Here is a 72,089-nt window from a genome sequence, read left to right on the forward strand (position 1 = left end):
CTTCTTTGCTTGACTCATGGGCTAGGAATGTTTCTCTTTCACTGCCTGACCTATACTAATCAACCTCTTATCTTATTGGACCTAAAACAACCCTAAGTCAAATCAAACTCAAACCACTACCCTATCCTAAGCCCAAACCTCTACCCAAGTCCAATGGCATACCCATGATCACCACCAAACATCACAAAAATTAAAGATCATCAAAATGGGACACATGTCACCATCACAACCCACCTCCCTAATCAATCTATCCAACCCCATCACCATTCTCAAAAAGCTAACCAACCCATACCCATGTCATAATCTACCCTCATCATTCTTTCCAAACCTCTCACCACAAGCCATACCCACACCCCTTCTCCTCAATCAACTCACCTAACACACACACCCCCCTTTTGACACTTGTCATCATCATCTTCACCCTTTCAAAATATCAACAACCACTCCCTTACACTATCATTATTCTAACAAAAACTCACTCCCTTTTAACCCCACTTAACACTCAACAGACATGAATTGAAAGATCCAACTCATTTAGATAAACAATAGCCTACTTATACCACCTTCTACATATACCCTCCTTCTAACCCTATATTTCATATACCTCACCTATAAACCTCATGCCATTCTATACCTTATCGTACTTTTACCTCATTCTACCCTTAAAAGTCATTTCCAAAATCTTATACCCCCCCCCCCTCCACCTATTTTCTAACAAACCCCCCAAGTCTTGAAAATCCTATCAAACTTCAACTCTCTAATTACTTAACTCTCACCTTTCTCAATTCTAAAGCACCCTCAACTCTCTCATCACTCAACTCTTATCTATCCATCAACTTACTATTTCAATCCTCAAGATCTACCATTCAAACTACTCAAGTCAAAGATAAGTCATACTTCAAGAAGACTAAGAAGAAAACTCAAAGAAAGAAAAGAACAATGTAAGGCGGGGACACTAACAAAAGAAAGAAAATAACTCCCCCCTTCTTTCTCCTTCATAATTTTCCTTATTCTATTTCTCCCCTCTCTTCTTTCTATTTTATTTTATTTTTTCTAGAACAACTGTGGTCAAAATCCTATTAGATGAGTTCATCAATGTATATCCCGATGAACTACCATCCGGATGACCTCCAGATTATGTCCAATTGTTGAATACAACAAGTTGATCTTAAAATCAATTGGACCATATGCTTCAGACAATGACGTCTTGAACTCAAGGACGAGTTCCTTTCAACCCGGGGATAATGATGCAGTGTAACCAACCCAAGTAGGACCATGAATCCGAACGAGCAACGAATTTAAAATAATTCTAGGATACCTATTCTTGAATGAAAACGTCAGGATCTTTAAGATCCATATCAAGCTATGGACTTTTCATTTTAGGCATGATTCTTTCATATACCCTACTTTTTAAATGTATTTTGTTAATAATTGTAGTTATAGAAGTCAGAATCTTGTACTGTCAATTCTCTCTTATTTTTAAGGTCAAGTAGTATCTATTTCCATTCCTAAATCGATTTTACTATTTTTTTTTCTATTTTGGCTATTTTTGTGTTCTTTTAGGAATAAGACTTCAGACAAACTTACATTAATAAAATTTATGTTTTCTAGAGAGTTTTCTCTTTCTTTTTCCAATTTATTGATTTTTTATGTGAATTAAGAAGTTTTGATGCCCAATTGTTCGGTATTCTTTTGAAAATCAATGAACAAATTGGAAGATTGTTCTTCACCCTGCATCAAGATGTCAAAGAAGTTCGTAGCGCCATGATTCACCCCCTGTAGTAGTATAAAGGACTCAATTGAGCACTTATACCAGTTTTGACAGATGTTAATTTTGTAGGAAGGGAATCAAGCCTTGATGTGTAGACTTTTCCCACCCAACTTATAGGGTAACGTTCTAACTTGATTTCACAAGCTGTTTAGCGAGACTATCGCTTCTTTCAAAGAGCTTTACATAGCTTTTGTTGTGTAATATATCACCAATAGAAAACATGCGGGGATGTTAATACTTTGTTTAGCATAAGGATAAACCAGGGAGAGTGTCTTAGGGATTTTACGAAAAAAATTCCTAGAGGAACCAATGGTAATGGAGAGCTGTGACGAGAAGACATCAGTGGTTGCATTTTAGAATGCCCTACTGCCTGATTCAAGGTTGTAAGAGTCAGTGGTGAAAAAGAGACTTAAGACCTTAGTAAAGTTAGCTGAGGGGGCAGAGAAGTACATCAGATTGGAAGACAATCCCTGTAGCTCAACACACAAGAACAAAACTATACACACGATTGTAAAAATGGAAAAACAACAACAACATCAACTGCATAAGAAAATGAGGGTGCAAACATAGCAAAACAAAAAAACAAATGAAGGAGAGTATGTACTTTTTCATTCCCCCGAGTGAGATCCTTCCACTAATCCGTACTGAGTCGTTCTTCAAATGGCCTTAATCTTTGCCATAGACATAGGCAAAGCCTGACAAGAACTATTGTGCATACCATAGAGTACGAACCCATATAACCAATAAGTGCCAAGCGCTCAAGAGTTTTCTTAAAAATTGACAGAGCAGGGTTACCTAGGCAATTTTATAGGAAGGGAAACCAAATAGGAGACCATAAGGTTAGTATATGGAAAAACAACACCGCAAATATGAACAAGAAGGAGAGCACGATAGTGATAAGAATGGATGGAAAAAAAAAGTAAGAGAAAGTTGAATAAACAAGAGAGTAGGAATGCGTCGAGCTGAACATATGGCACACGTGTATACTACTCGAAATGGGCATGCTGATCGTGACATTCCAAGTAGGAAAATTCACCCTAAAAAAGATTCTAATCGACAATGACGGCTTAGTGAACATTTTGTATGGCTCTACATTCGACAAAATGGGATTGTGTAGAATGGTACTCAGGGCCACAGGAACACCGTTAGTGGGGTTTGATGAAACCTAAAACCAGCCCTGGGAAGAGATTGTCTTACATGTTCAAGAATGACATGTTATGTTGATGACCAAGTTTAGGGTAGTGGGAGCAACATCCCCAAACAATGCAATCTTGGAAAGGTTGTGGACTCATGAAATGAGATTCTTGATTCTTCAGGGATGTGAGACATCAAAGGAGATCAGGTGGCGACCTAGGTTTGTACCTTGGAACAGGAGAAACCAACATGTTCAGAACCTTCCCTCCAATAATTACAATAGGGGACAACGGGGAAGAGTGGTCCCCCCAGCCTGGACAATATCCAGATGGTGGAGATAAAGGAAGGAAGAAGAATAGGTGTTGGATCCAAAAGAAAATAAGAACTTTGTAGCTTGCTTAAAAAGGAATCTAGACATCTTTGCTTAGTCAGTCGAAGACATGCTAGGAATTAGCCTTGAGGTAATCTACCATCACCTTAATGTCTCCCTGAATATGAGACCAATAAAAAAATAATCCAGGAAGGTTGGCCCTTCATTTAAGGGATGTGAACGAAGAGGTCAATAAACTGATCATGGTAGGATTTATTAGGGAGGTGCAATATTCAGAATAGATAGCTAACATCGTGGTAGCACCCAAGAAGAATGAGAATGTCAGAGTTTGCATAAACTTCACAAATTTGAATAAAGCTCGACCAAAGGATAGTTACCCCGTACATGGACCAGTTAGTAGATACAACATCAAAACATGAGAGACTATCATTCATGGATGGCAACTTGGGTTATAACAAATCCAATTTAACATGAATGATCAAGAGAAAATAACATTCATTACAGAGCAAGGTCTCTACTGTTACAAAGTCATGTCATTTGAGCTAAATAATTATGGGGCCATGTATTAAAGGTTAGTAACTAGTCTTTTCAAATATCTACTTAGGAAAAGTGTAGAAGTCTACATTGACGACCTGTTAGTAAAAAATAGATGAAAAAAAGAACACAAAGCAAACCTGGAAAAGTTCTTCCATCAAATTCAGTAAATCGGGATGCTTCTCAACCCAAAAAAATGTACCTTAGCAATTACATCCAATTTTTTTTGGGGATACCTGATTACTAAAAAAATGGATAAAACCAAATCCAGATCAGATCAGAGCCATAATCGAAACCAGAGGAAGGGGATGAACTAGGGAATGTGTTTAGCCATGTCAGAATGTGCCATCAGTTCCGTATTGGTTAAAATAGGGGTAGTTTGGGAGCAATCGATATATTTCTTGAATAAGACTCTTACAAATATAGAAACAAGGTACACAAAAATCGAGAAACTCAACTTAGCCTTGGTTTACTTAGTCCTGCGATTAAGATCATATTTTCAAGCACACTAAGTACCAATTATTATAGAGTGCCCTCTCAAGTTTGTGGTTAGAAAAATAGTAGGATCAGACAAGATGGAAAAGTATACAATTCAACTAACTAAAATTAAAATCGAATACCAGCCAGAGGTCTCGATAAAAGGGCAAGTAGTGGCAGATTTCTTAGCAAATTTCCTGTGACGGAGGATGCAGAGTTAAGGGTGGAAGAGTTGACTAGGGAGGACAACACAGATGAGTGGGAGGTGGAGCCTAGATGGAAAGTCTTTGTAAATGGATCCTCTAATGTCGAAAGATCGGGTATTGGTATGGTAATAGCTACCCCTAACATCACAGTGATCAAGGAGACAATAAAATTGGGATTGAAGGCTTTAAACAACAAAGTAGAATATGAGCCTCTGTTATTCAATTTCAGAACACTACTCAAGCTCAAGATACAAGGAGCCACAATTTATAGTGACTCACAACTGGTGGTGAAAGCGCCCTCGATCCGCAGGGTGCGCGGATCCGCTTTTGACCCTTGAGGTTTGGGAGTCGCCACCTAGTTGTTAAGGTCTAGGAACCAAACTGACTCTGAAAAAGGCAAATTAATCTACGAAAGAGAAAAAGAGTCCGGGGATCACGTTACGGGGTTGAAAGGTGTTAGGCACCAACCCCGTCCGACCAAAGCCGGTCTCTACTAACGTCCCAAATAAATCACATTGCTAAAAACCTAGATAAAAATAAAAATAAAAAAATTTATACCTTTCCGATAGCAAGGATTTTGTTCCCTCAGATCTGACAAAAATAGTTCCTTGTACCGTACTCCCTTACTTCGTTCTGTCTCCGGATTTGATTTCGGATCTCCAAGGCAAGGTATCTCCTTATTTTTGGATTGAACTCTTCAAGTTTGTTGCGGATTTTGGGATGTTTTTGGAAGACTTTTGGGTGTTCTTTAGGCTAAAATCGAAGGAGGGATGTTAGGTAAGGAGTTGGGGCTCCAAAATTGGGGTTTATGGGAAGCTAGGGGGCTTTTAGACCTACTTCTCTTAGGGTTTTTGATTTTATACGAAAATAGGGTGTGAGCACCTCTATTTATAGATGTTTTTAGGGGTTGATTTGGATAGAGTTAGTATTTAATTAGAGTTCTTTTAATTAGAGTTGTGTTTTAGTTAGACTTGTTTTAGGTAGAATTGTATTTTAATTAGAATTATTTTAGGTAGAATTATTTTTAAGTTAGAACTCTATTAGATTGAGTTATTATTTAATTAGAACTCTATTATGACTTTTGGTCTTATTTGATTGACTTTTAATGTTTTGACTTTAGTCTTAATTGATTGACTTTTAATATCTTGACTTCAGTCTTGATTAATTGACTTTAATTTTGACTTTAGTCTCACTTGATTGACTTTAATACATTGACCTTAGTCTTGCTTGATTGAATTTTAATTTTGGGAGAACCCCCCTCTAAAATATCTTTAATTTTTTGGACCCCCAAATGGAGGGGTCCTTAAAGAAATATCTCACGAACCCTCAACAATTTTACTTGAAAATCCGATTGATCGATTTCTTCGGTTCAAAATTTTAAATTAATTTCATTAATGTTTCACTTTAATTATTTAATGTTTTATTTATTAATTTTGAATTTTTTAATTATGAAAATTGTGAATTTACCGTTTTGCCCTCGGAGAGGACTTTTCACGTTTTAAGTCGGTTTTTAATGTTCTAGGATGTTTTAGAATCGATTTTTCGTAAGGAATTCAATGGAAGTATTAGTTTGTGTCATTTATGAAATTTTTTGTGTGAAATGGTCATGAACTTTATGAGGGGCATTTTCGTAATTTTGTCGAATTCTGTTAAAATTGGCGAAATAATTTATTTGGTTCCGATTTGTTATTTTATGTGTTTGAGAGAGTTTTCCTAAGCGTAACGTAGGTTCTAGGGTTGTTTTGAGGTTAGGGGTATTTTGGTAATTTGGTCAATTTTTAGTGATTTTTATCGTAAAACTTCTTTTTGGTCTGCAAGATGATGATTTCTATATTTCTGGGGTCGTATTTTTCTAACGTAGCGTGGTTTCTAAGGTTTTGTCAATTCGAGATACCTCATCCGGATTTCTGAAACATATCGGGTAACAAAATAAAGCAATGGAATACACATCCATCATTGGGAATCATTGCGATCGGGTTGACGAGTTGATTAATCAGGCGGATGCAAAAATGGAGTGTCTACAGGTGGTCAATCACATTAACAGGAAATTCGAAACCAGAGACAAACGGATACAGTCTTATTTGGAGCAAATTAGGGAAATCATGTCCCAATGCGGATTTCTGGAAACACTAACCATAGATGTGCAATAGCAGAGAATGTGTGTGAATTCAGTGAACAATCCAAATTGGATGGACCCACCCATCCTATTCCTAAAGATAGGGCAATTACCAAGGTATGCACAGGAGTTGAGGCAGGTTAGAACCAGGATAGAACGCTACATATTAATCAAAGAGGAACTATATAGAAAATCTTTTGGGAAATTCCTGACTCTTGATGAAGCCAAACAAGTTTTAAAAGAAATTCATGAAGAAGAGAATGTATTTAGGGGACATTAAGTAATGCTTTGGGTAGTATAAGTTCGCCTTAAGGGTGTACCTTGGGAGAAAATCACAAGGAGACACCCCTAGATTTTCCACCCTCTCAACTAGTCAGTAAAAAAAAATTGATCATTTGGCTTGGAGCCTTATTGATATTTCTAAGTACTTCCCTAAAAAAGGGGATATTAGAAAACAAAAACTAGTTTGAATGTGACCAGCATAAACCCGAATCTCCTCTGAACGATATTCATTAGGGTCATTGCAAACCCTAGTGGACATTGATTTGGGTATTGAATATGTATTACGGAGTTTAGCTACGTTAAAGGCCACAGATGCAGATTTAAAAAGAGAAGTGCTAGGAAAATTACCTTAGAAAGGAGGAGGATAGGGCAAGGCTTGATTTGACAAATTTAGAAACAAGGAACAAGAAGTCGAAAGTTCAGATACAATACGAAGAAGAAAAAAAATTCATCAAGTCCCCAAATTTATAGCTAGTAGTCAAGAAGAAAACCTATTGATACGCATCCAAAAACCACAACCGTTGAAACCCTAGAACTTGATGAGGCGCAAAATGGGACACATGTAGCAATGTGATTTATCCAATCACATCTCAACCGCCCAAAATTTGAAAAGGTGGTTCATTAATTTGGAAGGGATGTTAAGTGAAAAATGTAATAATTAGCCTTTAAAAGGTATGTGCTAATAATGACACCCATTCAGAAGAAGGAATGTTTCTCGATATGACAATGAAACTTTATGACTTTTCAAGAGGGGATAATTGTAAATGGTAAAAGTAGTAAATGATCTGAGACCTACATGTGTTCAAATCCGAACAAACGCCAGAGTGTATTAGAGGAAAGTTTGTTCAGAGTAAGTAGTACCTAAACAGGATTTGCAGCTCAGCACTGACCAAGTAAATCCAAACAGTAGCTCTACCATATGTAGGTCAAAGTTAATGCGAACGCCTACCTTGCCTAGGCAAACTAAGGTTGATTGTGTGTAGATCCAAGTCTATCTTTTACTTCACTGGAATAAGAGATAGATCCTAAGAATCTAAGAGTAATTGGTAGAGACAATAATATTCATTCTAAATCAATTAAATTACCTTCTTGGAGAGGAGTTTCCATTATCTGATCCCTAGATTGAATGGATTGAGAGAGAAACCCTAAAATCAAGGGATCAAAAGAAAATCCTATATAAAGGGGATAAATCAATGGAGGAAGAGGCTTTTTGACAAGGTTAGGGTTTAACTTATAGAAAGATTGTCTCCATTACTAATTTTAAAAAAAAGAAGGGATTGTCTCCTTTATAATCTAACTTGGTCATTAGAGGATTCTTGGCAGGTACTACACTGACGCTACCAGATTGAAAGAGCGAGGAGCTATCATTAGAATTGTAGATTGAGTTGTTACAAATAAACTCAAAGTTACCTCTACAATGATTATTTATATAAGAATAAATAAGTATCAAATGAGTTAAATAGTTTATCTTGTTCAATACAACTCTGTCTCGTCCATGGACGAGAAGACAAGACGTTGAAACAGTGCTGGAACCAGCTTAAAGAACTTCTATTAACACACCAACATTTACTTATAACACACCAATCTTACCAGATATCTAAAGGATTGGTGTGTTATATGCAAAAGTTGGTGTGCCAATAGAATTTCGTAATATTAATCAAATGCTCATAGAAAACCAGATCAAGAACTACCCCATCTCCTTCAGTCACCAAAACCCTACCCACTACACCATGTTCATCCTCCGTAAAACCATACTAAAACCCACACAATCTCCCTCTATTCTTCGTATCACCTCTTGCTTCTTCTCCAATCCCACCCGTCAAAAAAACCCCAATTCCGAAAACCCTAACCCTGAAATACCCACCTCCGCCTCTTACGACCATCTCATCACTATCGCTGGACGCTCCAGAGACTTCAACTCCCTCGCTAACCTTCTCAACAAACGCACCAAAGATGGATGCTTTAACACAACCAACACCTTCAAATTCGTCACCGAAGAAGACGACCCCAACACAATCCTCGAACATCTCATCCAAACCCTAACCCATCTCGACAAAGGGTTTGCCCGAAAAAACGCTTTCGACGCCTTAATTTCCCGTCTCTGCAAATCAAACAGAATCGATGATTCTCTACGTGCAATAGACACGATGATTCAAGGCGGACACGGCATTAACACATGTACATTCCACCCTCTCCTCAATGCCCTCACACGTAAGAAGAAAATGGAAGATTCATGGCGCATTTTAGCTATGATGAGAGATAACGGAATACCCGTAGATGTTACAGCTTATAACTACATTCTAACGGGATATTGTATGGACGGAGACTTAACGGCGGCTTCTGGAGTTTTGAAGAAGATTCTAGAAGAAGGGTTGAAGGAGGATTCGAGGACATACGATGCGATGGTTTTGGGGGCTTGTAGGGTTGGAAGGGTTGATGGGGCTTTGGAGGTGTTGAGGAGGATGGAAGAGGATGGGGTGTCTGTGTTATACTGCACACATGCGCACGTTATCAGTGGGTTGTTGGGATTGGGTTGTTTTGCGCAGGCGGTGGAGTTTGTGATGGCTTTTGGTGGAAGGGATAAAGCGTTGGATACACAGAATTTTGGGAGCTTGGGGAGTTGGTTGTTGAGGAAGAGAAGGTTTGAGGAAGCTAAGTTGGTGTTAGGGGAGATGGATAAAAGGGCATTGGTTATGGGGGAAAAATTAAGGAATGATTATTCTAGGTTATTATTAGTTGATGATTTGGGTTAGTACATGGTTTCAAAACTCGTCCGGGACCTAAATGTATCGTACGAGTTGTCTTTGTATTAGGCATTGGATGGACAAGTCAATTTCTCCGAAGAGATTTAAAATCTCATGTTCATTTTTCAAATTTTTGAATGAGACGAATTGGAAAATTTGTCCGAGACGACTTGGAATCTGGCATGGGCAAGACCAGACGCAAAATCAAGTTTTAAAACTATGGGTTAGTATCAGCTAAATTTGAATGTTTGTTATTAGATATAAAAGTAAAATTTTGTTGGTCGGTAAGATCGGTTGAGGAGTTGAAATGTTGGGTAGCTAAGATAAGTTTATTGAGATAGATGAAATAAGATATGAGCTTGAATGTTGAAGTGGCTTCTTTGAGCAAGATGGAGTGGTGGACGAAAATTAATTATAGAGAGATTTACCCCCCTCAGACGTAAATGTTGCATTTTATAAAAACTTCCTTTCAGTTCTGATAACTCTAAGGGAACCTTATATAAAGAAGTTTGTTACCCATTAAACATCACCTCACTTTATCAAAGTTTGTTAGTAACAAACTTAGGAGTCTTCAAACTGATGTGATTAATTTGTTGCTTAACATAACATGATCCTTCGACACCTGATTATATAGGACAACATTCTATGAATTTTAAAAATAAAAAAATTAATTTAACAGTTGAATTTTTAATTTCAATTTGGGAGTTTTGTAGCCATCCACGGATAACACTTATAATCAAGTTCAAAAAGATGTTTTTTTTTTTTTTTTTTAAATCTGAGTTTTTCCATGAAATCTAAAAGGCAATGGTGTTGGATTTGCAAATTTAATAATCCATGTGGGTCCTACAATTTTTAGTAAAATTTAAAATCTTACTAAGTTAGTAAAACTAGACTGATTCAAAGTAGAATGATTGTTAAAAGTAACAAAACTTGATAAAGAAAGGGAGTTTTTTTAATAAAAATAAATCTCTCTTAATAATAATTGTGGTTAGAAGAAATATTCGGTTTAAGGGCTAGAAGAGCAATGATAAGACCCAAAACAAAAGACTATAAAAGCATACATAAATTCAATCTAAAAAACAAAAGGTTAGTCTTGGAAGAGAATGGAATGGGGAGAATAAGATTCGTTCCGTAGAAATCAAATCTTTTGAGCAATGCTTTGTTGTTGCTGTTGTTATTGTTTCAAGTCAATGTATTAAAAATGTGTTAAATTTTGGTGGGATTTGATTCTATCGGTTCAAAGTTCAAACCAGAACTGGCTTCCATCAAATTGGGACCGGCACAAGTTGACACACCAAAATCCAATTTGTGAATAAATAAATAAATTTATGTATGATATAATAATTTATGTGTCAAGAAAGCAAAAATCCGTTGTAGTCTAGTTGGTTAGGATACTCGGCTCTCACCCGAGAGACCCGGGTTCAAGTCCCGGCAACGGAACTTTTTGCTCAAAGCCAACGTAGTTTTTTGCACTTTTCCTTTCTTTCGAAAACCAGCCAGAATAGCAAGGCTTGTTCCAATCCATTTCAGTGAAGAAGCTTAAGCGATATGGTGAACTTCTACATCGACATTCTTTTTTTTCCTAAATTCTTCTTTGGTTGATTTATATTCTTTTTCTTCTCATTGAGTCATCTTGATATAATTTGGTGAGCAAGAGAAGATTTGAAACTCAAGTTTGCATCAAAGAAGCTTGTTACTCAGTACTTGTCTGCCTTTCCCAAGCTCTCCTTCAAACCTTCATCTTAAATATCTTTGCAACTCACTCTTATCATTTAACAGGAACAACCAATTTGTGTAGGCAAACCAATGATGCAAACAATAGGCATTATAGAGGCTTCTAATAAATCTCATACCATACTGGATGTCACAAGTTGCAGATAGAAGTCCATGTATATTTAATGGTCAAGCCTCAGTAACAAATATTTGAGATCAGCTAAGCAAATCATGTTCCTCCATTCTACTTGAATCTTCTCCTAAAGGGGATAAGCATGCAATAATGAATTCAAAATAGTAAGAATGGGCACAAGTTCTTTACTCAAAAACGCAAAATGATTCATATATGCCAACAGTTTACTCCAAAAGCTCCATTATAGAATACAGGAAAAAGCCGATAATTTAACTACGGGTTTCCCTTCTCTGAAAACAAAATTTCCTTCAAACTCAACTAACACCACAATCACTAATGAGAGAGTCACACAGTTTACGAGGATTCAATGTCGGAGAGAGCTAGCCCTTCTTTATAAACTTCAAAATCTTCAGGGCTCCACCGGCAGATCAGGTCAAGGCGAAAGGTAGCCATCTTGATCCCTAGCAAACGCTGCAAATGAATGCAAACTAGATTTCAGCTTAATCATTACAAACCACGAGAACAAACTGTATATTCAGTGAAACCTAAATTATGCTTAGTTATCGCAGATCTTCTCTCTGCAAATGACCTTTTCGTAATGAACTATTAATTGCACAAAGAAGCTCCAGGAGAGTTAAGTCATAAAATGCTTGAATCCTTCAATAGTTCTATGCTATTGGAAAAAGAATAAAAAAAAAAAAATCAAATGTGGTGCAGATGCTAAGTTTCCAACCATCCAATTGAGGGGCATTTCCATACAACTAAGATCTGAAACTAGCAAACACCATAACTCTTTTCTAAAACAATTCCATGTTTTCCGATAGACACCAAAGAAATAAATAAAGAGAGCTGCTATTGGCACCCCAACTTTTACTTATTACACCCCAATTTCTAATAATTATTTATCACACGACAATTAAAGATTAAAACACACCATTCAAACATTACAAATTTTTGGCTCAAATTATTATCTCTACATTACAAAACACTAACACTCGTTCTAACCATTTCAGTAGTTGTTTACAATTAAGATTAGGGTCATAAAATCTTAAACCCAAAAAATGGAGATCTAACAAAGACAAACGAGAGAGCTTCCATTGGTACCCCCCAACTTTTACTTATTCTTACTTAGTTTCTTAATTTTTAATTTGGTTGCAATAAAGTAAAAGTTGGGGTGGCAATAGCAGCTCTCTGAATAAAAATAGAAGATGGCTAGTATCATTTGGGTCGAGATCCATTGTGCACCATGTTTTATTAAACAACCATCATCATTAAAGCTTTATAGCAAGGATTTGGGGTCAGCTTAACAAATCCCATTCATTAAATTCTGTCAAGAGCCACATCTTCTGTTTTTAAAGTGTGTGAATATCTGTTTTTCACCGTAGCATCAACCAAATTGTACTGTAATTTTTAAGTATAAAAAGCAGAATCCCATGATTCTCAAAAAGATGCATATAATGCAACATATGTGTAAAACTCAGGAAGAGGAGAAAGCAATTCAACTGTAACCAACAGACAGCAAATAGAAGCCATGCACAAAATAATTTACTGCACGAGGTTTAAGCACAAACCAGTATACGAGATGATTCAGGTGACAAAGGTTTTCCTTCTTCACACACAACAAAGTTGGAGACAAGCTCCACCACACCTGCAAGCATGAATAACATCACCACATCAGTTAATAACTCAAGACTTGGTAGGTAAAAAAGCCATTATATGCAATTAAAATCCACCTTTATTCAATCGAACAGGCATCCCTTGCTTGCGCAAAAAGGGTTCCATCTCATGTGAGAACTGATCAAGAGCACCTTCACTAAGCTCCACCTGAGACATAAAGGATGTAAAGCCTGAGTATGGACCCTGTATACATAAGATTATATAATGGTAATAGTAGAACTAAATGCATAGAAGAGATATACATTCGGATTGTTATAACCAGCATAACCATTTTTAATTTCTAACTTTATTGATTCAGTGGCTGCTTGGTAGGCCCAGAAAACACAAAGGTTTGTGATTGTAAAGTTTTGCATTGCAAACTATAATCCTGATAGAATCAACCCTGATGAATCCTACTCCTACCATGCATTTGTATGTGTGGCTGAGTTTGCAAATGCCAAAAATTGCAGAGAAAATCATAGGCTTCTTTGAAGGGTTTGTTTAATTGAATTTGATGTGGTTCTGCAGAGAAAATGTTTCGTGCTCATATGTGGGACAAGCAGTCCCACAAGCAAATGTGGTCATTCTCAAAAAAGGTTTTGTGGGTGAGCAGAAAGAATTACAGGGCAACCAGGCACACACAAAAATGTTTGGATGACAAAAGATTGCATTTGGAGCAATTTATGCTAATTTGAGGGCATACCAAGCAAGTCTTTTGTTTAATAGTATCCATGAAGGTTTTTATTTTTATCCATTTTTGTATTGAAGAGTTGTAATTCTTCTCAAGAATTCAGATCAGCAAAGACAAACCAGAAACCAACACTCTTTCATGCACCCCACTAAATATCATGTGCCAACAATAGGTCCCCCATATTTGTTCCTAAAACACAATTTTGTTGGACAAAAAGTAGAATAATTTCAGTTTAGTGGTAAATAGACTAATAAAAAGAGGACCTGATACAACTTTGAACAATGAAGAGAATTATAATTGGATAAGTAAGAAAATCAATATAAAAAAAATGCAGTAGTGACTAATTTGACCTGACACAATAAAGTCAACTTTGTCCGGCCTAGAAAACTTCATCATGTAAGGGAAGGATGAAACATTATGTTTTAAAATAGCAGAAAAATGACCATAGCTATATTGATAGCTACGTCTTCCCTTCAAACATAAGCGGCATAGACACGAGAAAAAAATGGAGTATTTGAACAAATAGATTTTTCAAAGTCTTGACAATCTACTTTAAAAAAAAGTAGATCCTTCTAAACCTTTTCTGTTGCAGTGCTTCCTGTTCTTGCAAAGTCATGGTCTTCATATTGTTCAAACAATCTGCAAAAATATACGAACAAATGCAACAATTCAAACCCATGGACGAGAAACCTCAAAGATGCTGAGGACAACGGAAAACAAAAAAGAATTTCTAAAGGGGCAACATATATTTTAATTTTCTTTTTATAAGTAAACACACGCAGCTGACAGTACACTTCATCAATGGAAAACAAGGTACAGGAAAAAAAATCTCTCAATTTAGCTCTGACAGGCTAACAAGTAACAACCACGACAGTTTTTTATAGAAGAGGAAAGATTAGCCAAGCTCCTTGGCTTCCCTCCTTTTAATTTTTCCAACAGTTTTTTATAAGCCATTCTCAAAAGCAAGCATGATTATGATGCCCGTCTTCTTAGTCACACCCAATGGTTTAACTCAAATAATTGTATCGAGTTGATGTGCTCTTGTACAAGATTATCTTCCAATCCAATTTGACTGACATGCACATGAACCTCCAATGTGAACTTTGAATCCCCTTTTCTTTCTTACAAACTATAAACAAACACATACGAAAGTAAGACAACAACACTAATTTCCATACACCCGCATCTTCAAAGATGGGACATACTGAAAAAGTACTTCAAATATTTAAATGGCTGTGATATTACAACACCTTTATCCTATCATAAAATCACACTATAAGTGAAAACTATTATTTTTTGTGTTATATAAACTCATCATTTATTTAAAATTGAGTAGTTTTGAAGAACCTCTTCAAGTTTTGGTGAAAATTAGAGATATATCTTGTTTTCAAACTTATAAGATACCCCTTGACATCAATCTTCCCTGGAGACTTGATATAAAATGATTGAAATGCCCTCACTTTCAAACTTTGCCAATATTAGAAGTTGAAGACAATGGGGTTTGGGGCAAAAAATCAACGGTTTTATTGTGTAGAAGGTGAGGGCACTTGGATCAATATTTTGCAAGTATCTCATGCAAGACCCAAGTCAAGGGGTATGTCATCCATTTGAAAACACGGGGACTCGGAGAGGTCTCTCCATTTCTCATCAAAATTCTGGGGCAATACCTTAAAATTACTCTAGTCCAGACATGGTTTCAAAACTCATCAGAGACTGAGACTTATCGCCTGAGTCGTCTCAATATCTGGCATGGACGAGACGGACGAACAAATTAATGTATCGGACGTGATTTAAAATCCCACATTCATTTTTTCATTTTTGAACGAGGCATCTCAAGCCTATCAGAAACTCATCCAAGACGACTCAATATCAGGCATGGATGAGACGAGACACGGAACAAAGTTTTAAAACCACAAATCCAGAGGGAGGGTCCTAGTGTGATTTTAGCTTTTTATTTTCCCTTTCTAAGTATTGTATGGTTATATTATATTGGAGTAATAATATAACAGCCCTCTTTAAAATAGAAACCTATACTTTTTCGAATTTTGCAGCTTAACATAAAAACAAGGACTACCTTTGGACCTCTTCTTTTGGCAAATTAGTAAAACAGAGGCCAGCATCTCCATGCAGAAGCTGGAAAATAAAAGGAAATTCAGTTCCACGAGGAAAAGTAACTGGTGTAAATTCTTAGAAAGATTAGAAAGCATTTCACTACCTTGGAGATTTTATGAATTCCAGGTCTTATTTCATCAGAAACAGACCGGCCCAGAGAAATCTGCATAACCTTATTTGACCCAAGGAAAAATCTGCACAAAATAAAGTATGAATTACATTCCAACATTCCCATGATTGAACCTTATTCTCAAAAGGTAAAAGTTTAGAACATCCTTATTTGAAAAAGTGATGAAACTCCTATGTTGGTGCATTATATGAGATAATTGATCTATTTCTGTGCCAAGAACAAAATGATAAAATCCAAGGTTTCCATTGGCTAGCCAAGAGATTAAGAAGACAGTGCCATGTACATACAGTAATAACTAAATCACATTGGCTGCCACTTTGATCATAATAACAAAGTTTGGATTTGGTAATCATTTGGGGGGGGGGGGGGGGGGGGGTTCAATTAAGTTGATTCGGATAAATTCGAAAGAAGTTTCATACGGGAAAAGTTCAGGGAATATACAAATAATGTATTTGAGTTCCATATCAAAACCCATCACCTTGAACCTCCCTAAAAACCTATCTTCTTCCTGATATTTGATGTTAAAGAAAATAAAATTTTACAGGTGAAAGGTAAAAATGTTATCATATTTTACAATTTAATTGATAAATCACCAGTTAACTAGTTGATTCACCGATTTAATTCACTAGTACCTTATTCATAGAACTACGATTTTTTTGGATAATTCAGTGACTATGGCTTTGAGGGCTTGGCCACGCATCAATCGTCAATTTTTATTAGATTCTAAGATGAGATCAAACACAATATCCAATGGATAAGATATAAAACTCATCAAATTTTATTATATGTAAGATGTGTGCAGTGTTGTTCTCACGTCCTAGGTTCAAACCCTCTTGAACCCAACTTCACCTTGCCAACAAATAACCCTTTACCCAAGAAATTTAAATAAAAAATATATATATTTTATACCTGCTAGTAGACTTGAGTTGCTCTCTGAACTCTTTGAACTTGAGATTTCTCATATTTTCAAAAGAAAAAACATAGGCGGAGTTGTAATTCTCCACGGCCTGTCTTATCGAATTCACGATCGATTCCTTGTGCTCTCTTCCTTTCTTCTTTGTCTTCGACAATGTCACTGTATTTCCAAAAACCCCAACAAGAACCAAAAATCAACTCTTTTAACCCATTAGTAGAGAAATAAAGCTTAGGGTCCTGAAGCAGAAATTCCAGAGAATTAGTCACAGTAGGTAACAAACTGTGATTGAAATATGAAATCATTTTGGATTTCTAAAACCCTAGATCAAAACGCTAAACTTAGAATTTAAAAAAAAAAAAAAAAAGGATTCAGGGTTTTAGAAATGGAGAAGATAGGATCACAAACCAGGTCTGTTGCGCTTCGATTTAGGCATCTTTGGAAGATTACAAGAAGAAGAAGACTAGTATATGGGGCGGCTCTTCTCTGCTCTTCTACAAAACCCTCTAAAAAAGACCTCCATTTCTCTCCCTCGTTTGATTTTGTTTTAGGTTTACGTTTTGGAGGTATTATTTGGTGTAAGTTAATACACGGTAACTAAATATACTGTCCACTAGATGGTGGACTTTTGAATGAAAAGGATCTTTCTGATTCTGATTATAAAGTACCTGTACTCAACCGACTTATAGTTTTAAAACTCGTTGAGTCAATTTGAAACTAGGACGAGTCGACTCGATTGATTTGGATTTTGCGGTTCTCGGGGAAAACTAGTTAACTCGGTAAATCGAACAAATCAAGCTCTTGAACTCGGGGCCAAATTTGCTCCAAAAATACAGTAACCCCAACACATCTTAAAAAGAAAAAAATGAAAAAGCTACCCCTTTAAATACTCTTCTATTTCATTTCAACCATAATCTTCTCCTCTTTCGATAAATTTATTCTCAGTTTTTGCTTCTCAATTTCATTATTTATTAAAATAATTTATTTTTTTGGGCAAAGAATTTTGGGTGTGAACTTGGTTGATCGATTCTTGTCTAAGGTACAGTAGACAGAAGAAATTTAGTTGATATTAAGCCGTTGTATCCTAGGGGTGTCGTGCCATCACTCTGCCTGCACTCTGAAATTTTTCAATGACTCGAAATGCTTTAAAGAGAATGACCAAGTTTGTGTCTCAATTCAATTCAACTAGTATCATCTTGCAAGTCAGATCACAGAATTAAAAAGTTTTTAATATAATTCCAAAGAAGCGAATCAGGTAATATTGACAGTAATTAGAATTATTTCTACTAATTTTTCCAATTTATCAACAACAATACATTTTAAGGATAAAAATCAAGAGCATTTTAAGTCACCCAATATTTTAATTTGACTCATCTAAATCAACTCATGAGTTTTCAACTTGACTCAGCTTATTGGGATTCAAGTTTGGGGTTTTCAGGTTAGTTGGAAGTTCAAATTGTGTTATATATCATTCATTGGATCCAAACCGTATGGTCCATCAATGATCGGATAGGATGTTGGATGAAGGGAGCTCCCATATCTATTAGCTGATGTAGCTCTTAACAATCTAATTCAATATGTAGGCAGCTCTTATGCATATATTACGGCATAGATTCACCCTTGTGTCGATTGATGTGGAAGGCCCATAACGGCCCATATTGGAAACTATGATATTCAACTAATGGCCAGCCCACAGTGAGCGCCATTGGGCCTCACCAAAAACCCATATCAAGCACTATTGAGTATACAACTAATTCCTAAAACTTTATAAGCCAGATTAAAAGTTTGATTACTGTCAAATGAGATGAGGAGCTGTGGACAGTTAGGGTTGTCAATGGGCCGGGGTAGGTGCTAACAGGCCTAAAATTTCTAACCATAACCCGGCCCTTTGAATGGGTTAGGCGGGCCATGGAAAATCATGGCCCAAGCCAGCCTACCAATATTTATTTCAATTTAAAATTAACTTATTGAAAAATTATTTTATTTAATTTTCTCAGATGAGTTGTATTAATTCTAGCCTACATTTTCAAAATATCATACCAATTATTCAGATCTCGAGCCGATGTAAAGGACAATTCATATTATAATCTACAAATCTTGCCAAACTATAGAAAGATGATTCACTCCCAATGATTTTTAAAAATAATAGATGGCATAAAGATCAAATAAATCTGGCATGCCGGATAGTAGGGAAAGTGGTTAGAAAGTCGATTGCTACTGCTACTACTTCCGTTGGGAAGAAAACTTTGAAGTGGTCTGCCCCGCTTCAAAGAATTGAAGTAACATGTTTTGTTGAATATTTGAGATACCCTAATGTTTTCAAACTGATAACATGGCCTTCATGTCAATCTTCTTATACAAACAAATAAAAAATAACCTAAAACCCATTGATTTTTCTTCCCAAAACTTGTCATCTTCCAACTCTTGCATTGAGATCATTTTTGTAATTAATCTATAAGAGAAACCCATGTCAAGGGGACATATTATCAGTTTAAAAACATAGAAGGTATCTCAAATATTCACCAAATTAGTTGGTGTGTGTCTGTTCAAATTACCCTGAAATTTTGAAAAGGTAGGAAGATTATAAATCTTTTGACATCTAAACAAGCGCCCATCAAGATAAATAAAATAAAATAAAATCAATTTTTTTACCTCATTACTTAACATATGTCAATCACTGCTCACGTACATGCTAGATTTTAGACAGCTCTTTCATAGATGTTCAAAAGCCACCATTTCCCTACTTCATGGCTCTTCAAAAACACCGTCAACATATTCCTCACCTGCAGCAGATGTTCCATTTGCTACTTGGTTTACACTAGCGGAATTGGAATAAGGAGAGTATGAAGAAGCCGGGCCTCCAAATGAATATCGGTTCTTCGCTGCTGTGGTACTTCTTGTTGTCTTGGGACGAGCTTTTCGACCCTGAAGGAAAAGTGTACAGATATTACAAACTGGGAAATGACATGCACCCATGCACAAAATGTGTATGGATAACACTACTCGTGCAGTGCATCCCTATAGATACAACACAATGAAACCATATTGACTATTATATAGTTCTATAATAGAGAGAATCCATGTTCTTGAAGAAATAGAAACCATGTCTGATGGATCTGAAATAGGGCAAAGAAATAGGAAAACATTTTGGTTTATTTTTCAAGGCACACCAACTTTTACTTATTACTACATCCCAATCAAAATAAAAAATAAAAAAAGTAAGTCAATGGTTGAGAATAAGTAAAAGTTGGGGTACCAATACAAACTCTCTTTTTCTTTTACTTTTTTGTTCTAGATTTCTATTTGTTAGATTTAGGATTTTATATGAGCCTAATCCTAATTGTAAACACTTGCTGAATTTGTTTGAATGTGCTATAATCCTTTTTAATTTTGAGGTAATAACTTGAACCAAACTTTTGTAATGTTTGAATGGTGTGTTTTAATATTTAATTCGGTTGTGATAACTAATTAAGAAATTGGAGTGTAAAAAGTAAAAGTTGGGGTGCCCAGCTCTCATTTTAAACCTGGTACTCTTTACAGGAAAGATGCTCAATTGTCCCACATTTAATTATGCCACAATCGGCAAATTGGTTTATCCAGAACATCAAATTGATTATGTGTATCTAGATCAACAGACACAAGGATACAACAACGACTAGGTGATCCCTACCATCTGATAAATGGGTATTTTTCACAACCTTAGAGACAAAAAGAAGACCACCTACAGTTACTGAATGGCACATAATTGAAAGAATGACATTTTTTGGCATCGGAGGTAACCTTAGCCCATCCATCATAATTTATGTATAGTTGCCAACTATAAGGAAATAGAGATTTGAGACACTGACCTTTCCCATGCACTTCTCCAAATGAGGAGCAAACTTTCCAGCCATGATTGACCGCCCACAGTTCATGCAGTCAAATATTTCACTGGCGACAGCAGGATGGGTTTGACCAAATATATCAACCACATACTTACTATTTGCTTCACCAATGTTACTTGGATCTGCCACCCTCGCTCGGGCCTGTGCGGACAGCCTTAGTTCTTCTTCCTCTTCTTCCAAATTACGATCAAGACCCAACCTAGCTATCCGATGGGATTCAGATGCAACATCTACGATTATGGAGTCAAGAAGGTCCTCAAAAAAATGTGATGACAACTGCATGCAAAAAAATGCAACAGAAGAAGTGAACTGAGATGATACATGTACATGGAGACATATACATGAACTATGAACGTATGTGTTTCTTGTCATGTTTTTTTATAACTAACGTACGTGCGTCTATCATCAGAGCCTTATACCAACTAGTTTGGTTAGGAAACAAGAATATTGTTTCACTAATTATATCGAGAGACACATCTTTGTTAGCCCATATCTTCAAACCTTTTGAAGCCATTCTGAATAAACACCCCATTGCCCATGCCCCTTGACCAATCGCATTCAGAAAATGTATACCCCAATAAGTTGGTCCAGAAAGGAATGCCAAAATTCTTAGCTGTTCTCAACAGATAGTCCCTAAATAGAAGAAGGTGTTACCCTATGTAACAAGAATACAGGGATGTGTACCAGTACCGATATGGGTACGCGGTGCCTAATTGAGCATTCATAAGAAGCCTGAAACATACATACACAGATCCTATAGTATATTATTTTAGATATATTTAACTCAGAATTTTAAAAACATGGAAAGAAATATATGAAAAGAACACAGTTCTAGACACCATCATGCAAAAGAAGTAGATTTCCAATAACAATCCATGATTTTTTTTAAGTAATAAATTAGTGTATGGACAATGTATTACCAAAACCCTCATTCGGAAATCATTTTTATGAAATATTATAGAAACACGAGGTAAAATTACCTTATGTGTTTGAGCATATGTTGAGGTGTGTCAGTGTCACATGCCTGACGTGATGAAAATTATAAAACTGTCACATCCTTGTTACATAGTTGCTGTCTCAGCTGTGATTTGCATTCTATTTTGTTTTAGTGTGAATCCTTTCCTGTGGAAGCATTTAGTACTACGAGTATTCTAACCAAGGTGCTACGTCCATCTCCAACAACTTTTTTTTTTATTGCGCAAGAAAGAATTTAAAGCATCAATATCACTAAGTACAACAGAGGCAAGTGAGAGACAATCTCACTATGCCAAAAACATAGCAACAATTAAAGAATAAACAAGATCACAAATATCATTTTTTTTTTTTTGGAATAAAATTTATTGCAAAAGCAATGATCGAATACAATAGAGGAACAAGGACAGCCTAAAATCAACAAGGTAGAAGACAACTACACGAATAGGATTTAACTTTAAGGACTAACACCTCTAATGGACATCCCTTTCTATTGAAGATAGTATACGGTTGTTCCTTTCTTTCCATAATGCTCAGGCCAATGCAAAAGGAAGAAATTTCCACAATCATTTAGAGTCCAACCTTATCACCAACAACTAAAATTGTGATTCTATCAAAATGTCCTTTAAGTTGGTCTTTGTAAAGTCTGCAGTTTTTATTTCTTTAAAATTATTTGGTTCCTTTGAGAGTATCAGAGTTCCCAGCTCCCATTATTTGGGGTCCTAAATTTCCTTCTATGGTAACCTTTTAAATTGATTTGCTGCCTTGGAGAAATTTCTTACCATGGATCATCTTATTACTCACAGGATCATTATTGTTATTTTTATTCCCTTTGCATACTAAATGGCGACTATCATCTTCATATCCAATACAAATCCAGCCGAACTATTAGACCACATGTTATTATGCTTATGGATATGGTATGGATTTTTCTGTTACTTCCTCTACTTTCTTTGTAGAAAGAGAATTTGGTGGAATCTATGTTCACAAAAGTTCAAACAAAATGATAAAATTCCACAAATGAGTATAGCTCAGATTAAAAATCACCAAATGTATGACATGTTGAGTTATCTTGAATCCGAAATTTATCTCATTTAATCAACAAAGGAGCTCCAGGAACAAAATCCATGAAAATTCAATAACCCACCACCCATTCAATATTTTTGAGATCATGGCTTACATTTACATTTGTTGTTACAAATAGCCAAACTACATAATGATGCTCGATGATAAATAAAACAGAAGTTACCTGAGAATGAGAAGATTTATTGTCATCATTTGGAATTGACATGTGTACAGTTTCACTGGTGCCTCTCCCTACTTGCCACGAATAGTTTCAGTAGAAAATTGCCGCAGTATGTTTTCAAAACCCTATTTGCATCCCTAGGAGTAAGCCATAAATGAGTATAATGAATAGATTACGTTTCCAAAAAAAAAAAAAAGAACCGACAAGCATAGACTTGGAAGACAAAAGCAAATTTGTCAAGATTTTGGATTCTATATTACTTGAGAATGAGCAAATTATTTTTGGGCTTGAACTAATGGATAAATCAGTTAATGTTATCCACTGGAACGATCACGCCACATATGTGATATAAATTTATCCACCAAAAATAAATGATCCATGAATTGTGCATTGGGCAATGAGATGAATCGTCAAGTAGTCACTTCTTTTAGCATTACACCTTAACATATTGTTCAGATCCCAAAGAGATAAGGGCTTAACTTTCCACACAATTAACGCCTAGTTATTTTTGGTGTATTAGCTGGGTTCGTTTCATTTGATATTAGAGTCAAGACCACGTCCAAGGTTCAAACCTCACGAGGAGTTACTTTGGGGATCAAAAAGAAGGCACCAAAGTGAGAGCTGGCACAAAGTGGATACTAGGGACATTAGTGGAAAGGACGACCAAGGGAAAGGGCTATCTAGGGACCCAAAAAGAGGGTACCGAAGTGAAAGCCACCACAAAGTAGGCCGCCACGAACGTTGGTTACACAGTATGGTGGTATGTTATGAACTTAACTTTCCACACCATTAACACATAAGTATTTTTGGTGTCTTGGTTGGGTTTGTATCACATATTTTGTTCACATAAAACAACAATAATAACAAAGTCTTATTTCAAAGATATGGGGTTTGTAGACCACATTCTAAGATACATAGTTCAAGTGATTTTACCATAATTTTCAGTTTTTCAACCTAAAGTGAATTAAGTATCCCTAGATCACATAAATAACCACTTATAAGCAAAAGATAAAGGCACATTGAGCAAGCCTAGATGCACCATTCAATGAGTCCTGCATAAGCAATCTTCTAGGTCAACATCATGGTTGAAAGACATGCAATCTGCATTCTTTCTTTCAAATGGTCCATAAAAATCTAACCAACAATCGATCCTGACTACATGAATTGGTGCCATAATTGGGCCTATAATAACAGTAATTCTATCATCTACGACATTCAAGATTGAAGAACATCCCTTTAATTAATGGAATATAAGTACTCTCATTGAAAAGATTATCTCTATCTTTCTTAAGTAGATCAACTTCTTTAAAAATTGAATACAGAACGTTAAACTCACACAAAAATCGAATCAATCGATGAGAAAATTGAGCTAATCTCACAAAAGAGGTTTTTGTGATTAGGTGCGAAGAATTTTAACAACCAGAAGCTGTAATTGAACCCTAATTGTGAATCAATTGCAAATTTTCTACCATCTTTCTGAGGCTACTATAAGAAATTGATCGAAGAACATAAAAAAAAAACAATATTGCAAATCTTAATTCACAGATCGAAACAACAGTGTAAGACAGAGGACTCACACGGAAATTGTGAATTTTAGTGTCTCCGGCTCTCTTGCGTGATCGACTCAGAGAGAGATTCTTCTTCAGTTGTAATAGAAATCGTTCGTGTCTTCTGTTACACGTGTAATTTTGTAACAGGTGGTGTACTGGTATAAGCTGGTAAGTGTAAAATGCCACAGGCGGCGTGCATGCAGAGGAGCTTGTGTAGGCCCTCTAGATGATAATCAAATAGAAAAAAAAAAAAAAAAAAAAATTGTTTGGTGTTATATGTTGGGGTGTCAATGGTAGTGGAAAATTCGAATCCGATTCAGGTTCAAATTCGAACCAATTGAGCAATCTGAGTTGATGGCCTCTTTGGCTACCAATGTTGGTTGATGTAGGGTCCTACTGAGATGATGGCTCTCACAACAATAGTGTGTCCTTTTAACATCATCTTCTAATGTGTAGATTATTTATTTATTAGACCTCAAATTGTTGGCCTAGTGGCAAGCTGAACCTTGATAAGCTCCTTAGGAATGGTAGGTCAAGCGTTCAAAACTCCACAAAACAATGAATTCCGTGGGGCTACCCTCTAGGGTTTGGTTGAGCCTCGACTCAACCAGTTGCACACAAGACTTTCCATGGGATTAGTAATGTAGATAGGCTTTCCGACACTTATCTCAATGCCTATGATCAAGTTAAGAAGCGTCGAAAAAAGAAATCAACTGCATTGATTGAATCAAATCTATTTGACCGAGTCAACTCGATCCAATCTTTGATTGGTCTATAAGACCTAGTCAACTTTTCTTAGGACTCTTTCTTTTATTAAGTTTTTATTTTTTAAGTTGCTTAAGTAGTTAGTTTCTATTTAAATTTTCGAAAGTTTCTTTTCCTAGCTAGTTTCTATTTTATTTTATGTTTTAATTTTGTTTGTATTCTTTAGGTTACCATATGAAGTCCTTTTAGGTGTCTAAATTGAGTTCTAATAGGATTAGAAGGTTAGTAATTTGTTATAGATAGATTATGAAGTTACTTTTTAGTATTTTAGAATGTTTCTAAGTTGTTATGACAGAATTACATATATAAGGAGTTCCAATAAACAAATTCAACAGTGAGTTAGTTTTTTGAAGATTGATTAATAAAAGAAAAATAAGAGACTTCTTCATTTTTTTTTGTTTTTTTTATTTTGAGCATAAGAACCCTATATTGATTCTTATTTTTAGTGTTTGCGATTAATTTCCCTCAATGTCAAATATATATTGAAGTTTCTAGTCTGTTTTGCTCGACATAGGGATTCTTCATTACTCTTAATTTTTGGGATTTCATCTTAGAGCCAAATTTTTAATAGAAACTCTATGTTTGTGTGTTCTACCCTACATCAATTAGTCTCACCTGAAGGGTGGGGATACCCATGATAAGCAAAAATTAAAAAATAAAATATTAAAGATTATTTATTTTGATGAGTAAAGTACCTCATGCTTAATATCTAGTTTTTCCAAGCTCAATTTCTAACTGCATGCCGAACAGCTACCATGCATCTCTTAGGAGTCATGGATCTGTTTGATAGTATCTTACCCGAAATATATATATATATATATATGGGAGCAGTTCGACGGTCCTAAAAGAAACCCAGTTTCTGCCAAGTTTTTTACGTCATTAGATCAGATCAGATCTGACAGTTGATATTTAATTCACGGTTTTAAAGTTAAAACGTAACGTAATTACAATCGACCCCCTCTTCAATTTTTATTTCTTTTACAAATCCCTCTTAACACATCCCTCTCTTCTTTGAACTTTGTTTGTAAACCAAGTTACAGAAGCCCTAACGAAAATCATCTCTCTCTCTCTCTCTCAAGTTTTAGATCGAAACCCCCTTGGAATGAAACCTTCTCTCTCTCTCTCTCTCATCGTCGTCCTCGCACTCTCGTCATTGTCGTTAGTTCTCATTCACACACTCTCATCGTCGTCCTCGCACTCTCGCCATCGTCATTAATTTTCATTCACACACTCTCACCGTCGCACTCTTGCCAACGTCATCGTCCTTAATCTAAACGATTCGGATCCATCGGCATCTCTCTCTCAACCCTTTCTCGTCATCGCCGTTAATCTCTCTCAAGTTCGATCGATTGGGTATTTCGTTCACTCTCGAGTCTTAGGAAAATCGATTGGATTTTTCTTTTTCTTTTTTTTTTTTAACTTAGAAGATAATGTGGATGGGTTTTTTTTTTAACTTAAACGATTTGAAAGAAATTATGTTTTTCTTAAATAAAACAAAAATAATTAGGTTGGCTAGAACAGATATAAATACACAATAAAACGTCTTCCCCACTTAGACTTGGTTTCTAATAAATCTAGAAAGTGAGCAATCTGCTCTATATATGGCTCTTAGCTCTGTTATATGGTGAATGCATACTCAGTTTATGAGGTATTTGGATGATTTCAAAGTTCGGAGCAAGTTTTGATTTTTCCTAAAATGTAGAAACTTCCACTAACATGATTTTTCCAATATCATAGAACTAATCTCTCTATATTCAAAAGCCTCATGCCCAAAACCTTAGGTAATATTTCTTTGCGACTCGACAAGCTGAATCGGGTGATTTCTCTCTTACTTTCATTGAATTAATTAACCAGTTTTATTCTCTCTCACTCCAAATTTGAAGGTGCATTCGGTTGTTTTGCTTCCCAATGAAATACTTATACCTCCCATATTTCTTTGTTTCATTTTCTCTTTAGTTATGGTGAGCAACATTAGATGCTTTGATCAACTTGGAGGTGTTGGATGATATTTTGTTTACCTTGAGGTTTTCAAAATGAAACTATGATGAGTGTATCTATTGAGATAAACTACTTTTTCTATACTTTACTGTGATTCTTTTTTGTGTTTGATTTCTAAACGATCTATTGATATCTAGTGTTGTTTTTGATATTTTGATATGGATATTGTTGTACACAACATTAATTCATATAATATAAAAAAATGATGGATCCATGAGAACAAGTTCTTGGTTGATAGCTACCAAAAAACATCCAACCAAGAACCAAGACGCTATCATCTTTGGTATTATAATGAGAGAAGGCAGAGTTCGCTAATCGAAAAAGAAAAAAAAAATTGTGGAGTAGAAGTGGTTCAACACCAAAATTTGAGTGGCCATAAATGCTGTGATTCTTGTTGTATGTCTGATTTCTAAACGATTTATTGATATCTAGTGTTGTTTTTTATATTTTGATATGGATTTTGTAGTACATAACATTAATTCATATAATATAAAAAAATGATGGATCCATGAGAACAAGTTCTTGGTTGATAGCTACCAAGACTTTGTTTATTTAAGTTTCAATTTTATTTATTTGACTAGTCATTTATTTGAAATATTTTATTTTTACAGGTATTTAGGATGACAAAGTTTTATGTCATTTTTGTTGGGCGTAGACTTGGGATTTACACAATGTGAGAAGAATGTCATAAGTATACAAATGGATACATGGGTAATTATTTTAAAGCGTTTGAGACATTTAAAGAAGTCGAGTGGCATTTATTGGTTTACAATCAACTTCACTATGGAAACCCAATTCTTGAAGAAAGTCAAGGGCAAAAGAATAAGTCACAAATTCTTGAAGAAAGTCAAAGGCCGATAAAGAGATCGCATAATTGCGAATGTCCATTGCTTTATATAATTTTTCTTTTTACTGTATTTATGGTTGTGTTAGTGATATATAAATTGATCGAATAGAAGTTTGTCTGTTGCTACTTAAATTTAAAATACTAAGTGGTTAATTTTTATTTTTTTTTGATATTTTTAGACTCGTAAACATTTGAGCGACCACTTACTATATTTTTGTGATATGTTTTTTTATCGATTGATTTTGATGGTTTTAATTGTTCAAGTAAGATAAATAAGAAAGTAAAACCCAATAGTTTTGAAGATTGTTTCAGAAGCTTCTATTGTCAATTTGCATTCAATTGACTCTAGTTTAAGAAGCAAATATTCCTACTTGTGCAGAATGTGCGATTTCAGTTCATGAAAACATATTTCACAAAGAATCCTGACAATCTCACACTAAGGGTTTTTTATGGGAGAAGTTGGCTTACCTAGTTATTTTTCTATCAAGGCATCACTAAGATATATAATGGTCAGGCTGCATTTGTAAAGGAAAATAATGTTGTAGAAGGAGATGTTTTTGTCTTTGAGCTGATCACCAAAGAGGATGTTGCACTTCAAGTTTCTATTTTTTTGAGTTGTCAGAGTGTGTCATGTGACCTACAAAGTACAATTCCTCGTCAAAGAACTCCTATGCAATCTGTGAAGCTTGTGTAAATATAAATTCATTAGAAAGCTTTGGGAGGGATCTTTTCGATTATCTCCACTAATAATTATTTTATTCAAGTTATAAAACTTATTTATTTATTTATTTTTAAATTGAATTGAATTTATTCAAGTTATAAAACATGTCAATAATTGAACTTAGCTTCCTATGAACTTCAATCAGCTTTCAACTAATTTTCTAGACTATTGAAAGTAAAGAAATTTTTTGAGACCAATCATCAACTCTGTTTAGAGTTGAAACAGAAACTGAACTAGATAGTTGTAAAAAATTGAGTGTTACAAGAACATTTTTTTGACAAACTGTCTAATTCCTAGGATGATGTTAGGTAAAAAAAAACAGTTGTCGTGTTGAAAAAACTTGAGTTGTAACAACTGGATAATTTATTTACTTTTATAGGTAAAAATATATATATTATATTAAAGTATACAAGGGGGTCAAGGTGACCAATCCAAAAGAAATACAACTAGACTCCATAGTTACAGTAGAGATAGTACAAACCCATTCCGATTGAAAACTCTCAACAATAAAAGACTCAAAATAGAGAAAATAATATGCAGCACCACCTGTATTTGTTCTAAAAATCCTCATATTCCTCTCCTTACATATCTCCCAGAAGATTGCAAACGGGGTAGGGATCCATAATAATCTCTTAGAAAAATAGAATCCTGCCCGCCATTGTTATCCATTGCAGTTCAACAAACTTCATGTAAGCAACATCAAGAAGATACATTTCCAAAGAATTCTTCTATCAAACATTGGATCCAATTCCACTAGGAAACCTTAGGTTTTCTTTTTGCGTGTGTTTCAACATTCTATGGTGTTCATTATAATGAGAAATTATGAGTTGTTGAAGGTGTCAACATTGGTAAGGCTCGTAGAGTGTTGATACCATAAACTGGGTTCAAACCCATTGAATCCTCCTTCACCTCTGCTGACCACTAACCGTTGTTGGCCTAGCAAACAAAAACAAAAAGAAATGATTAAGCTTTGGAAATTGGATATCAACATCTTGTCAACAGAGGAAGACATGGAACACAAAATCCCTTCTACCCCACAAAAGGTGGCAACATCAGCATCTATATGTACAACACTATAGAAAAGTATGTGATCTAAAGAGAACATTGACAGAAATTCATCTGAAACAATTCTTGTTGGAACAAAATTATAATCCCTAGTTACCGATGAATGAAGAATGTAGTTTAGAAAAGACCTAGCGATGGGTAGCATTACAGTCCTGGGTCTTTTCTTCTGAAGCCACAAGAAATATCCTAATGCTGCAAAAGATACAATCAATATACCTAAATCCAGCATAGTGGAAAACTTATAAGGGCAGGTAGATCACAAAGGATAAAACAAAGAAAGAAAATCAGTCAAAGATGATAAAGACCAAAAACAAAACGATATGAGTTGGAAAGTTTGGATGTTACTCATGAAATGGAGAAACCTCAAATCATTATGCATTCCCATGACATTGTACACCTTTCTTAGCAAACTATTTTCTCTCAGATAATCTCAATGGTAGGGAAAGAGATGGTTCCTTGTGGCAGAGGGGGTAGAAGCTCATCCGCAAGGCTCATAATCTCAAAAATCTATGTGATGTGTGAAACCCATAACAATTTAGTACTTGATGAGTTCACAACATTAATTCACAACTTTGACTTATACTCATAAACAAAATCCACAGTGTGAATTTAGAAGATTAACAATAACAAAAAAAAGATATCAATAGAATAACATCAGAAAAATAAATATTTTAAACTCTTAATCAGATGCATATATACCTCACAACATATGCATACAAAACCACACTTGTTTTCTTACTATCGTGGGGTCTGGTTAAAGCAGGTGAAACATAGTCAAATATTTTTTTCCCCCTTCTCATCTGATCATAACCTCTTTGAAGAAACGAGGAGTAGATGGCACAAAATGATTTAAGACCCGCAGCAGACCAACTGCAAACGTAACGGCATGTAGTTCGGCAATCCCAACATCAAAACAATGATCAGGGAACCTTTTCTGGAAGAAATTAAGTCCAGTTCCACCACCCATGGCAACATGGATGGCTACAATCTTGTTGTTTGTTTATGCTTCTTTTATAAGAGATTTTGCAAAGTATTGAGTGTATAAAAGGGTTGGGGACTTGGATTTAAATTGCTTTCCTATTTGGGGTTCAAAATTAACAACTACTGAAACAAAAGTGAATTTGGATTTCATTGAGAATTCTTCCAAAAATAATTGAATTAAACAGCAAATATAATATAGCAATTGCAAAGTTTCACCATCAAGGTGTCCATCTAATTTTACACAAACAGCTACTTTCCCCCTACAAAATTTTACCAAAATGATAACCAATTGTTTGGTGTTGTGTAGACATTTATTAGAAAATCCCAAGAAAGCTTTAACAATCAATCAACTAAGACAACTTTAAAATTGAGTAATATACATCTATTCACTAAAAAAAATTGAAATTTGATGAAAATCATCCATTGGCTTTGTTGCAGCCCCTTCACTGTTATGGTCATGTAACAACGATGTCCTACCTCAAAGGTAATGCATCGTAATTGCAATTAGTTTCTTGGTCTAAATCTTGTACTTCTTCATTCACTGAAAATAACAAACAAGAAAAACAAATTTACGTCATATTTCAATAAATATAAATCCGTATTATCTTATAAATATTAATTTAATTACCTTCGATACATCCAATACGCTTTCTGTTTGAATTTTCAAGACAATCCGCTTGTCATGCCCGAGTTTTTAACATAATGCACACTTTCTTTTTTGTCTTCTATTGAGCCAATTCAACACTAATTTTCAATCTACCAACATACTAAACATTTTTTTCCCTTCTCATCCTTCTTCCTACCCTTTGTTTGTGAGACATTTGGATTCAAAAGTAACAAATCTATTTGGTCATTACTACTTTTCTCATCTCTATTATTAGATGCATCAATTGTAAGTTTCATTTCTCCAATTTTTTTGGATGTTTCATTTAAGTCATCCAAGAAAATTTTGTATCATTCGATTGAAGTTCCTACAATACAAGCCAATCTAGTAGTTTGTTGACATAGGTAGCTAATCCTCATTGCATCCAACTGTTCATTCTCATTGACCATTGTATCTAAAGATGTGATTCTGAATTTACAATTGGCTTCTTATCTCCATCTTTCGAGAATACAGTGGGATGATATAATATCAATGTCATGATAAGCAAAAACCTTTAGCAAATGTCGACAAAGTATTCCAAGAAATTCAAATTTCTTGTATTCACAGATACCCTTGTATTTTTTCAAATTAAACTTTACTATGAACTCCTCAGGTGCATCATATTTACTTTTCATCACATACAATTGATATCCATCATCAATTTCCCATTCTTCTTTAATTCTAAATTGAATCACTTTGACCCATTCTTGCTTAAATTTCTCAAATACATTTTTTATATATGATTTTGCAGCATGTTTTAAAAGTAACGCACCCTTATTAACACATCGAAACTTATGCTTTGAAATAAAATCTTCTTTGCTCTCTGTATCTACATTCCTTTGCAATGTTTGCTTATGCTTAACAATAAATTCGGTGAGATTTGACCTTAAAGTAACGAACCCATTAAAAAAAGCATTGATACTTTCACTATGACCATTGGTATTCATACCAGTAAAAAATGTTTGACGATTATAGACTGGCACCCACGACTATCTTATTTCAAATAATTGTTGAAACCATTCATTGTGTTCCAATCTATTTTCCTCGATCACTAACTTCCATTACTTTTCAAAGTCCTCAATCATGTATGTCCACCATATACAATTTCTTATTTTACTTTAGAAGTTAATATCTTGAGAGTATATATGAGACAATTTCTCAACGAACTTCTTCTCGATATGTCAAATACAAAAATGATGACGAGTGTCAGAAAACATTTTGGCAATTGCATTCCGCATTGCGATATCTTGATCTGTGATTATGGATATTGGATGACATCCTCTCATTGCTTCTAGTCAGGTCTCAATCAATCATATGAAGGTTACCTCTATCTCATATTGTAGAAGAGCACCCCAAATTGTATTCACTGAAAGTGATGATTTACTCCAATAAATGGGATGAACAGCATATTATACTTGTTTGTCTAATAAGTTGTGTCAAATGACAGCACATCCCTAAAATATTCATATGCCATTTGTGATAGAGAATCAACCCAAAAAAAGTTAATTTCCCTACATTCGTCTTCGCATAAAAAAAATTGTGAATTTTTTACTTGTTTCTTCTTGAAATAGTTCAAAACTGATTATGCATAACCCCGTTCTAGCTTCATGTGTCTACCATTTTTCAAATGGTTGTAACAATCTCTATTATCGAACTCGATCATATCCCCACCCAAAATTGATGACACTTTCTCAACTAACATATTTTCTTTATGGAATGCTTTGACTAAATTCTTAGTTGCTTTTGGCATGATTCGATTTGACCTCATCTTCATTCTCCTAGCTGGTGTAACTACCTTGTGATTATGGTTATCCTTAAAAATCGATACTTTCCATCTAATGGTTCATCTATCGTTTAAAATACGCATAGTTGCGTTACATACACATTTAATAGTGGAACAACTTCTTTTTTTATTATTTCATATTCTTATTTTACCTCTACCTTCTTTGGTTTAAATTTACCTTGCTGTGAGCAAATATATGTTATTCCAATCGACTCATTTAAATCCCGTCGTGATTTAGTAGTGGTTCGAATTCGAATCCAAAATCCTTGTCAACATCCATAATACTCATAATACTTTTGAGCTTCTTTACTTGAGTCAAACAACATCTCCACATGTGGTGCTTTTAGATCTTCAATGTCTTTGTTAGGACTCTGGCAATCAACATATTTACCATATCTACTTCGATTCTCAACGATCCCACAATGTCATCAATAGGCATTCCCTCATCTTTGTCAACACCAATCTTATCCATGATGGACTACTACAACTGATAAAAAGAAAATCATTGAATACATTTGCTATTAAAAACCTATAATTAAGAACACAAGTTAATACCTATAGTTAAAAGATTGAACCTCACAAATATCAAGAATTGTTTTTGGATTATCATTTGGTTTGTTTTTGTCTAAGTCAGGACTTAAAATATAAAGAAAGCTCGGTCAAAGCAGTGCAATGCTTGAATGACATGGTCACCAATGCTTTATTACATGTGAAAGATTGTCTTAACTACATGGACGCTCTGCGAGATCCTGCGATATTCTGATTTTGTGTTATTCCTCATGTATCAAATCTTCTAACCTGAACTGTTTAGTATTTATTTTATTTCACCTAATAAGTTGTGCCCCAAGCTATAACTAAAAGGAATCCTACACTATCTAGTAGCATATTGTGTTTCACTTTATTTTTTTGTTGTTATTTTGTCCCTGATTGAATATGACTGATTCTGTTTGATGTTAATTTTTTGTAATATGCGGTAGCTGTATACTAGTCTATCAACAGTTACTGGAGGTTGACATTAACTTTTAATTACAATTAATCTCAATTCATGGTTGTCTCTGTATCTCTTTCAAATTTCTTATAATTTAAAATGTAAGAAAGTTACATTGGCATGTTTAGAAGTTAACAATACAATCAGTTCTACAATTAGATATTCACACATTCAAGTACAAATCCAATTTCACTTTTATGTATGTGTACATACCATATTTATTTCTCCAAATGATTTTGAATACAATGCAGGTTAAAACAAACTTTACAAAGGCACTGTATAATTCAGTACCTAACCAATACAATGTGCTTTGATTTGCTATTGTAGTGTCAAAGGATGAAAATCAAAGATATTTTGGAGTTCAAGGAACCATCAAAATTTTCAATGTACATATATAATATCAACAAGTTAATGGTTGTGAAAGTGGTTGCTTCAATACAAGTCGATAAGAATTTCAAAAAAAAAAAAAAAATCCAATCGATTTTCCTAAGGCTCGAACGTGAACAAAATACTCGATCGATCGAACATGAGAGCGATTGACAGCTACAATGAAAGAGGGTTGAGAAAGAGACTACGATGGCTCCGAATCGTTCAAATTAAAGACGACAACGATGGTGAGAGTGCGACGGCGAGAATGGGAGGACGACGACGAGAGTGTGTGAATACGATAGAAAGAGATAGATAGAGAGAGAGAGAGAGAGAGAGAGAGAGAGAGAGAAAGAGGGAAAGAGTTTCGTTCCAAGGGGGTTTCAATTTGAAACATGAGAGAGAAAGAGAAAGGATTCTCATTAGGGCCTCTGTAACTTGGTTTACAGACAGAGTTCGAAGAAAAGAGGGATGTGTTAAGAGGGATTTGTAAAAGAAATAAAAATTGAAGAAGGGGTCGATTGTACTTACGTTACGTTTTAACTTTAAAATTGTGAATTAAATATCAATCATCGGATCAGATCAGATCTAATGTCATTCAAAGCTTGGTAAGAAATTGGGTTTCTTTTAGGGCTGCCGAACCACCTATATATATATGGGAAATGTTCAACACCCTACACTTTACCCTACGCTTTATCAAACGTGTTTTGTCCTACATGGGTTAAAAGTTTTAGAATGGGCTGATTTTTGGTGAGGATGATCTCTACAATTAGAAGATCCTCCTCATCAAAAATCAGCCCATTCTGAAATTTCTAGCCCCATGTTTACAAGTTGAGAAATCGTGGACTGTCCATTTTTTTGTAAACCATTTTTTATGGGGTTAGAAGTTTTGGAATGGGCTAATTTTTTGTTAGGATGGTCTCCTCACCATAGAGATCATCATCACCAAAAATCAGCATATTCCAAAACTTCTAACCCATGTAGGACAAACACGTTTGGTAAAGCGTAGGGTGGTGAACGGGACCTATATATATAGGGGGGTGGGGGGGAAGAGTTCAACAGATAGACTTGAACTCATGGGGAAAAAAATGATGGGTTGAAGCCATTGGATCTGGCGCATTTCAAGAGATAGATCCCTTTTAGAGAGATCTCATGCATTCCAACTGAATCCTATGTTTACTTTTAAAATTTTTAGTTATTTTCAAATAACTCCCTCCTTTTTCTCCATTGTTTTTAAATCTATTTTCATGTATGTCCATCAAATATATATATATATATATAATATATATTATATATGGGATGGTTCCTATATGACCAGAAAACATACTTGGGAAAATGATGTTTGAAGATCCAAGATTTAGCGCACTTGGACAGTGACATACTTATTTTCAAGTTAAAACGTTTTTTTAACTGTCGCCATTGGATTTGCTTAATTTTCTTTTAAAGTATTTTCAAAAACCTCCTCAACAAATAATTTTCCATTATTTTAATAAAATCTTTTATCTCTATAAAGCAACCTAATAACAATAATAATCAAACAAACCCCAACTCCATCATCTCTCGGCTTCATAAAGCAAAATAATAATAATAATAATCAAACAAACCAAACTCTCTCTCGGCTTCAAGAAATTATTCTCATATTGAACAATGGGATGATCTTCATGATTCCTTTCTACAACCCGCACCCATATGGTTGTCTGGTTGATCCGCTTTCCCACCCTGTTCGGCTCAACTTGTACTTGCTTTCTATGACTTATCTCCATAAGCTGTTCCCAAACTTCCACAACCACTTTCCCCTCAAGGCCACATTCATTTCCCTAAGTCTTTTCACACCGAGGCCACCATGCTTCTTAGTTGAGCAAATCTGTTTCCAATTCAGAAGATGATGTTTTTTTATTTCCAACTCTATCATGGTATAGAAAATTACGAAACAACTTGTGTAACCTTAGCTCTACACTTCGAGGCATTGAGAGAAGAAAGAAAATATATTGGAATGCTAGATAGAACACTTTTAATCAAAATCAATTTACTTCCCTTCGAAAGATAATTGGCTTGCCACGTTACTAGACTTCTTTCAATTCTTTCCACTATCGGACCCCAAATCACCACTCTCCTATAGGGGGCCCCCAAAGGCATCCCCAAATAGGACGAAGGAAGACTACCCACCTGCCATCCTAATGAAGCTGCCAAAAGAATTGTACATCTAACCAAATCGACCAAAAGCACCTTACTTTTCCTCGTGTTAACTGGGATACCTGACATTGCTTCAAAGCAACAAAGCAGACCGCCTAACCTCCTTGTCTGATCTATGGAATCATCTAAGAAAACTAAAGTATCATTTGCGAATTGGAGGTGCGAAATATTAATCGTGTTTGCCCCTATTAAGAATCCTGAAAAATAACTATTTGCTACCCCTCTTTCCATCATCTTACCAAATTTTTCTACCACTATGATAAACAAGAAGGGTGATATAGGATCCCCTTGTCTGAGGCCTCTTGTACTCTTAAAGAATTTTAGATCAGTAAAAATGACTGTGTTCCAAGTTTTTGTTGAAATATGATTTTTGACTTGTAACTTATACAGGTTGATTTTAAAACATGGTATAGATGTGTGATTCTTGACTTCTAAAGATCACTTCTACGAAAGTTTGGCGTTACCACCATTCATATTTGTAAAAGGGTGTGAATGGTCAACAGGAATGCGATTTTAGAAAAAAAGTGTCATTTTTGGCATTTAGTGACTCTCATATGGATATGATACTGATCAAACTAAGATTGAGGTAAACAGTCTAATTAGAGAGAGAGAGGAAGGTGTTAGGAGCCCCTTTCTCTCCATCAAATGATGGTAACATAAAAATAACTGTCATTTTTTTATGAAAATGCAAATAAAAAAAAGTGTCACATGTTTGATGACTTGTACCCTAAGAAGGGATTTGTTATCGGCTCATACTATAGGTATCATCTCATTGAAGAAGATAAACCTTATAGGATTTTAGCTTTGGAAAAACATATATTTTTTTAAAAATGTTGGCAAATAGTTGTGGGTTCATTCTCATGGATTGAGAAGAACTCAAATACTAATTACCTCAAAACGATTTGAAATGTTTAAAATTGATTTTGTTTTAAAAGTGGTTACAACCCCTATATTTTCAATCGAATTGAAATTTAATCTATTGGAAATAGAGGAGGGAAAACATTACATCTTAGGGTTTTTTAAAAAAAAATTAAAGAAGTGAGGGAGAAGTAGAAGAGGAAAATGGAGAAGGGAGAGAAAGGGGGGTACAATACTTATTTTGACCCACCTTGAAGCGTTTGCTTGATCCTTCTTTCCTTCCTTCCTTCTTCTTCTTCTATGTTTTCTCCTTCTTTGAGTCCTTAGTAAATTGTGAGAGTAGATTTTTTAGAATAGATGAAGTGAGGGGAGTAGAGAAGAGATGAGTAGAGTTGAGAAAATTATTTTTTTTCTTTTTTAAACTTGAACTTGATGCCCATTTTGGAAGGTGAGGGGTATTTAGAGGTGTTGAGGATTGCCTTTGAGGGTATAATGGGGTAAGAAAATAAAAGAGTAGAAAATGACATAGGATTTGAAGGTGAGGGGTATGAAATTTAGAGTTATGATGAGGATATTTGTGTAATGAGGGTAAATTGATAGTTTTTTATCCAAATGGTTTGGACCTTTCTCAACCCATTTGGGTGGAGTGTTTGATAAGGTGAAATGATGGGAGGTTTGATTGAATAATGAGATTGAGTGTTAGTTGGGATGAGAATGTGTGGTATTTGATTAAAAAATGGATTGTATAAGGAGTTAAGTGTTTAGATTTGGGAGGGTGGAGGAGACTGTGACAAGTGTAAAAAGAGTATGGAGATGGACTGTTGATTGGTGGGTGTGGGGATGGCTTGTGAGAATGAGTTGAGGGTAAATGATGAAGGGATGTGTGGGTTGTGATGTGAGTTGATAGTTGTATTAGAAAAAAGTGATGGATTAGGTTTATGATAGAGTTGAGAAAATTATTTTTTTTCTTTTTTTAAACTTGAACTTGATGTCCATTTTGGAAGGTGAGGGGTATTTAGAGGTGTTGAGGATTGCCTTTGAGGGTATAATGGGGAAGAAATAAAAGAGTAGAAAATGACATAGGATTTGAAGGTGAGGGGTATGAAATTTAGAGTTATGATGAGGATATTTGTGTAATGAGGGTAAATTGATAGTTTTTTATCCAAATGGTTTGGACCTTTCTCAACCCATTTGGGTGGAGTGTTTGATAAGGTGAAATGATGGGAGGTTTGATTGAAATAATGAGATTGAGTGTTAGTTGGGATGAGAATGTGTGGTATTTGATTAAAAAAATGGATTGTATAAGGAGTTAGGTGTTTAGATTTTTGGGAGGGTGGAGGAGACTGTGACAAGTGTAAAAAGAGTATGGAGATGGACTGTTGATTGGTGGTGTGGGGATGGCTTGTGAGAATGAGTTGAGGGTAAATGATGAAGGGAGGTGTGGGTTGTGATGTGAGTTGATAGTTGTATTAGAAAAAAGTGATGGATTAGGTTTATGACATGGAGTGTGGGGGGTATGAGTTGTGATGTGGGTTGGTAGTTGTGTTAAAGAAAGGTGATGGATTAAATTTAATAGAATGATTTTTTTGAGAGGTGAGTTGTAGTATGGACAAGTGTCCATTTGATGATCAAAAGTTGATTGGTTGATATGGATAATGATTTGTGGATTATGAACGTGGATTTGAATTGGTTTGAACTTTAATATGTTGGGCTTGGGTTTTTGGAAAGGTTTTAAATTATTTGGGATTGGGTAGGATTTATTTTAGGATGGAATTTTGAAGGTAGGTGAGTTTTAGGATTTAGGTAATATGGAATTAGGTTTAACTAAGTTGGGTGAGGTGATGAGTGATTTTTGAAGAATTGAGGGTTTGTAGGCCTTAAGCGGGCTTGGGGTATTCTCAATCCCGAGGGTGGAGTGGTGAAAAGTGGGGAAGGTGGGGGTATGCCAAGTTTTTTTGGTGGATCCATTAGATCTTTAGGGGGTCTTAGGGACCCTCAAATTTATAAAATGACATGTTTTGATGATTTGGACTTTAAGCCCATTGGTGAATCTCATTGAAAAAATAGATATTTTTGAGTAATTTCGAGTGGGGCCTGTTCAAATTGGGGTGTCTACACATGGCTTCATACTTTAATATTGATTGGCAACATTGTTCTCATGGTTTTAAAACTTAATTTCGCCTCTCGTCTCATCTATACCAGATACCGAGTCGTCTCGAATGAGTTTTTTGGTACCTTTGAGACATCTCATTCAAAAAAATGAAAAACTAATGTGGGGATTTATATCTCAGTCGAAAATTTTGACTTGTCCGTCTGTCTTGTCCATGCCTGATACCGAGACAACTTGAGCGATACGTCTTAGTCTCGGACGAGTTTTGAAACCGTAATTGTTCTATATGTTGTCTTGTAATAGTATTGGCATCAGTGTTATCTTTAAATTTTTTTGTTTATGTTCTTTCTTTCTCATTGTTGGATTGGTGATTAACTAGTTCGTTTTTAAAAATAGAAACAAATGAGTCTTATATGAATTTTTAAGGTGTATTGAATTTCTAAAGTATTGTATGTTGTGATGCATCTCATGTTTGAGATTGGTAGTCTAGTACCCAAATAAAATCAATGTGTGAGATCAGTTCACCCTAGAACTAGATCAATGGTGGGTTTATGTTGATCCCACAACTCAAAGATGTGTCGAAATCATTAAGATAATCCCAAAGCTTTGGGATAAGATGATGATAATATGTGGATTTTCTAAACCCTCAATACAAGATCTTAATTCTCAAAGACAATAAAAAATGGGTTAGCCAAAGAATCTAACCAAAAGTTCTTAAAAGAATACTTGTGATGCCTCAACAATCAATGAAATCCAGATCCAAAGCTTGTAGAAATAACCAATCAGCAAATCCCTTTGAAATCTAGTGATCCAAAGCTTCAAGATGAACCCCAACCTTGTATATAGAGCAAACATGAATCTAGGGTGTTTTACTTCTACCTTTGTATGACTAAATAGATGGGATCCACACACAATCGTATACGATAGGAGACGACCACCACTTCCCTCTTTAAAGAGTTTGTATTTCCAATTCCACCCCATCACCAAATTGGAAAGAAATCTAGGAAGGTAAAAACTCTAATCCATTTAGCAAACCACAATAACCCATTCAATATAAATTTCTTTGATTGCAAGGAAATATTTCCAACTTGGTCCCTAATATCTTTAGCCAATAACAATTCAATCCGTTTAAAAACTAATATTAAATTGGACCATAAAATGAGATTTTAATTTAAAGAAAACCCAAAATAAATAAATAGTTTTGGTTGAAATGCAACAATTTCCCACTTGGTCCAATAAATAATTTTGTTTTGTAAAAGAACTCAGTGATTGAAAATTTTTTACTTTAAAATCGAGCGGCCGCTCTTAATATTAGAAAATCATTGGCTAAGACAATAGTTACTACCTTAAGCTTTCACTTAATCTCAATGGCAATGCCAATAGTGGATCATGAATGCTTTGGTGCTCTTTAGAGTCGGCACCAAGACAATTCCATGGTTACAAAGCTAGATCACCAAGGGATTAAGAGTTTATCCTCATAGTGGTTTTATGGAATATCAAAAGATAATACATTCGACCTTGTTATATAGTATGTCATCAAAGATCTTCTATATAACTCGTTAGTTAGTGGCACCAACATTCTTGAGTCCAAAAGGCATAACTTTGCAATAGTGTATGTCTTTTGAGAAAGATTGTGAGTTGTTCATCTTTTGATATCTTTCAAATTTGGTTATAATCAAAATATCCATTCATGAAGGATAAAATCTCATGTATTGTAGTTGCATCGACTATAAATTTTATACTTGGGAGTGGGAAGTCATCCTTTAAACACATATTATTCAAGTTGTGAAAATCTACGCACACTCAAATTTTTTCATTTTTCTTCCTCATCGAGATTATGATAGAAATCTAGGTAGGTTATTTTACTTCTCAGATGAAGTTGGCTTCAATCAATTTGTTGACCCCTATCTCAATATGTGGTCCTAACTTTGGTTGAAAATGTCGTTGTGCTTATTTTATTAGACAAACTCTATGTCTGATTGTGAGTTGGTGGACAATAACTTTTATGTCAAGTCTTTGGATTTACTTGTAAATCCAAGCAAAAAACATCCTTGTATTATTGCAATAACTTGAAAGACTCGGCTCTTTATTAGGGCTTAGAAGAATGCTAACGTATGTGGGTTGCGATTCTTCAATTCTGCTAAAGTTTATTTTTTGCTAATCGTCAACATTGGCCTATTCGACTTCCTTGAAGACATATGGAATACTTTTGAGTTCATATCTAATGACGAAGAGTTTTTCCCAAGGAGTTCCTCAATGGTGATATGTTTGCCTTTTAATTGATTGGTTAGTAAGGATTATAATCTTTTGCTTCACAACTAATTTTTCTAATATTGAGACCTCTAATGTTACTTGTCACTTTATGTGAGATGGAATAGTATTGTGCTAGACCCTATTATTTTTGTGCTCAACATGTTTACTTTTTTTGCCTACGTTGGCGTTTTTATTCCTTTTGAAAAATAAGCTTGACATTATAACCTAGTCTAAATAATATAGATATTCGATGTTTCTAAGTTTGTGTATTATGTCTAAAGAAATTTGAAGTACCCAATCGGTGAAACACCGAAATGGTTGGGACGTGGGCACCAATTCGATAAAAATAAATGTGAGAAGAGATTGTGTTTCCTCTACAGACTTATCGATGATCTCCATTATTGTTTAGTGTGAAGAAGTCGTTTTCATCCCTAAAATTTTGATCGAGGCCTCTGGCGTAAAGCCTAGCCCTACTCATATGAACAAGATTCTTTTTTTTCAGTTTTAACAAGTTTGACTTGTGTTGCAATTAGGCCATGAATTTTCTCAATTGGTAAGAGGTCACCTAATCGTATATGTACACATTTCTCATAACCAATAGTTTCAAAAAACTTTGAAGTTTTAGGCCAAACCAACCTTTGGATTCTACTTTGGTCAAGTTATCTTCATCGTTATGTGTAATTGTAGCTAGGGTAAATTCTCCGAGGGGTAGCCTTGCAGTTGTTGATTTCACGAAATGTGTAACTAGAAGGGTTAAATCCTCCTAAAGAATCTTCAATTCAATTTTACAAATAGTAGGCTTGGGGTTTGACGAAGTCTCTTCAAAAGGGGATTATCCCGACTGTCTTCATAACCATGGCACATAACGAAGTATCGTGGTCAACTACATGACTGTGGTTGATTCATTCATCGTTGATTGATACACCATTGTTTGTTTAGTCTTTGACTTGTTCTTTTTTACCTTATATTTCTGAGGTTGAGAAAAGGGCAAAACCTTTACAAAAGAGTTCATGGATTCTTTTTTTAAATCAATTTTTTTAGTTATTAAAATAAAGTACCGAAACTAGGAAACTTCTTAAATGATATCACATTCTAAATAGAATTTTGCATTAACGTAATATGTTTCCATTTGTTTGAATGGCCTGATCTTCAACAACCACACGTTTCTATACATCATCTTGATAATACTTGAAGCATTAGTGCAATGGAAATGGTAGTACTCCAGTTTCATATAACCATAGTTGATTGAAAAGCAAATGATGCGAGATTTTGCAATCAATCACATGAAAGAGTGTTGTTGATTATAAATCTACAATAGAGAGCTTCACTTTTATCATGCCCATAACCCCATGACCACCTAAGTTGAAGCCTTGAGTCATCAACTTATTACGAGCAAATTGATCTATTAAGATACCAATTTGTTTCATGGTACGAATTGCATAATGTTGACTACAAATCCACAATCAAGAAGGATTATTTAAATTTTATTCTCCTTCACGTATCTTGTAACATAAAGAGATTTCTTGTGAGGTCGAGAGCCTAACTAGATATCCTCATCGGTGAAAGTACTTGTGGTCATGCACAATTGTGTTGTTGTAAATCTTTATTAGCTCGAGCTTCCTTTTTGCACTTGTTTGATTCAATTGAGATTTGTGTTGAAGCACGGTGGATGTTCTGAAGTTCACTAGAGAAGCCCAAGTCGACTTGTGAATCTTTCACTTCTAAAGTGATGTTATCTTTCCTAGGTCACTACTCTTCATGGCTAGCAGTATGATAATATTCCTTAGATTTGCTATCAATATCTTTAATACCTTTGCTTCCAATTGGTGGCATGAAACTGTGTGGAATTCTACGCATTATTCTTGTAAGATTTTTTTAGGCAAGGATTCCAAAAGAGTGACAAGCATATGGCGAGACTGTTAAAAAACGTCTTTTGTATCAACAGGTGGAACTCAAAAAGTATTTGTCTTTGCTACTTTTTTTTTTCCGACCCCATGGTAGGGATTGACTTTTTTGTTTTGTTTTGGCTTAGGGGTAAGCGGAGTTGGTATGTGTGGAGAGTGTCATTTTCGACGAATGAAAAATGTTCATCATTTATCGTCAACGGGGATTGACTACAAAAAACCTTAGCTTGAACTCGAAATTGAATGAAATTGTTGCCAACACTGGGGTGAAGTTGGAGATGCAATGAGATATCTCAATTTGATAATGCCCCTTGCGTGGGATGAACAATTGCAATGCTAGGATATACAAACATGGATTGCTATGGTGGAAATGAAGCTCTCGTAACTTGGGAAGATGTAGTCTATGTTGAAAGTGGACTTGACAAGAGTGTTGGGTTGAAAGATCCAAATATAAAAGTCGTCATATTAGAGGTGGTAACATTTTTTACATAGTCAAGTTTGATTTTCCCTCGATGCACCAGATCTATGATTTTTCCCTTGTAGACGAAACATTTTTCAATAGGGTGACTAATCACCGATGGTAACAATAGTATCTTAGGTCATTATCATGATTTTCTTCTTTGGATTGCTTGGGTGTAGGAAATTCAAAGAGTTTCAACTTCAATAACTCTTCGAACATGTCAGGGACATCAACATTTGGGAAGGGGTATTCCTTCGCCTCAAACTCTTTGAGAGTTTTCCAAGTTTTTCATTTGTTTTTGTCAAATCAGTTATTGGTTAATCATTTCCTTTTTTACTGGTGATCTTGACAAGCTTGTTGTTAGTGGTGGTGGACAGAACTTCTTTGGCTTTGAAGGACTTTCCGTCTTTCTTATCTTACTTACGCAGATCGCTTGGTCTTGGAGTCTGATGTACAATTATACTTTGCTCCATGTCATGGCAACGAGTGGCTAGCTCTTCAAAAGTGCAGGGCTTGATCCCTTCTAAGATATAAAAGAGTTGTCAATGCATATCTCATCATTACCTTATGATTAATAGACAATGTGTGTAGTTTACTTCTCTTTGGGCTTAGCATTTGATCGACTGAGAAGGCTACTTTGATTGTAATTTTTGATGCTTGACCTACTGTAAAGATTTCTGTAGATTTTCTCTCTCCAAACTTCGCACTTGATCAGCTGAGAGGGAGTTCTTGGCTTTCAAATAAGGACATTTAGGCTTGATCTTCTCTTTAATTAGAATCCGAGTCTCTCTTCAATGACCTTGCTTCATCTCTAAATGAGGGCTTGGAAGCTTCTTCTTCTCTAGAGGGAGAGCTTCTTTTTTTAAGAGAAAGTAATTTAGGTCCCCTCCAAATGAGGAAGGATTTGGTATTTATAGACTTAGAGTAATTTAATTTTCCAACTATACCTTGAATTATTGAGCTGTGATTAGTTGGTCTAAAGGTTAATCTCGTCCTATTAAAATTTGAAGACTGTATGGATTATTTGTGAGCTAGATTCATTTATTTGGGTGTAGTGCCCAATATTTGATGTGGATCATTTGGGTTTGTTTAGATCATGGGCTTTATCTATGAAAACCCAAATTATATGAGTCATGTCTCAATCAATAGGTCCCACTTTACATATGTAGGCCCAACTTTGATTTTAGGGGTTTTCTGATAATTTTGAAAGCTTCTAGATCTCTTTAAAATTTTAATGGTTATAGTGTTTTCATAAATGTAGCTTTAACAGTTATTTTCCCAAGATTATTCTTAATATAGGACAAAAATAATTGTAACATAGTTGAGGGAAGGGTACCCAACTCATAATCTATCGTGCTTGAAATTTAGAAACCTTTTAGGAAAAATTTATTGACACACTAAGCAATTCTAAGGGCCTTTCGATTTTTAGGGACACCTCTAAAAATAAAAAATAAGGGCACTTCATATCAAATGGCACCCTTCTCATCCTCCAACGATTCCGATGACTCTAGCAAAAAATAGAGGAGGAGAGGGAGAAAGGAGTAGGAGGAGAAATACTGAGAGATGGAGAGAGAGATTGGAGGAGGAGAAGAAGAAAAACATAGAGCGAGGATGAGGGGGGGAGGGAGAGGAGGAGGAGAAGTTTTGGCTTGTGACCGAGTTTCGACGTATTGGTTCACGGGAGAAGACAAGAGGGGGTTTAAGTTCATTGAGTTCCCTTAAAATGGCCCGCCCTTAGATATACGTGGCGTGTTAATAAAATTTCCCAACCTTTTATCTATCAATTTACATTCTTCTCTCTCTCTTACTATTTATATGGTTGGGCCGTACATTTTCTTTCAAGTATTGTTAAAATAATCACAATTTAAGTCAGTGGCTATGCCACCTGACCTCCAATCAAGCCCAACCCAACAACTAAACAGACCTAGTAACACTTCCCAAATCAGATCTATGACAGGCTGGGCTGGATCAAGCCGAAACCCAACCCATTGACAGCCCTAAATACAAAAAAAAAAATATTTTAAATTTTACAAATAATACAAGAAGCATAAAGCAAACAAGAAATGATAATTACATTTATGGAAGAAATGGCACCAAGAATTTTTGGTACCTTTTTACTAGTTTGTCAAATTTTGTGACCTTTATGGTATCAATATACTCTCTAAATTTCATACTTGAATTTGGTCAGATCGAGTTATTTTCTATATTAAAATTTGGTTTAAAGAGGTGTTGATCATCCAAGTGTACAATATTTATATATTTTTTTAAGACTATCAATCAAATGAGTTTGGCATGTTTCCTACATATTTCCATTTATTTCATAAACAAATTTTGCACTAGAAAATAAATTTCTAAAGAAATGAAATATGGATTTCCCAGGAAAAATCAACTTCTCTATCATGATTTTCAGACCCAATGTCTCATCTCACCCCAATTGAGAGCAAGTTGTGTTCTTGGGGTCATCTCGTCCTAGACGAGTCGAATCATTTTAAAAAATTAAATTTTTTCATATTTTAATAATAATTATTATTGTTAATATTTCTATTATAAAGTCCATTAGTAGATATTCAAGCACAAAATTTTATTTTTAGATAGAAAAAATTAGATCATTGAAAATAATTAATCTAATTGACTCAGTCGAGTTTTCATAAATTCATTTACAAAGTATCGAATCAATCATTTCATATCTCGGATGAGTCAGTGTGATGGATGATTTACATGAAATATCTCTCTTGTAAGCTATGATATCAAGATGACTTGGTCTCGAACGAATTTTAAAATCTTTTTCCTCATAATTGTGATTTAACTCTTTCCCTTTTTGCGACACCCATAAATTTGATTGATGAGTTTCACCAATCTTATATCAATTATGGGGTCACTTCACATGCTTTTTGTGATTAATATAAGCTTTATCATCAATTCTAGTAATCTTGGACAAATTGTGGAGTCATTTCACATTCTTTTTGTGATACCTCTTTGATTAACATAAACTTTATCGACAATTTCACCAACCTCAAACTAATTGTAGGGTCACTTAACAATACATAATTTAAAAATCAACTGTTTTACTACCAATCTTAATTCTCTGAACAATAATTTCTTCTACTATCCATGGCGATATATATGTCCTCTTGCATTATAGTGTTAGGGCTAGCTGTATGACTTATTCTCAAGAGAGAAATCTGTCGTTTCTTTTGATTCTAGTACAAATAATTACAAAAGTTGTAAAATGAGGTACAATAATTAAAAATCTTGTCGTGACAGTGTACATCTTGTTTTCTTGTTCGAAAATCATTGAAAATCCCAACTTCTTATGAATTAAGTTCTACTCGTATAGAATTTTATGGTGATTTAGACTTGCCCCATACTCAGGGAGGAGCCAAGATTTTTTTTGTAGTGGGGGCACCTATGGTTAAATGTTTAGTTGAAGAACTTGAAGATGAATGGGTTTAGGGGGGCATTAAGAGGTTTTTAATTAGAAGTTGAAGATAATATTCAGGTTATTTCCAATTAGTATATAAGAAGTCCCGGTCAAAAGGCAATCATCAACAAAAAAAAAAAAATATTGAGAGGGAATTGGAGGGAGGTGAAAGTGTGGGGGCAAATGAGGAGACAAATGGAGTATGTAATTAGTTGAAAATATAGGGGTGTCTCAAAGTTCTGTGAGAGCAATTGCCCCCACCAAACTCCACCCCTACCCATACTTGGGGTTGGGCTTTTGCTAATGTGTGTCTTGAGGGTATATGTTAAGATGCATTAAATATACATTGGAAGTAAGTATTTGAGTGTATTTTTAATAGGAAATACTTTAAAGTATTTTAGATAGAGTGGAGACACGGTTAGCTGGCATCCCATTTTTATGGCACATGGTTTTGTTTTTTGGGGACCCACTAACCACATATGGATATGTGATCCATCCATTGGTGATCATATGTACTGAAAATCATAGTGTTTGATAACTTGCATCCACCAGATCTAATCTCTTGAAAATAAAGTTAAATTCAACGATTTGAAATCATTCTTAAGACAATGCTATAATCAATAGATGCACATCACCAATCAAATCGATCTTTTGTGTAGATTTACCAAAGGAAGGACCACATATCCATATGGTTAGTGGGTTACCAAAAATCGCCTGCTTGACATTGATTAGGCTGACTGGATTCCTACTTGTTTAGGTAATAAAATAATTCTGACGGTGTATTTAATGCATCTCAACGTGTGCCTTTAGGCACATGTAAACAACACCCTTTCAAATTATCTCCTGTGTTTTCAAGCTGATGGCATGCTTCCCTTGACCTATGTCTTCTCAACTTCTCTTAGATATTAAAAGAAAATAACTTAAATGCCCTCTAATCTTCAATCTCTAACCTAAAAAAAAAAAAAAACCTTTATTCATCTTCCAAAAATATGTCGAACTTCAAGCTATTAAAAAAAAACTTGATGTTTTATTTTAAACCTAAAAAACCTTGTCTTAAACCAAGAAGAAATTCATCCTATTTACAGGGATCTGAAGGAATTGAAGGAGATTAATCTTAAGGTTTAAGACTAAGATAAAAAAAAGTGAGACTTTTAACTCACTAAAAATTCAATCATGGACTTGACATAATCCTGACTAACCAATCACATCAATCCTAACGAGGGTAGTTTTGTAAATTGGGGATACCCTCAATACAAGTGGGTTTGTGTGATTGTTTGATTTGGGATTTGTTGAAAACCCGAATTGGTTTTTATTTTTGTAAGTAAAATTCTTTTTCCTAAAAATGTTTACGATTGAAGTCGAAAATGATTGGTTTTGGGGAGAAAATTAAAGAATTTTTTTTTTTAAACCTGGTGATTGAAAGTTAGGACATTTAAGCCATTTTCTATTAAGCTCCAATAGGGAAACATGTGATTATGTGAAAACATAACAGTATATCAAATATTGACCAAAATGAGGGCCGTGTCTAAACTACCCAAGAAATTATATAAAGAGTTAGGTCATACTAATTTCTATTCTTACTATTGCATGAACTACTATTTTGCGGTCTATATGGATGATATCTTGGATGATTAAATTGTATGAGTCATTTTCAACAAGAAGATCATCATCACAAAAAATCAATACATATTGGCATTTATTAACTATATTTGAAAGCTACGTTAAATTAACAATTTATTTAAACATGCAAGATTCCTTAAATTCAAGTCAAGTTTTAGTGGAGTAAAGTTTTTAAAAATAAATTAAAATTTTGTAAGGATGGTCTTCAAGGTGTAGACAATCATTATTCGTTAGGTCAGGATCCGATGACTTGTGGAAAAAACATGATCGCAACATTTAAATACAAAATCCAACGATTGAGATGTATCTTCGAGATAAGTATCCCCAAGATTTGTGTTATGGAGATTCGTATAATCTCGATCATTGGATTAATTTTTTGTTTACATAGTCGGGATCAGATGTTTTCTAATGAGTCAACAAATCGCAACCCTTGTTCGCTCATGAGCAAAAGCATAAACAAGGAGTATATCCGACCTTGCATTCCCAAGTTTTAATTAATTTCATGAGCTCGAATGGTGATTCAAAAAATCAAGCAAAACATTGCTTTGGTACGACAATAAAGGAATCCTAATAATCAAACAATTAGAATTGAATCTATTTGCATAGAAGATCAGTAAAAAGGAGCAAAGTTTGATCCATCAAAAATTCGAATAGCCTTGTGGCACACTTTTTCAGCCTTTTAACCACATGAATGGTTTACTCACTATTTGACTGATCAATATATACCAAGTTTAATTGATTAATTATTGTCTCCGGAGGAACATTAATTATTGTAAAACTTCGATGATAACAAATGAGATCTAGTAAGGACATTCACAGTGGGTCCAAAAAATGTGTCACAAGAATCTAAATTTGCTCCTCACTTCACAATACATTTCGCGGCTTTTTTAAATCCAATGGTGAAAATTTACTATTTTTAATTTTTTTTTTTTATAAAGTTCTTAAATTTTGTGATCTACATCCCATAGGCATCTGATCATCATTCTTTTCGATGTCACATGGAGATGTAGTCATCGAATTTTGGATGCCACCATGATATTGATTCATCCCATGTTTTGGAAAAATCGGAACAATTAGATATAATGTTTTCAATATAAAATAATTAATTCTTTTAATGTTTTAAATGATTGTGACCTATATAAAAATAATAATTTCAAATTAATATGGATGATTATTTTATTTGTCCGAAATGAGAATAGTCGTACAAGTCAATTCCATGTCGATAGGGGGCCAAAGAAAAGACCACATGTCTGGTCTCAATACCATGTATACCACTGATGGTATATCCCCCTCAGCGCTTTTACCATCAAGAAAATGACTTATGCATGCCGTTGTTTTCAAATGCTTGTCAATACCCTTGATTTTTTTTCACGAAAACATGTCGTCTATATTTCTATGAATCGTGATGATCTGACTTACTCAGGTGTATATATTTCTATGAATCGTGATAATCTGACTTACCCACATAACATACTTAATCAACATGGCGTGATAGGCTCGGTAACCATAGATCTGTTCTCGAGATAAAGAACTACGATTCCCTAAAAAAGGTACAATTTTATATCCCGAGGAGAGCAGGTCTACGTTTTTCGAGTTTGTCATGTCAGGGGTGTCAATTGAGTATGCCAAGTGGGTAAATTAGATTATCACGATTCTATTTCTTTTTCTTGGCATCAAGATAAATCTATCTCCTACAACTCAAACCTTAAGAATAAGATATTTTTCCTTTGATTTCGGTTCACGAAAACCTTTTGTCTTTATTTCTATTTCTTGACATTAAGATTCAATCTCCTATACACAATTCAAACCTTAAGAATTAGACATTTTTTTGTGGGAAAATTGGTGAATTTTCATATTGGAATAAATATTAAGAGCTTTTGACAAAAGATTGAAGACAAGGCCGAATTAGATTAAAGAAGGTAAAGGTTGAAGACAATAGGTTTTGTAGAGAGAACTAAAGGGTTTTGCTAGATGTTGAATATGAGCACATTTAAGTCATTTTCTATTAATCTATATATCTTACCAAAACATGGAGGGATATGCTTAGAGAGATTCTCTTGCCGCACCAACTTTTGCTAATGCCACTCCAATTCATATGTAAATCACCAAAGAATTAGCACTCTTGGGATAGCATTAGCAAAAATTGGTGTGGCAATAGAAACTCTATATTTAAAGGATTGGGATTCCCTAACTAGTAGAAAATACATAATCCCACCCATTAAAACATGAAATCAATTGTTGTATTTTTCTCATGAGGATATATCTTTTTGAGATATGTTTTATCAAAATATATATAAGTCATTTTTCATGGGCATAGTAAATTCAGATTCACTATCTGGTGGAGGCTTCAATTAGGTTATTTGGATAAATTTTGGAAGGTTCCGTAATAAAATTCAGAAAAATTTCAGAAAATTTGCAAATGATGTTTTTGGGTTTCTTACCCAAATCCATCATCTTCAACCCCCCTAAGTACCCTTAGCTATCTTGTTTATGAGATTTGAATGTTGTAGAAAATAAAAATTTTACTTATAAAAAAAAAATTTGAGGATCAATGTAGAGAAAATTATTACCATATTTTATGATTATTTGTTGATTTAATCAACATGTCCCTTCTTTGGAAAATTTTATGATTTTTTTTGTTTTGAAAAATTTAAAAGAATTTTGTAACTATGTTCATGAGTCATCCGATGTTGATCATGTATAAATTATCCTTGAAAACAGTGGCGTTTGCTGCTTTTCTTAGGAGAAAGATTTTAAGTTTTTTTTCAAACTCACAAAAACACTTTGAAACAGTTTTTTTGCCCACTCCTTTTCCACTGAATCGAACACAATTTTGGTGTTCAACATGGTATGATTCCACAATTATTCTTTGTAACAACTAAAGATGGTCCGACTTATCTGTCAGGAATGGAGTTCGACAATTTAATACGCAAAGGAAGATAATTTGTCACAAAGCATAACTTAATCCTCTATTCCTCTATAGCGCTTTTTGGCCCCTTTGCCATCTTTTAGTGTTTTACTAGAAAGAGAGAGAGAGAGAGAGAGAGTGTGTCGCATCGATGAGATAAAAAAGTATATATATAGAATGGAGTTAGACAATTTAATACGCAAAGGAGGATAATTTGCCACAAAGCATAACTTAATCCTCTATTCCTCTATAGCGCTTTTTGGCCCCTTTGCCATCTTTTAGTGTTTTACTAGAAAGAGAGAGAGAGAGAGAGAGTGTGTGTGTGTCGCATCGATGAGATAAAAAATATATATATAGAATGGAGTAAGACAATTTAATACGCAAAGGAGGATAATTTGCCACAAAGCATAACTTAATCCTCTATTCCTCTATAGCGATTTTTGGCCCCTTTGCCATCCTTTGTTTTACTAGAAAGAAAGAGAGAGAGAGAGAGAGATAGTGTATGTGTGGCATCGATATATATATAATAATAATAATAATAATAATTTATTTTTGAAAATTTTTTTATTTGTTTTTTAAATTTGTTGTAGGTCATGAACACTAGAGGTCTGAGGTATCATTTTTTTTCAATTAGAATGATCTTAAGGATTCATATTTCCTAAATAAATAAATAAATAAAATGTTTCCTAAATAATTATAGGAAAACAAGTATTTTATCTCTAAAACATCAATCATGGGCTGAGCTTCGAAATGTCCAATAATTAAATAGGACTTATGATGTCACTCCAGTATTAGAGGTGACATCATAATTTCTCCTATTATGTGGTCAGTGAGTCCATTAATATATATATATATTTTTAAGATTTATTTCTTGGGTGACCGAATGTTTCTAATTAATAGCTTAAGAGTGAGGAGAGGTCACTTTGCTTCTATATATGGTCTGAACTCTGAAATCCTCCCATCCCATGTCATCTTATTCCATGGCTCCTAATGATCAAAATCAGGAAGATCAGAAGCTTCTCTTCTCAGAAGACAGGAATTTTGCCTTGCATGGTAAGATTATGATGTTTGTTCTTGTGCTTATCTTTGCTATTTTCCTTCTCTTCCTCCTCTTCTGTCTTTGTCTTCGACATGCTCGAAGATCCCAAGCCAACGATTTAGATAACATCCCACATGAGGTCTTCCCCGAAGCACATCGACAAGGAAAATTGCGTCCATTTCAAGATTCCAAAGAGATTGGCAAAGTGGGTTCGTTTGTATACAAGTCACATGCATGAATTGATTCATAGTGATTTGAACAAGAAGCTCAATTCTAGTCTAAAACAGTTCTAATTGTGATGTTTAATTAATTATGAAGTTCATATGAGGTAGGAATAGCTCTTTGGAGGGGAAAAGGTACTATGAAGCATATCAATGACCACTGCACGTTAACGCGAAGATTTTCAGAACTTTCCACCAATCCATGTCGTCGAATTACTGCAACACTGGAACCTGGCGGCGGCAATAAATCTTATTGAGAGTGTCCTTGCACCCTGCGGTAAAATTTTAGCCAAGTTTATCTTGTTTGGTACCGACCTCCTCTCTTCATGATTTTAATATTTGTCCGAGACCGAGATGACTTAGGTGAGCCATCACGGTCTCGTTGTCTATTGGGCCAGATAATCAATGTAAATGGTCCATCACATTGAAATGACTTGACCGAGTTAGGGTTGAGTCCAATAAGGACCCAATTTGATAATTTATTAGATTGGTTTTGGATTGACTATTGACTATTTTCGATTCTAATATAGCCAGTTTTCCCTCCATGTGGTGCGCCTGAAAGCCTTAGTAAGGCTTGAGGTCTGACTAACTTAATCAGGTTAGAGTTTTTTTCTATTTTTTTAAATCAAATTATCCAAAAATGTTGATTTTTTTCAAATCAGATCCAATGGGAAACTTCAAATGGCAGATCAGATCAGATTCAAATATAATAAATTTCTTATCATATTGATAACAATTTAGTGCAAATCCGGTCTATGATCTATCGACAGTCCGAAGAAAAGTCATTTAAAACCCTGAGGGGTTTGGCTCAATGGCAATTTCAAACTGATAAGCAATTAATGCCCATAGGTCGTGAGCTCGATACCTAAAAAAAGCATTAATTCCTCAGGGGCCACCCACGAGGGTGAACCCCCACTTACCTAGTGCATGTGATGTGCGGGCTTCCACGTGCCCCAAGAGTAGTACTCGGACAAGACCATGGTCTATGGACCGGATAAAGTTTGGATACAGCCCGGTCTGCTGTCTACAGCAACACCCCCGGTAATAAAAATACAAATTAAAAGGTCAATTTTTTAATTTAAAAAACTATTTTTTAAAGATAAATATGTATTAATAAACATATTTAGTTAAACCAATTTGAATGATTTGCCTTTCCTGATTTTTTTGATGGTTAACTAAGCTAGACTCAATTTCAGGTAGGGTTGGGATACGCCAACTAAATAAGGGAGCTGCGATTGGGTTTGAAGTGCTAGGCACTTTCTTTTTGTGTCGGACTATTTGCACCCACTTTTTTGCTCGTCTCGCCTAGTTAAATACTATTTTCTAATAAATAGTGAAATTACTCCCCACACCCACTTAAAAAAAGGTTTAATTTGTTATTCAGTAAGAAAATACTGAAAATTTATATTGTAACTCAGTAAGATCCCATCGAATCTACTTGAAAGAACTCGGTAAGAATCTATCTATTAGAACATTATAGGAACCTACTAAATCCTTTAAGTAAATTCAACAGGTTTTTATCGAATCTATTTTAGAGAATTCTATATTGACCTATCAAATGAACCTTTGTTTGAATTTATTTTTTTTCGCTATCGAGATTTTTTAACAACTACTAAATTAGGAGTTGAGGTTTCCATGATCATTACTAACCTATTTTGCAAGCTCTAAGGATATTGCTTCTTATACCACAAAATCCTAGTTGAAACTTACATAGGTTCAAAGAAGAAGAAGGAGGAGAGGTGAATGAGAGAGAGAAGATGAAAAAGAAAAAAGAACAAAAACAAGAAGGAGGAGACCAAATCGGATTCGGTAGGAAATAATGGATGAATGCAGTAAAATTAAAATTACTACTTTCATCAACTCTTTAGGTGGGTGCAAATAGTGCACCCCTTTCTTTATATGTTGTACTTTCTAACCTCAAACAACTTTTAAAGTTCTTCATTAAATGGATGATTGAGGTTTAAACCGATATACACATTTTATAAAGATCAATACTTGTTTTTTTCTAGAGATTATTCCCAACTCTCCCTCAACTGTTTATTTAATGGACAGTATGAAATTATTGTCTGAGTTTAGCATTTTCTTTTCTCAGATCATCTATCTCACCTTCTTTTTTCCAAAGAGTAGATAGTTGTTTTCACTTACAAATTAGCTCTAATGCATTCGGATCCCCAACATAAGGTATAGATTGTTAGATATTTATTTAGATTGCCTAGTATAAATCTTGATGATTTAATTTACTAACACAGTTAAAATATCACTTATAGTTAGATTTAAATTAAATAATTGTGTATGTGTCATGGGTAATGTTGTAGTGTTATTTTTAAAATAATGCAATGAATGAATTCTGTGATGGTGGCCCAAGCTCACAAGTAATTAAAATAAGAATAATGATTTTCTGACTCCCCACAAATTAGCTCAATTGCATTCGGATACCTATCCTAAGGTAAAGATCGTTAGATATTTATTTAGATTGCTTGGTAAAGATCTTGATGATTTAATTTACTAACATAGTTAAAATATCACTTATAACTAGATTTAAATTAAATAATTTTATTGTGTATGTGTCATAGGTAATGTTGTACTGTTATTTTCACAATAATGTGACGAAATGGATTATGTGATGGTGGCCTCAGCTCACAAGTAATTAAAATAAGAATAATGATTTTCTGATTTCCCACAAATTAGCTCAATTGCATTCGGATACCCAACCTAAGGTAAAGATTGTTAGATATTCAGTTAGATTGCCTGGTACAAATCTTGATGATTTAATTTACTAACACGGTTAAAATATTACTTATAGCTAGATTTAAATTAAATAATTTTATTGCGTGTCATGGGTAATGTGGAGGGAGAAAATCATCTCCCATCCGGACCATTCATTCACATCATCAACAAGTATCCCAAGTAGAACACATAGCATCATTTGAAGATAACTCTTATCTTATTAAGGAAAAATCTCAATTGAAGAGGATTTTTCCACTTTTAAGTAATTACTAATTTAGATAGGAGGTAATATGGTTAATTATAATTTAACTAAGATTAAGATTCTTTTTAGGTTTTTATTTTTTATTATTTAAAGGGTTAAAGACTATTGTAAAAGAAAAGAAAAAATGAGATGAGGAAAAGGGGAGATCGAGGACATGTAACAGTGAAATTTATAATGGAACGACTCCCCGAACGCACGGACGTAGGCATGTTTGCTGAACCACGTAAAATACCTGTGTACTTTATTTTTCATGTTTTTTCTCTAATATTTTGTGTGTTTAATGGAGTGATTTTGATTCAAATCATGATCTTAAGGTGTATCACAAAAATTACCTCTACAATTGACGTCGTCTGTGGGATTAGAATAAGGGACATGACGTCCACATGGTGAGGATAATGGTAAGAACAGATCAATAAAATATGGGAAGGAATGATCGGAATTTTCATCAAGAATTAAGGGCTATCCCTTAGATCCAACGAATTAATGATTCAGTCCCGCAAATCTTTTGCAAGAAGGTCCAGATATGTTCTGATCTTGTAATTTTTCAGTTTGAAAAGCAAAATTAGTGTGGTTCTTTGGGTCCAATAATTGTTTCTTCTGAGATGAAGTATAGATCGAGAGGCATGCTCTATATAAAAAATCAAATTTGTGTTGACATATGGTAATAATGGCAAGACATGAAAGTGTTTGGCTATGATATATCTGGGAAGGTATAGTAATGCAGAATGTTAATGGTGTTACGAAGTTACAAGTTCACACGATTTGCTTAGGGAAGTCAATATCCATTGGAGTACATGAGGCTTACCGAAGGTCAATGCATCAATTGTAAAACAAAAATCGTGTTGTACCCAAGTTCATAGTAGGTGCGGTACATCAGAGATGGCATATCACAATTCGGGTTCATGGACCACATCATGGGGCCAATTTATAGGGAGCCAGTGATGTTATCACGTGGATCTGTTGCTTGCAAAATAAACAACCAATAAGTTTAAAAAGGGCATTGTCTCAATACAGTAGGGATGTACAATTGACTAAACCCGAATTGGACCAAACCGAATTTTCGGGTTGAAACTAACTCGAAATATGTTGGTTTGGGTTCTAATTTTAAATGTTGAAATCAAACTTAGACCAAACCAATTCTTTTGGGTAAATTTCGGATTCGGGTTCTATTTGGGTAAATTCATTTTTTGATATATTTGTATAAGTCTATAAAAAGTCGATTTAGGGGGAATTGAAGCAAGGACTTTTTATACAAATGGAGACAAACCAAAATACCTTACCTACATGCCAAGAAACTAATTGTGCTAAGCTTTTTAACTATTAATATATTACAATAATTTGGATTTATAAGTTTATCTATAAATATAAACCTATAAGGTTTTATAAACATATATTATAATAGTTTACACTTATAAACATACGTCATATATATATATATATATATATATATATATGAAAATGTTCGGCACCTTATATTTTGCCCTACGTGTTTTGTCCTATATGGGTTAGAAGTTTTGGAATGGGCTGATTTTTGGTGAGGATGATCTCTATGGTGAGAAGATCATCATCACCAAAAATCAGCCCATTCTAAAACTTCTAAACTCATGTTTACAAGTTGAAGAATCGTGGATTGTCAATTTTTTGTAAACCATTTTTGATGGGGTTAGAAATTTTAGAATGAGCTGATTTTTGGTGAGGATGATCTACTCACCATAGAGATCATCCTCACCAAAAATCAGCCCATTCCAAAATTTCTAACCCGTGTAGGACAAAACAGGTTGAGCAAAACGTAGGTAAAAAGTAGGGTGCCGAACATGCCCCATATATATATTTGTAATCATACAATATAACTTATATTCATATACATATAAATTACATAACTTATAAATATACTTCTACATAACTTATAAATTACAAATAACTATATAACTTATATATATTGATATAACTTAGATATATTTATAAATACTTTATTTTTGTAATTATATAAATTATATTACTTATAAATAACTATATAACTTATAGTTATAAATATATCACAAAAAAAAAAGATTAAATCATTACTCTTTTTCTGATGAAATTGTAAATTACATTAAGTGCATTACATTATATATAAAAGGAATTGTAAAAATTAAACTACTTACAATTACAAAAATGGGGAGGATTGCATCACAATAATTTGAATACATCTCAATTAGCTTGGCACCCATTCGTTCTATCTATCATATGTACAATTCAACCCAAAAAATAATGAAAAATAAAATAAAATTTACTATTCCTCTCATGATTGTTCTATCGATTGTTTTAATCGCACTTTTTCTTTTTCTTGTTCTCCACTTTCGCCTAACTACCAATCCTTCACACAAATTAAAGCTTCTAATATTTCTGGAATTAAACGACTTCTATATTAAGATAGAATCCTTTCACATGTACTAAATGCTGATTTTAAAGTCATAGTAGACACAAGAATTGTTAATAGATCACATGTCATTATGAATCTTTAAGTTAAGTTATGACATTATTATTACTATTAACATTATCTAATGTAATTGTAAATATTTTATTATTAATTTTATAATCTAATAAAATATTTTGCAAAACTTTAAAAATTACTAAACTGGTATAAAATGTGCCATAACACACATATATTGCATATCTTGAATTGAAATTCATAAATCATAAGTTAAGCATATTCTACTAGGTGTGTTTTCTAATAAATTTTTAATTTCTATTCCTTTATTTTTAAACATTTTCATTATATCTCTTTTTAATGTATTTCTAGAAATACTTTCAAAATTAGGAAAATATGTTTTTTGAATAAATTATTTATAATACATTTTTTCAATTACAAGAAATGACATTTCTTCAATGATAAAAAATTTAATGGTTTCCCGTCGCTCCTTTTTGGCATTATATGACCATGTGCTTATGTCCTCGGTGGTTGATCGACTAAGTAGATTTTAAGTAATATCAGGTTGTTCTTTTCTTGGACACATATGTTTTATGTGTTTATTCATTGTACTTGTTCCAATAGATGTATTAGAATAAACTAGAATTGTTTCACAACAATTACATTTTACTTTTTCCGTTTTACTTTCGTCCGGATTTACAACATCTATTATGGTAAAATATTGCCATGGCTTAAATCAAAATCTTTTCATTTTTTTGGGAGATTAGGAATATGATTAAAGGATTTCGGATCATTCTAGCCCCCCCCCCCCCCTCCCCTCCCCAAGTAAATGAATTCAAATCAAAGTTTTGAGGATCATAAAGATTTTGAAAATTATCGATATTAAAATTGTGAGGGTCCATTATATAAAAATTAACACTAAAAGTAAAATTAGTAGAGGTTGATTAGACTTCACTTGTAAGTAGAGAAAAAAATAGTAAAATAGAGAAGAAGCTTAATCTAATAATATTAAGAAAAAACTTAGAACCCCTACACCTTATGTCAAAATTTTTTATTTTGATTGGTTGATCGTGCCACGTATTGATTTAATTGATTGATCTTTCTATGTAGAAGAAATTTTTGATCACTTGATGATGACTTTGATCTTGATCACTTGACAAAGATTTGGTCTTGATCATTTGATGATGATTTTATCTTGATCTTGCCACGTAGAAGAATATTGATCACTTGATGATTAAGTTAATTGATAATAAATCTCAATTTAATAAAGATCTTAGAGAATTTAATACAAAATTATGAAAATAAATTAAAGATATTGAGAGATTTAGAGAATTTGAGAGAATTTAGAGTAATGAAAAATGAAATTCATTTTGGGGTATTTATAAAAATAAAACATTTATATTTACTTTTACCCTTCCCAACAGTTTAAAAATAATAATAATTATGTTGTGGGGTGAGTAAAAAAAAATTAAAATTTTTTTTGAAATTTTTTACCATTTTTTTTTTCAAAAAATCGAGTTCAGGTTGGGTTTTGAGTTGGACGTTGGGGGGGGGGGGGGAATGGTAAAAATTTGAAATTTTTTGGGTTTTCGATCTTGGGTCAGTCCAAGTTCAATCTAGGGTAACGATCTAGGTTTGGTCAGGTCTGGGGGTGTCAAAACGAACTCGAACCGATTTTTTGTGGGTTCAATTCAGTTCAGTCCAAACCCAAACAAGTTCGGTCCTCAGTTTCAATCTAATTTTCGAGTCATAGGTAAAATGTACATCCCTACAATACAAGTAAAATATAGTAAAAAGTTAAGAATAAGGAAGAGGGTGTATACCATAGGAAAGGAAATGAGTATGTACCCCATAGGTTAATTGGGATAAAAAATGTTGTTGAATTGATGGCAAGAATGATGCCATATGATAACATATTAATTAAATATGAATGTGTTGTTGTGGTTTGGTACAAATATGTGGGCAAGGTTATAGTCAGGCCTAAAATGATATGGCCAAATTATGCTATATGTTAAGTGACTAAGAATGTGTCGTGGAAAATAGGCACTCCACCAATAGTAAGCAACCATATCCCCATGTAAAATACGATACAACCAGATTTATGGATCGGTTTTCTAAGAAACGGGATTTGCTACTACTGAGGAGCATCCAGGTATTTTTACATTGTTAATTATCTTTTAAATTAAAAATAAACTTTTCAAAAGGTAAAATAAAACAAGAGCAAATAATTGATGTGCGCAAAAGTCCCACGATGGCTGATTGGTAGAGTTGGTAAACCTAAAGAAGTTTTGTTGTGTACTTCCTTGCATATAAACTTTTGATGTGTATGGAACATTTGTCAAAGCACTATCTTTAAAAGGAAATTGGACTACTTTTAGTGCTTGTATGCACATCAATTTTGATGTATATTAAAATTCACATTGTTGTATAAGGAAATAAAGGCAAAAATGACATTGGTCCGATTCAATTTATTGGAGACCCCCAATTCACATCAAGCCAATAAATTGCTTGGGAGCTTAATCATGTTGATCCAATCTATTAGTTGGGTCAGCTTTACTAATAAGGTTAGGGAACCAACTGTGACGCCCCAAAATTCGGGTCCACGACTCGACTCATAACGCGTGAATCATGATGTAGATTCGAATATTGAAAGTCAAAAAATTATAAATTATTTAAGATATATAAAAAGAATATATGGTTTTGGTAAAAGGGATTTCACGATTAACACTTAAATTTTTTTTATAACAGTCAATACGAGAAGTAAATATCGGTAATCTAAAATGTATGATTTTATTCGATTATTGAGACACCTTGATATGGTGCGTTCTCTAAATCGTTAGATTCTCAACTTAATATATTTTTCATAAAAAATACAATGGTTACACGTTATAGAAGAAAATATGAGAGAAAATTTCAGAAAAAGTTAACAAATGTGTGTTGTCCTATCTAGAACTTTTTTTTTGTTGGATAAGCCACAAGGTTGGATGGGCTGAGAGCTTAATGCCTCATATATCTTATATTGAATCCACATAGCTACAAATGGTTGATGTGGATTACACATTCAGTAATTTCTCAAACGATTGGTAGAGTTGGCAAGCTAACATATAAACCTAAAAGTTTCATGTTTTGACTATTTTCAAAAAAAATTATTTTTGAGAGAAAAATGGGTCGAAATAGAACTCATTTACAAAGATAGTAGAAATTCAGATTCTAATGGTTTACTTAAAAATATATATATAACATTTAATACTCATTCGATTTTGATGATTAGGTCTTTCGAAATCGAAGCATAATTGTAGAGAAAACGTTGAAGAACAAAGGGTCTTCGACAGAATAAAAAAAAAATTAAAAAAAATGAATCTGAAACCTTTATTCACATTTCCTGTGTGAAGAGGAGACGAACTATGAATCTTGGCAAAGCGAAATAGAAATCCCGCTCAGCTCAATCTCAAGTAACCCCCACTCTTCAATGAGATCTCCCTCTCTATGTTATTTTTCATGGTTTTCTATCCGAGTCCCCACAGACAGGGCCAATTGTGGAGGTCATTTTTGTGATTGACCTCGAGATCTAATTTTTAACAAGATCATTCACCAATAAATCATAGAAATTATGAAAAAATAACAAAAAGATAAAGAACACAAAAATATTTTTTTTCAGCAAACGTGCCTACGTCCATGGGCTCAGGAAGTCGTTTCACTATGGATCTCACAGTTACATAGCCTCCTCTTCCTCTTCCTTTACCTTCTTTCCTTTTACAATGGCCTCAAGGCTTTTAAATAAAAAAAAACTCTAAGAAGAGTCCTAACCCTAATTAGGTTACAATTGACCATATTGCCCTTATCTAAAGTAACAATTACATAAAAAAAGGGGAAGAATCCTTTTAAATTGGGATTATTCCTTAATAAGATAAAATAATTTTCAAATAATGCCACATGTCTATCTCGGGATACGTGTTGATAGTGCAGATGAACGATCCAGATAGGAGACGATTTTATTCATCCACATAACCCCCTCTCGAAGGTGGAAATCGATGTATCGAAATCTACCTTCGAGAAATATTTCTGTTTTGAATGAGCACCATCTTTGATTTTTGAACTGGTATAATTATTGATCCCTCGAGCTTATTGCTTGCAAACTTGATATTCAACTCGGTTGAGCTCCCATAATAAGTAGATGTTCAAATAATAAAATTGATCGCAAGTTAGGATTGATTTTCGTAGTGAGTCAAAAATTTAACAAATGATAAAAGAATCGACCGAAATCTCAGATTGGGCTTGAATCCCAAAATGATTCAAGACTTTGATAAATAATAAAATAACCGATCGAAATCCTAGATCGGGCTTTGATCCCAAAACAATCCAAGACTTTGATAAATAATCACAGAACCGATCGAAATCCCAGATCGGGTTTGGATCCCAGAATGATCAAAGACTTAGATAATAGAAGAACTGACTGAAGTCTCAGATTGGGCTTAGATCCCAAAATGATTCAAGACTTTGATAATCAATAGAATAACCAATCGTATTGGATTTCGCATCGCTCACCTTATAGAGTGACGCTCGGGTCCAAGAAGAACCGACCTTATTCGGATTTCATGCCACTCACCTCATAGAGTGACACTCGTGTCCACTAGGGAATCGACCTTATTAGAGTTTAGTGCTACTCACCTCATAGAGTAACACACGGGTCCATAGAGGGAACCGACCTTATTAGAGTTTCGTGTCACTCACCTTATAAAGTGACACACAGGTCCAGGAGGATCCGACTTTCTCACCTTATAAAAATTTGTTGAATCGACCTGAAAAACTTGAACCAACAAAGATCACAACGTTCATAGAATATAATCATTTTATCTTGGTGGGTTAGAATTATGGGCTGAACCTCCCACCTCAATGAAATCCTTAAACTCAATCAAATTTGGTACGAGGTTAACCCTCATACTACTTCTAAATCGAGCCTCTTCAAGTAACAAATTGGGTCACATGGGGCCCTAATTACGAGCTCGAACTGCCATCAATCATACAACAATGAATTATAAATTGATTTATAAATTGAGATACTTAACTCAATGGAATCTGTAAACTCGACCGAGTTGAACATAGAATTAGCCCCCAAAATTTATTTGTCAATTTGATCTTATTAATAAGAATTTGGCTCAGCATAAATAAGCTACCAAGCATAATAATTAACCATATTCCCTAACGAATTGGGCTTAAACTAAGCCCTCAAGTATACCTTTAAGTCAATGAGTTAGAAAATCATGTAATAAATTGAACCTTTTAATTCAATGGAGTCCATAAAATCAGTTAAGTTATAAGTTCCCAGCTTAATGAAGATAGAATCCAATTAGAATTTGAAAAAATTAAAAAACTTACCTTACTGTACCTTATCCATGTGATTTGGAGCCAAAGTATTGGTCTTGTTGCAACATCTACGCATGTGCCTTGATGAATATTTGTAGTTCAATGCTTTTCTGATGTGTTGAAAACCATAACAACACATTTGATGGACACATGACTTTAACATACTTAACCCCCAATGCTTATGATGAGATGGTTCAAACTTGGATGTATACTTTTATATCAACGTTGTTTCCCTACTACAAGTAATGCATGGCATATAAACCTTGCCATATCATTATTAAACCTGGCAATGTAAATACCCATTTTTCCTTCTCACCCTTCAACACCATACATATTTCCTATTTATAGTAGGACCACACCAGATCCATAACATACATTACACGATGCCATGCCTACACTTGTAGCCTTTGAAAATACCAACCTTTCTTTCAATGTAGGCCATGGATACGGAAACACGTTGAGAACTTTCTTGTTGTAGATATTCAAGACGGCATTTAAAGCACACCAAGTAACAAAATTGATGCTTGTTTTAAGCTTCTAAGCTGCAACAACTCGTGCTTCTTCGACATTGTTGGCTTCAATCGACTGATCGACTTCATAAGCTTTACACTCGATTACAGACCGATCAAATCATGTTGCTTTTGATTTAGAGATCTTGACCAGGTAGACGAGATGGTGTAAGAAGTACCAAAAATAGATGATCCGCTCTTCTACAAAACCTACAAATCCAATCTTTAGACTTAAGATCTCCACAGAAACTTGATCTAACACTTGTTCAAATCAAACAAAAAGATCTAGAGAAACTTTAATTGGTTATCTCGATTTCTCAATTAAAACTAAACGAAAACTAGAAAAACAGAGGTCCAAATCGTTTTCTCGACGAATTAACTCTGAAACTCAACCAGATTGATCTTTTTCGTTTCTCTTCCAACAAAGATCTCAAAACCTAAGACTCTGTTACATTTTCTCTAGTTGTTGGATAGAGATCTCGAGAAACACAATGATTTTTACGGTTTTAGAACTAGATTTTTTGAAATCGAAGCATAATTGTAGAGAAAATGTTGAAGAATAAAGGGTCTTCGACATAATAAAAAAAATTTAAAAAAAATGAATTTGAGACCTTTATTCACATTTCCTATGTGAGGAGGAGACAAACATCTTGGTAAAACGAGATCAAAATCCCGCCCAGCTCAATCTTGGGTAGCCTCCACTCTTTAACGAGATCTCCCCCTCTACGTGGTTTTTTCTGGTTTTCTATCCGAGTTCCTATGGACGATGCCAATTGTGGAGGTCATTTTTGTGATTGACCTCCAAATCTAATTTTTAACAAAATCATTCACCAATAAATCATAGAAATCATGAAAAAATAATAAAAAAAAGATAAATAACACAAAAAAGTTTTTTACGTGATTCGACAAACGTGCTTACGTCCACGGGCTCGGGGAGCCATTTCACTATGGATCTCACAGTTACATAGCCTCATTTTCATCTTCCTCTACTTTCTCCTTTTTTATAATGGCCTCAAGACTTTTAAATAGAAAAACCCTAAGAAGATTCCTAACCCTAATTAGGTTACAATTGACCATATTGCCCCTATCCAAATTAACAATTATATAAAAAAAAGGGAAGAATCCTTTTAAATTAGGATTCTTCCTTAATAAGATAGAATACTCTTCAAATAATGCCACGTGTCTACTTCAGGATACATGTTGATAGTGCAAAGGAACAATCTGGATAGGAGACGATTTTATTCCTCCACACAACCCAAACATTCATCTAGGATAATCCATCACATAAGGTTCATAAATAAAATAAATTCCATCATGGTTTATTGTTTTGCATAATTTATTTCGAGACAACTCAAGTCTGAAATAAGATAAACAAATAAAAAATTGTAATCTGACTAAGACACGTTCTCTGGATGAGCATCTGAAAATTTTAAATAAATAATGTGAGAAAAATCTTCGTAGGTACTACTATACTTACCCATGATTTAATTGAGATAATAATCATATTGAGTAAATGAAAAATATTGTAAATCTTCGATTGCGTAATAGATATAACAAAATAATAATAAAATATGTCATGAAATGATAATTCGTGCAAAGATCTCACTCATATAATATGGGGCATACATGCACTAAGTCATATACTTACATGACACGAGGCCTTCTGTGGGATGTTTGAGACCTTTCACCCTAGAGCACTCTGGTTCCTTCTTGCTCAATCAGGGTATTTATCAATCCATTATGTCAATGCAAAAATATCATTTTTCAAACCTCATTATCATGATCCATTCATCATTAACGAATTATTCTTTCAAAACTGATATATATAAAAAAAAACACATAATTTTTCTTTCATCAAGAAAAGATACACAAGAAACTTCAGAAAAATAAGATAACACTATTATAACGAAAAGATCAAAAAAATTTATATGTGTGCAACTACCTTATATTTTGGTCTAAAAATGAAAAATATTTTAGATTTTTATTAGATGAATAACTTTCGTGTTCCGTTTGAAAGTAAACAACTTTAGCAGATAAAAGTTATAGGGGCTTCTTTGATGATGTTTTTCTAGAAAATAAAGGTGTTTATCTAAGTATTCTAAAGTAGGTAAGGTGAACATGAATTTGGAAAGACTTCTAGGATTTTTAAAATTTTATTTTTCTCATCCCCTAATGTAGACACCCCATTTTTTCATCCGCCTGATTAATCAACTCGTCAGCCCGATCGCAATGATTCCCCATGATGGATGTTATTTCCATTGCTTTATTTTGTTACCAAAATGTTTCAGAAATCCGGATGAGGTATCTCGAACTGATAAAACTGTAGAAATCAGGCTACGCTAGGAAAATACGACTCCAGAAACATAGAAATCATCATTTTGCAGACAAAAAGAAGTTTTACGATAAAAATCACTAAAAAATGACCAAATTACCAAAATACCACTAAACATCAAAATATCCCTAGAGCCTACATTACGCTTAGGAAAACCCATTCAAACACATAAAATAACAAATTAAAATCAAATAAATTATTTTGCCAATTTTCACAGAATTTGACAAAATTACGAAAATGCCCCTCATAAAGTTCACGACCATTTCACATAAAATTTTTTATAAATGACACAAACCAATATTTCCATTGAATTCCTTATGAAAAATTGATTCTAAAACATCTTAGAACATAAAAAACCGACTTAAAACGCAAAAGGTCCTCTCCGAGGGTAAAACGGTAATTTCACAATTTTCATAATTAAAATTTTCAAAATTAATAAATAAAATATTAAATAATTATAGTGAAACATTAATGAAATTAATTTAAAATTTTGAACTAAAAAAATCGATCAATCAGGCTCTCAGGCAAAATTGTTGAGGGTTCGCAAGATATTTCTTTAAGGACCCCTCCATTTGGGGCTCCAAAGAATTAAAGATATAATAGAGGGGGTTCTCCAAAAAATTAAAGTCAATCAAGCAAGACTAAAGTCAAAATCTTAAAGTCAATCTAGTAAGACTAAAGTCAAAATTAAAATCAATTAAGTAAGACTAAAGTCAATCAATTAAGACTAAAGTCAAAATCTTAAAGTCAATCAAATAAGACCAAAAGTCAAAATCCTAATAGAGTTCCAATTAAATAATAATTCTATTTAATAGAGTTCTAACTAAAATATAACTCTACCTAAAACAATTCTAATTAAAATACAATTCTACCTAAAACAATTCTAACTAAAACACAACTCTAACTAAAAGAATTCTAATTAAACACTAATTCTATCTAAATCAACCTTTAAAAAAATCTATAAATAGGGGTCCTCACACCCTATTTTCGGATCAAATGATAAACCCTAGGAAAAGTAGGTCAAGAAGCCTCTCCAACCTTCCCAAAACCCTAATTTTGAAGCCCTAACTCCTTACCTAACATCCATACCTCAACTTTAACTCAAAAAACACCCAAAAACCCTTCCAAAATACCTTCAAATTCATAAGAAAAATTAGAAAACTCACAGATTTAAAAAGAAGATACATCAACTTGGAGATCAAAAATCAAATCCGATGATGGGCGAATAGCAAGGAAATACATACGTAAATATTCTTCGCTGGTGCTAAGGGAATCGTTGTAATCAGCAAGGTAATTTTCTTTTATATTTTTTTTATTATAATTATTTGTTATTTTTGGTATATTTTGCAATGTAACCGATTTTTGGGAAGAAGTAGAGACCGACACTTGCGGGGCGGGGTTGGTGCCTAACACCTTCCAACCCCGTAACGTGATCCCCGGACCCGTATTTTCTTTCGTAGATTAGTTGTCTTTATTTTTAGAGTCAATGATCGATTCTTAGACCGTAATAACTAGGTGGCGACTCCCAAACCTCAAAGGTCAAAAGTGGATCTGCGTACCCCACGGATCGAGGGCGCTTTTAGTGGCGACTCCGCTGGGGAACTTCGAGGATCAAACTTGAAAAACCCCAAGTAAGGGAGCATTGCTAGAATAACCTAGATTGTTTTTCGTTGTTAGTTTACCTGTTTTTATTTTATTTTTATCATCTTTTTCGGTTCAATCATTGATCATATGTTTGGATCATGAATATTTTGTTCTTGCATGTTCACATTATTTTTGTTTATTTTATGTTATTATTATGGCTCAATCGAGGGTTATTTGGAATAGCTCTAAGTAATTAAAGAGATTATGAGGTCTAATTGAGGAAGGAACGATGATTAATGTTGAAGTTTTATTTATTTATTTTTGTTTTAGGATTCTATTTCTAAGCATCGTTGTTTAAAAATAAAAATAAAAATAAAAAAATTTAGTATAAAGGTGCGATGCATTCTTCAACAACATTTTTTATATTTGTTTTTTTTAAAAAAAAGAGTTTTTTTAGTGTGTTGTCCATTGACAGCAAAAGGATTAGCAAAATAGTAAAATTCTGTAACGTGCTATCTATTGGCAGCAAGAGAAAAAAAATAAAAATAAATAATAAAAAAAAACTGGTTTTTAAAAGTTCTGTTAAGCCTCGGTGTGCCCCTAGCAGAAACACTCTTTTACATGTTAAACCCTTAACGTTTTATATATGGTTGGGCGGGGTGCCGTTAACAGAAAGTCTTTCTTTATATTTTCCATCTTCTTCTTCAATAAGAAGAGAAAAAAAAACAGCAACAAACCAGAAAGAGAACGTCCTCTCTCTCTCTCTCTCTCTTGTTATGAGAATAGTTGTAATAGAGGCCCCAAAGCACACATTTACAGAGTCGATGAAGACGAATTATCCCCAATTGAAGAAGTTCGCCTAACTGTGACAAACACAGACGATCCATTTCTACCCGTATGGACTTTTCAAATGTGGTTTTCAGGTCTATTATCTTGTGGATTGCTCTTTCTTGAATTAATTTGTCGCTTACAGAACAGAGCCTATCATCGTAATCTAGATTACGGTTCAAGTCGCTACCTTACCAATCCGTCACTTCATGGCCTGAGTACTCCCTATGACCCACTTCAACATTCTCCGGTTCAGATCGATATTTTCCTCTCTAAATCTGGGTCCGTTTAACAGGAAGGAACATGTTTTCATTGCTAATTGTTAATGCTGGAAGCGCTTTTGGGAGCGGAACTGCTTATGCAGTTGGAATTGTTAACATTGTTTAAGCCCTTTTATCACGGAAATATCTCTTGCTTTGCTAGTTGAATTTTTATTATCACAACTTAGGTTTTAGGATATGGTTGGGCTGGGTTTTCAAGGGTATACATGGTGAGGTATGGGATTTGATTGTTGCGAGTTGGCTCGTTGTTCAATAGTCAAGGGTGTAGTGACTAATGGGTACCCCATCTAGTGATTCTCATCTTCCTCAAAGAAACGTATAGTCCCTTTAAAAAAAAAAGTGGTTCTTTAAGCTCTAGTAGGCAAGTAGGTTAGCGTTCCGCGATCAGTAAAGGTGGGTTCTACTTCTTAACCAAGGTATAAACATTTAGAAATTTCACCAACTGAGCAAGCCTTAATAATGTTGGATTTGCTATTGAACTGTAAAAGTTGAGGCTGAATCCCTAACGTTTACTTCACAGTGCACATTTTTTTTTTAATAAAAAAAAAATCAACTTGTTTAATTTGTTTGGTAATAAGTTTCTTTAATTTCTTTTAGGATTTTTTTTTTCGTTCTCTCATCTCTTAAAAAAAATTAAAATATTTTTGTTAAAAAAAAAAAAATCAATTTATTTATAAAAAAAAAAAAAAAGGATCATCATTCTTTATCTCCAACAATGATCGTTCTATCTTCAATATAATATTCCTAGAGAATCTCGATTTATATAGGGTCGCCCCAAAATAACCTTGATTGGGCCATATAAATTTTTTGAGACTTGGAACTATGGGCTTATTTCAATGATTCGGACCATATTATTAGTTTATGTTAATTGCCTATCTAACATGCCATAGATACATGTTTGATGTTGATCATAATGTTGATGTGATAGAATGTGATCGGATTGGTATTTAATATTCATGCGATATCAATGTTGTAATGGTTTGATAAGGCCCATGGGCCCATGTTGTTTGGAAAAGTCCCCGGGCACACCCCACCCTACTTTGCACACACCACATGCATGTTTACTGTTTTGCACACTTACACGTCCTATATAGCCAACGTGGCACTAGTGCGTGGCCCGGTCTCTTCGGAGATGCGACGTCATTCATGAAAACCACAACTCCAATCACGTACCTTAGGATATATCAAACTGGGGCATCAATACCGTCTGATCAGGTGATTCTGAGAGATATATTGATGCACCCAGACTGGAGCGACCTGAGCCTTTTACCTATTGTGAGCCACACAATCACATGTTCTGATTGCCAACGTAGTACTAGTACGTGGTCGGTCCCCTCGTGGGATGTCAAACCATTTATGAAAGCTACAACTCTTGACTCGTATCCATGGGTATGTAAAAGATAATCTAAGTATATCAATTACACTTCTTGATCAAAACCAGTGCCTAAGCGAGATCTTGCCCCGTTGTACCCTACTGTACGAGGGGGATAGACTATGTCTATTCTAGACGAGAGGTATTTAAGTGGGCCCTTGCTCAGTATTGTGTGCTACCTCTCAACTGGAGATCAAACTGGCTGTTTTTTGCCTTCAGAGAAGTGAGTTGAGGTTTTAGATTATCACCTATACGGTATATCAAACCAAGTCACCACGTATCGAACGGTATATAGGTGTACTTGGGCAAGGGTGGCCAGATAAAAATGCATTGCACGTAGTAAGCTTAGAATCTAGAAACCTTCCCTGTAGGTCACGACTCGAACTTATCGTGGATGTTCCCGGGTTGTTCATTGAATGGAACCGTATGATTGATGAGTGTATGTGAATGATGAGATCAGAACGCATGTGAATGATTGATGAATGTATGTGAATGATGTGAATGATGAGATCAGAGTGTATGATTGTCCTCAAGGATCAAAAATGTTGTTTTTGAAAATTAAAATGGGTGCACCGACCCAATAAAGAATCCATTTTTTAACAATAATGACCCAGTCCATCCCGATCCAACAATCATGGTAGGCTGAGCCATTTAAATTGAAATAGAAATCAAATTTTCAAA

The 72,089-nt window shown here is 34.3% G+C and overlaps 3 protein-coding genes and 1 non-coding gene across 10 annotated transcripts; 2 read left to right on the top strand and 2 right to left on the bottom strand.

The window, feature by feature from the left end:
* The first annotated feature begins 8,203 nt into the window (after positions 1 to 8,203).
* Positions 8,204 to 10,214, top strand: LOC147386349 (Tetratricopeptide repeat (TPR)-like superfamily protein). The gene has a single exon (XM_086424381.1). The coding sequence runs from the start codon at positions 8,513 to 8,515 to the stop codon at positions 9,602 to 9,604; it is 1,092 nt and encodes a 363-aa protein (XP_086280507.1). The 5' UTR covers positions 8,204 to 8,512; the 3' UTR covers positions 9,605 to 10,214.
* A 748-nt stretch (positions 10,215 to 10,962) lies between these two features.
* TRNAE-CUC (transfer RNA glutamic acid (anticodon CUC)) lies at positions 10,963 to 11,035 on the top strand. The gene has a single exon. It is a non-coding gene; the product is annotated as a tRNA-Glu (tRNA).
* A 587-nt stretch (positions 11,036 to 11,622) lies between these two features.
* LOC147386351 (Ribosomal protein L10 family protein) lies at positions 11,623 to 17,510 on the bottom strand. Its single transcript, XM_086422245.1, has 8 exons — positions 17,352 to 17,510; positions 16,940 to 17,105; positions 16,004 to 16,094; positions 15,863 to 15,921; positions 14,367 to 14,427; positions 13,175 to 13,265; positions 13,013 to 13,089; positions 11,623 to 11,912 (listed from the first exon to the last, which is right to left on the bottom strand). Exons 1-8 carry the CDS (start codon positions 17,377 to 17,379, stop codon positions 11,796 to 11,798), a joined length of 690 nt encoding a protein of 229 aa, XP_086278371.1. The 5' UTR covers positions 17,380 to 17,510; the 3' UTR covers positions 11,623 to 11,795.
* Positions 17,511 to 18,106: 596 nt separating this feature from the next.
* Positions 18,107 to 24,811, bottom strand: LOC147386352 (SAGA-associated factor 11-like). Of its 7 annotated transcripts, XR_015171711.1 has the most exons (6): positions 24,623 to 24,810; positions 23,049 to 23,170; positions 21,518 to 21,559; positions 20,792 to 21,103; positions 19,596 to 19,868; positions 18,107 to 19,499 (listed from the first exon to the last, which is right to left on the bottom strand). XR_015171711.1 is itself a non-coding variant. In XM_086422248.1 (5 exons), the coding sequence occupies exons 2-5, from the start codon at positions 23,088 to 23,090 to the stop codon at positions 19,689 to 19,691; spliced, it is 576 nt and encodes a 191-aa protein (XP_086278374.1). In that variant the 5' UTR covers positions 23,091 to 23,170; positions 24,625 to 24,811; the 3' UTR covers positions 19,573 to 19,688. The 7 variants fall into 7 exon arrangements, 6 of the variants coding, with proteins under 6 accessions (XP_086278374.1, XP_086278373.1, XP_086278377.1 ...); XM_086422248.1 differs by lacking the exon at positions 18,107 to 19,499 and having other exon boundaries at positions 19,573 to 19,868; positions 24,625 to 24,811; XM_086422247.1 differs by lacking the exon at positions 18,107 to 19,499 and having other exon boundaries at positions 19,573 to 19,868; positions 23,049 to 23,182; positions 24,625 to 24,811.
* Positions 24,812 to 72,089: the final 47,278 nt, after the last annotated feature.

The sequence above is a fragment of the Akebia trifoliata genome, chromosome 14 (genome assembly GCF_017979445.1).
Source record: "Akebia trifoliata isolate Shusen 1 chromosome 14, ASM1797944v1, whole genome shotgun sequence".
Taxonomy (NCBI): Eukaryota; Viridiplantae; Streptophyta; class Magnoliopsida; order Ranunculales; family Lardizabalaceae; genus Akebia; species Akebia trifoliata.

Bases quoted from the DNA above. Each gene is read 5' to 3' on its own strand.
- LOC147386349 (XM_086424381.1), top strand. From the start codon at position 8,513: ATGCTCATAGAAAACCAGATCAAGAACTACCCCATCTCCTTCAGTCAC.
- LOC147386351 (XM_086422245.1), bottom strand. From the start codon at position 17,379: ATGCCTAAATCGAAGCGCAACAGACCTG. The intron at 13,266-14,366 runs GTTTAGAAGGAT...TTTATGTCTCAG, and splicing joins GAAGCACTGCAACAGAAAAG to GTGGAGCTTAGTGAAGGTGC. The intron at 11,913-13,012 runs GTTTGTGCTTAA...ATTCATTTGCAG, and splicing joins CTGAATCATCTCGTATACTG to CGTTTGCTAGGGATCAAGAT.
- LOC147386352 (XM_086422248.1), bottom strand. From the start codon at position 23,090: ATGTCAATTCCAAATGATGACAATAAATCTTCTCATTCTCAG. The intron at 21,560-23,048 runs GTAACTTCTGTT...TGTATGTTTCAG, and splicing joins ATAAATCTTCTCATTCTCAG to GCTTCTTATGAATGCTCAAT. The intron at 19,869-20,791 runs GTCAGTGTCTCA...CTTTTCCTTCAG, and splicing joins TGGAGAAGTGCATGGGAAAG to GGTCGAAAAGCTCGTCCCAA.